Source organism: Rhopalosiphum maidis, chromosome 3 (genome assembly GCF_003676215.2).
Source record: "Rhopalosiphum maidis isolate BTI-1 chromosome 3, ASM367621v3, whole genome shotgun sequence".
Classification (NCBI taxonomy): domain Eukaryota; kingdom Metazoa; phylum Arthropoda; class Insecta; order Hemiptera; family Aphididae; genus Rhopalosiphum; species Rhopalosiphum maidis.
In genome coordinates this window covers 58875369-58947457 of record NC_040879.1, presented here as the reverse complement: position 1 = coordinate 58947457, position 72089 = coordinate 58875369, and the positions used below count along the sequence as shown (strand labels likewise).

The 72089-nt window shown below is 27.4% G+C and overlaps 1 protein-coding gene and 1 long non-coding RNA gene across 3 annotated transcripts; one reads left to right on the top strand and one right to left on the bottom strand.

Moving 5' to 3' along the window:
• Positions 1 to 28500: 28500 nt before the first annotated feature.
• LOC113556097 lies at positions 28501 to 67176 on the bottom strand. Its single transcript, XR_003405447.1, has 3 exons — positions 66709 to 67176; positions 42299 to 42440; positions 28501 to 28659 (listed from the first exon to the last, which is right to left on the bottom strand). It is a non-coding gene; the product is annotated as an uncharacterized LOC113556097 (long non-coding RNA).
• On the top strand, positions 50426 to 62153 carry LOC113556095 (zinc finger protein chinmo). Of its 2 annotated transcripts, none has more exons than XM_026960837.1 (7): positions 50426 to 51010; positions 51856 to 51935; positions 55922 to 56085; positions 56725 to 56942; positions 57464 to 57941; positions 58113 to 58295; positions 58666 to 62153. In XM_026960837.1, exons 3-7 carry the CDS (start codon positions 55968 to 55970, stop codon positions 58890 to 58892), a joined length of 1224 nt encoding a protein of 407 aa, XP_026816638.1. In that variant the 5' UTR covers positions 50426 to 51010; positions 51856 to 51935; positions 55922 to 55967; the 3' UTR covers positions 58893 to 62153. The 2 variants fall into 2 exon arrangements, with proteins under 2 accessions (XP_026816638.1, XP_026816639.1); XM_026960838.1 differs by lacking the exon at positions 50426 to 51010 and adding an exon at positions 51047 to 51781.
• Positions 67177 to 72089: the final 4913 nt, after the last annotated feature.

Below are 72089 nucleotides of genomic sequence, written 5' to 3'. Positions count from 1 at the left end.
TAGTATAGGCAAATTATGACACGTTTATGCATAGTGGCATAGTACATACACGTAATGCGCACCCTAAAATATTACTTTAAATTTTAAATTATGATTAGTTATATTGATATTTAGGATAGTTATAAAAAAAAAAAATAATTGATTTTTTTTTTGTAGAAAAACCATAAAAGTTTTCACCCAACCATATTTTTTTTTAAACGAGTAAAACTATTGATGGACAGTGAAATGTAGGTTAATATAAGGTTATGTAACACAACATATAAGTTCTACATTTGTACGAAAACTATTTTGTAACTTTCGTCAAGTGCATATTACTCGTATAATAAATCTGCGAAAACGTCAAATTATCTTAATTTCTAAATAATAACCTAACCTAAACATTGACTATTAAGCGTAGTCAATCATACAATATGTTATACTTTGAAGCATACTATAGTATATCATTATGTAACTCATAACTCCTGATTTCTGACAAATAGTGTACGTAAATGAAAAATATTAATATAAACACGAGAAAAAAAACATAATATCTGGTGCAAGGGAAGATATAAGGTCGAATCTCAGATTATCGTCTGTTGAAGTTTTTAATATGAACAAGAGGAGAGAGACTATTCATTTAAAAATGGTTTACCGACTGACGTTGTTTTTTTTCGTTCCCTCACGACTTCAACGAGGTCAGCTCGCATAGCAGGTGCCATATTGTTGTAGTTGACGCGTAAAATTATATCCTTTTCATTAGACGACCATCCGGCATTTTTCCATGGTTTTTTTCGTGTGTACACAAACAGCCTATACAATTTGATGATTATGAATAATTGTTTTATTAAACTAAGTTAAAATAAATTATTAGTAAACGAAATGTTTTGTAATAGATTTTAGAATAGAACTAATCTTATAGTAAAAAATAATAATATATATTAATAGTAAGTTGAAGGTCACCACAACATGTGTTTACACTGTTTATAAGGAGGTTTCAACAAAAAAAAAAAAAAAAAAAATGATGTTTTTTAGATGTATTTTATAAAGTATATAGGTACTGAGACCTAACCTAACCTATTAAATGGACTAGTTTAAAATTAATATGATGCATGATCAAATTTCGAGTTGTCTGTTGTTATATTACAAATTTTATATAAGTTGTTAGTTTTCTTGATTTTCCAATTAAATAATTTACAAAATTTCCCAAGCCAAAATTCGACCCAATCTGTCGATACTGATCACTAATAATAATTATTGGATGTCATAAATTATATAAGATAACAAATTGTCAAGCGTCACTTTGTTCATGATATATAATGTTAGTTATTTAGCACGGTCCTTTCCGTCTATTATATTTTTATAATAAATTATTATCTGATAATTGTATAAAATACATTTTTATAAAGTAAATTAAAAATATAAAAATATTTTACAAAGCATTGATTAAACTTTTTCATTTGGCAAATGGATTAAAGTATAAATCTTATAGCTTATAACACAAATATAAAATTGAAACAATAATGATTTATGACTCGTATGTTCACAATGTAAAATTTCATACAATTACACAAATATATCAATGTAATTTAATATGAGTAATAGATGAAATGTATAATTATACAAAAATAACGTTTGATATTAACGAGTTAATAAGTTAAAATGATCTTAATATTATTATAAAATAATACATTTATTTTAATTATAACTTAATTTAGTTTCATGTACAAGTATAATGTGTTAATTTCTAACTCAAAGGTCTAAAAAATAACAAACACTAATCTGTAATATGTTGATGCTCCTAGCAGCTGTCTACTAAGAAAAATCCTACTCATTATTCCTTTTTTCATAATTATTTCAAACTATTAAACTATTTTAACTCACTTATTTTTTCAAACTGAAATTAACGCGTAGAAATGATTTATTTACTAATTTTTAAATGTTATCAACACATTATATTTTTTAATTTCTTAATGAATTCGCTTTTAATTTTCGTTTTTTTTATTAAAACAAAAAATAATATACTATAATATATAATAAAAAAAAAATATCAATATCTTAAAATCAATGACAGGATTTTTTTTTTATATAAATTATTTATTTTAACAGGCTACTATGTCAATATATATACTATATATGATGATTAAAAAAAATATTGGCATGTTTCCATTTGTTTGTAATAAATAGGTATATATTACATTTGGTATAGCATTATACATTGTACGACTGACTATAATAATATTATGTATAGGTAAGTATGACGTATAATATTATATAGATGTATAAATCGTTTTAACGATATATGTTTGCTGCACCGTTGTATTACAAGCAAGCAAATACATTCGAGAAATATTTTATACAAAACATCAAAAGCGGAAAAATATATCGTCAGCCCGTTTCAATATTTGTTTTATAAACGTTTGATGATGTTTGCGTGTTATTTTGTTAGGACGTTTTACCTGACTTATCATGGAACGCAGCGGTATGTACCCATAAAAACATATATTCCTACCGGCCTACGACTACACGCCAAAATTTTCTACCCGTAAGCAGTTCCCCATAATATGACAAATAAACAACGATCATTGCTGTGTTTCCGATAAAAAAGAAAAATTCACCGAAAGAAGTACAAAGCGAAAGTAAACGCCGGGATATCCGTCGAGCGAGGCTTTTTACTCGTATATACTAAACCCGTGATGAAATAATATTATATTTTAAAATAGTGCCGGTCCAGTGGTGGCAAGGCGCATAATAATATTGTTGTGTCCTGCTGTGCTTTGTAATGCCATTTCGTTTAGATAATCCGATTTCCGGATATTTGGTCGTAGGCCGCCCGATCGTTCGAGTGTCACTATACAATACACAATAATAACGTTCTGTACATATAGTATACATTTCTATATACGCAACAACCTTTCACCCCCCCTCCCCCCTCCGTCGAATTAGTTCCGCCGCCGTCGTATTCCGGTCTGCAACGCGAATCCCGTACAAATAACGGCACAGCTTCGTCAACCGTGGATTTTGTGAAATATCGTTTGCCGTGCCGGGCGCGGGGATGACGTGTATACCTAGGACAGACGATGGTGTTCCGCACTCCCGCAGCGGTGGCGGCGAACGTGCGTCGGTCAGCCGGTCTCGTTATACCTGGGTATACGTATACACGATTTATTATTCTAAGCCCATACATAAAGGGATATTATGTGGTGGTCCATTATTAAACGAGATAGCAACTTGTCAATACCGGAAATATTTAGGTTTTCGAAAATAATTTTTTTACATGATTTCAAGTGGTTACTTAAACAGTTTTTTTTTCACCATGCTTTATCGTTCTAATTTTAAGTTTTGAGCGTAGCGGTAAATCAATTGATTTTACAATGGTGTGTTTTTCATCTAGTATAGTAAAAATGTTTTCATTTTCGACCTTGCTAATGGTTTTTGATAACAAATTCAATCTAGTTGGTACTCTGAAGAGTTTTTTTTCAGTATTTTTTAATAGTCGGAAACCCCTTAAAATCACAAAAGTTACAAACTACAATTATTTTAAAGTAAAAAAACCTTATAAAATCTTCTATTTTTATAGTTGAGGTTAAAATTTTACAATATGAAATAAGTAAGTAGTTAATACTGGAAATAAAAAATATAGAAACACAATTATTTTTTATAAACATTTAAATAGAAATTCAAATTTGTACGAACTTATCTATTTTAATCATAACAACAACGTTAATTATTTTACTATACCTACAACGGCTATAACTAAAAAGCTATTCGTGGGAACTTGAGAACTTAACTTTTACATTCATTATACATTTTACTATTCACAATGTCATTTTCAAAATATTATATTGATTAATTTTTACATATTATATAATATACACTCGTATATTTATGCCATGAAATTATTCATATTGTTTTACAATACCTATTTAACTAAAAAGTCAATAACAATACTATAATATCGTATAATTAAATTATATTATTATAATAATTAAATATTAACAATATAATAATTTCGATGCTTTTGGCAAAAATATATAACAAATACACCGTAATACTAATAGTAAAATAAATTACTTTAGTAGAAATATCTAATATATTTAGGCTGATATAGGCTGTCACCGCTCACTGCTCAGAATCGTTTTTCTTTTACAAAGATATATTATCATAGAACTCAATTTTAAATTTTTAACACATCCATTAGTGACCCACTCGATATCTACTATACAGCAAAGTGGTACCCACCTTTTTTTTTTTTTTAATGCCTCACTCATTTGAATGAAAATATAATATTTTTTTAATTTCTAAAAATAAAATATTATTTGGAATATTTTGATGTACAAAAATCAAATTTAAGATATGAAGTTTATTGATTATAACTTCAAAGATTTATAACAACTCATAAGTTACTCGTATAAAATTCGATTTATTCCAACATTTATTAAGATTAATTTTTATTAATATTTATTTTTAATATTCTGTTTTGGAATAAGGAAGTAAAAATGTTAAAAATGATAATGATATAAAATGGAAAAAAATATGTTTTTTTTTATGTAACCTATATGTTATTTTTACATCTTAAAATTAAGTAAAAAATATATCAATAGTTTTTGAAATAATGAGCGAATTACGTTTAATGGATCACTCAGTATATAACAAGTTTGGTTTCTGAGATCGCTTTCTGGCGTGTAAAGCGCATAATGAGGGGCATATCAACTTGACGCTCGAAGTTACATTATTATAAATTTATAACGTTATATTATTTTATGGTAACTACTAACTATTATTGGGATTCTATATAGACCGTTTTTAAGGAGTTAAATATAGGTAACTCTCTAAGCGCGGGCGTGCGGATCATATTATAATGCCAGTGAGCGGTAAGAGATCAATACCCAGTGTGACTGGGTAACAGAAATGACGGAGCACTCCTGGACGTGCTGTCATGTGACTGCAATAACGCACTATACGAATATTAATTATGTTGTTGTTGTTTTTTTTTTTTTTTTTTGTCAAAAGTATCAATATTTTATCAGTTGTATTATTATTTAACTAACCTATTTATCCGGTAAAATCTCTGAAAACATAACATTGAATTCGTAATGGTATTTATTTGAAAACGACTTTCTTGCGTTTTTTAATTATTTTTTTCACTCCAATATTTACGTAAGTTTTAAATCTCTTAGTATTCAAAATTTAAAAATCCAATTTTAAAGGGTTTAGGAGTTCAATTTCAAAGAAAAACGGAAGAGTCGTTTTCAAGTGAACTTTTTAAATATGACATAAGATAGGTTTTTTTTGTAGACTGTAAACTGGTAGTAGACTGGGAATGCGGGATCGGATTCGTTTAATCTACAGAGCCGTGCAACAAACGCTAGCGAACCAGGCGCATCATCAGTGAATGAATTTGGGACAGGGTAGCTTTGCTTCTACCGGCTCTACCAACTATGTGAATATAGTGCTCCGAAATTCATTGTTTCTTTATTTATTTTTTATTATTACACGCTTAAACGTAATTCATTTTTCATCCCACTCGTATATCACCTATATAGCTAATTGATAACAAATAATTATTGCTACCGAATAGCAGTCGTCAGCAAAACATCTGGAATTATTGATTTAAACCTTGTCTCCTTATTCTTTAAGCAAGAATTTGTTTTTTTAATTAGTTAAAAAAAAAAATTCAAAAAACTTACAAGTATATAATATAAAATAAATAACATCCTATTTTGATCACTTCTACGAAATCCAATCAAACTAACCAAAACACTCTACCATACAGATGCGCCGCACATCTAGAACGTGAAATAAACTCATATCGTCGGATACCCAGATAAACACACACATATTACACTTGTCGTGCTTAAATAACAACGATCTGTTTTGACGGTAGTGTAAGTACCTGCGTGGAAAAAACACACGCACACATCGGCCGCTTAACACATCCGTTCGTTACAATGTATATTATACAGTATATTTTTTCTATGTATATAGCTGGCGGCAAATCGATCTGATTGTTAATATTACAACGCGCATGTCGATTTTTTTTTCGCCTAACACGATGTCTGCATAGTACGCCGAGACTTCACATCACATACTATTCGCATATCCCACCGGATATAGTCGGTCATAGACTGCCGCGTGCTGCAGCAATATAAGGCACAATAACCGCACGTACCAGCGGCGGTGCATCTGCATATTGCGCGCGCGATGTCGTTATTGCAGTTTAAATTTAAACACGTGCGTAATTTTTATAGATCTCGGATATATTATACATTATGCGCACGGCATATTTATATATTATATATTATTATTATTATTATGCACACACGTCTGTGCGGGATCGCCCGTCGGCGCACTAAATATATATTTTATGTACATGCAGCATGTACGCCGGCGGAACGGTCGGCAGCTGACAGGTGACTGCGTTATTATAAACACACACATACACATACACCCCCGAGAGAGTCTCGGGCCGTGGAAGTCACGGTTCGTCAGATTTCGAAAGAAAAAATACACACACACACACACACACACATAGGCGCGCGCCGCGCGAGTTCGCCATATATAATACGTATACTGACAGCTGTATAATGGAATCGGCTCGGCCGCCGGTGCAGGGTCGCTGCCGCCACCGGCCGGGTCGCCTTTCCCCCCCCCCCACCCACCCACCTGACATCCACCTCGCCCAAGTCGGATGTTTAAATAATGCGCGCAACTTATGGGTTCTGCTCCGGCGGCCACGCGCCGGCACGCGCCCTCGGGACGCCGCCGCCGAGTACGAAATAATAATAATAATAATAATGGTACGCGTATTACGCGCCGCGCGGAAGGCGTAAACGTTGCGTATACAGTGACGATAGCCGAACTGCTCGGCGTGTGTGCGCGCCTCGTGCAGGTGGAGTAGGGTGACGGGGAAACGCGCACAACCTGCTCTCGCGACGACCGACGTCCGTCGCACGTGGTGCCGGTCTCGGTCGGTGCCCGGTGGCTGCTGCTGCTGCGCTGGCTGCTGCTGTCGCGCCGCATAGTCGTTGTATAGTTGCCGATGACGGAAACGCTCCGAAAACGTTTCGCACTGTTACGCGCCACCACCCGCCGCCGCGTGCACACACACACACATTATTATTATTATTATTATGTTATTAGTTATTGCGTCGCACACGTGGACACATAATATTACATTACTTTGCGGTGAATTCGATACGCGTACATTACAATAATAACACGTTATAATATAGGTACCTCTATTGTGTGTGTGTGTGTGTGTGCGTGCGTGCGCGCGTACTTATTTTTAGACCAAGCACGCTGCACGCCTCGTGACAGGACATAACCGTCGGATATTTCGAGTTGCAGGACGACGACTCATACGGTACGGTAATATATGGCCGCGTTCGTGGATCGCGAAACTAAAGTTTGTTCGAGTAAAAATCCCAAGTCTTTTTCCTTGTGTATCCCGCGCGTCGCGAGTATTTACAACTCGTCGCCGCCGTGATCAACGGTTGTACGGATATTATACGATGTTTCGATGCGGCGATGAAAGTCATCGATAGAGTGTTTTAAAATTAAAGGATTTTGGTTTTTTTAAGGAACAATTCAAAACGTCAAGTGACTTGCACGATTGACAATAATACACGGTTTTATGATGTTTACTTTTAAATTGTCCGTGCAAATAATTTATTAGTATACTGTTACGGCTTACCCGATTTCTGTGAATTTCCGAAGCTTTTTACAATTCCGACTTTAAAACCCGTTTTCCGGAAAAGTCAAACTTTCACCGGGTCGGACATGGGAAACATAGTGTTTACGTCTTAAAGATTGTGGATTTCCTAATTGTACATGAGTCATAATATAAGATATGTAAGACCAATAATAACAATAAAAATGTAATACAAAGCATTGTTGTGCATGTTATACGATAATATGGTCTTAAAAAATATTATATTACCCCTAAATTATTATTTTGTTTGTACAAGGCAGAAATCCACGAATGCCGAGTCAACCAAATGTCAATGTCCAGTGACAACATAAGGTGACGGCGACGACACTCGACGAGACCGACCTGGTTGAATAGTGTTAGTGTTGTGGCTAACGACTGGTCTTTAAAAAGTTAATTGTTTTGTTTCTGATCGTAAGATCAAATTCATTATTTTCAATATTCATATTTTAACCAAAAGTTACTTTATTCCTTTTTAAATATTTTTACTCTTTTTCTTAGAGCATCTAATTTCAAGTGTACGCACTGAACCGTCTGCGGTGGGAAAGCAATTTCGTAAAAAGTATCAAGAGACTGTTATAATTGCTTCATCTTCTAGTACTCGTAATCGTATTCGTAGTCAGTTAAGTAAGAGTAAGCGACCTTAGAGCTATATATAAAATGTAAATCACGTGGGATCTCGCTAAATTATCTTTTTGTGTAGTACTCGTTATCATGGTCACCAAAATAAGAATTAAATAATATTTCACCGCAGATGTCGATATTTACTCGTTTACTGGTTTGTAAATCGATAATTGAAAAAAATCTGTTATATACGTCAAGCCTTAGTGAAGCGTATAGAACAGCATAAACGTATTATGTATTAGATGATTAAATTGAAAATTTCTCCTCTTCCTCTCCTCGTAAATATGCGCCTGTATAGGTTGCTTATACGTGACGTACGACATAATTCCGGTACAAGATGTGCGACCTGCGTGTTGTATTATCTGCAGTGCTCGACTTGACAAAATTAAAGTAGGGGAACTCTGTTAACTTTTAAAAAAAGAGCGTCCCCATCACTTGTTAAACGTTACTAAGCCGTGGGGGCTACGCCCCCACACCCCTATACCACTCTTTAAATCATATAAAAAATATTTATAAATAATCAAACTAAAAAAAAATTACTGTAAGTATTATATTATATATTTTAGTTATAGGTAACTAATATTATAACAAACTCAAAACTAACTAAATAAAAAACAATTCATTTTAACTATTTATTTAAATAGTTCCATAATTTATCATAAGACGCATATTCTAGGATGCAATAGTAGTTAGAACAAATATTTTGTAACACAATTTGTAGTGATGATTTAAGATAATTAGTTAAATAATAATAATCAATATCTTAATAATTATTAAATCGATGGTAAGAAAAATTATTATGATGTTATCACGTGCATTTTGATAAAAATTAAGAATGATGCAGACGATGCAGTGTCCCCTGCGTTCCCCTTAAAAATAAAAGTAGAGATACGCTAAAATTTCTGAAAAATTAGTCGGGGTACTCCGTCCCCCTGCGTCCCCTCAAATCGAGCACTGGTTATCTGTATATTATGCGAACGTCTTCAATACACTCTTATAGTCACTGCAATTGGATAAATAATTATCCTGTTCAATATCAAGTCTAATCAGACTTCGATAAAAATAACGCTTGATAGCATTTTTCTTAAAATTATCTTCGCTTGTCAATTGTTTTTCTATGCGCTCCGTGAAACTATAAATACAGTAAAATAATTTCTCATTATTATTATTATTGTTATTGGTGTATACAATTAAGTTATTATATTCATTTTTTATTAAACTGTAGAACAGGTACAAAAAGTTAAAACTGTTTTGTATTACCTTTTTTTTCAAAATTAAACAATACACGCAAGTGTTAATACATCTTAATAAAGTCTTCCGCACCAGCTGTCACACCTTAAAATATTGCTATCGATTAGTGCCAGCTATTCATATCAATGTTTCGTAATGTAATAATAATATTCGTGCATTGTACATTATATAAACTAAAGAAAACCACATATTATATTGGAGAAGACTTAGTGTGTTGTACAAAAGTTATTAATAAAAAAATTAAAAAAATAACGATAAGGAGCTCTGACAAAGTTTATTCCACAAGATCGAGATATACATTTTATTTTAGGTTTTAAAATTTACGACAAAAAAAACAGATTTTTATTTTTACATTCCATAAACTGCGTTATTCTCAAATTGAACATATAATTTGTTACTTATCAATGTATTTATATTATAAACGTATATTTTTTAAACTAATGTTCCACGTTTATTTATACTAAATTTTGATAGTTATCATAGTAATATTCGTTCTTTTATTATTTTATATCATATTTTATTTTATCTGCTTGAATGGATATTACTCGTATTTTTATAAACTACGCCTTTAGAAATTGTTTGACTACGTGCCTGTATGATGTTATAAGTAGATCGTTGTATTAAATTCACCTCTATAGATACACTAAATAAATAATAGAAACGTGAAGTATCTCACATCAGCTATTTTTAGGAATTTTTCAATTAAATATAAGTTAAAGATAAAAGTAAGTCTGAAAGGTATGTGAATCGATTCCTTTTACCGTAAAAGGAATAGATTCACGTAAAAGTTTACGTGCGAAGAAATTTCTATCTAACAAAAAAAAAAAAATCATATGCCACTATACATAGAATTGTCCCTTCTAATACACCATCATATATTTTCATTTTATTTAATCTCATAAGACTGCCTTGTAAGACCCATGGACATTGTCTAACGTAAGACGAGAGAACAATATAGAAACCAAGGACACTTTATGTATAGTACAAGTTTATTTTCTAAAATGCACGGATATACTAAAGTAAACACACACACACATTTATATATATTTACTAGCACGGAATAATAAATATCAAAAATTAAAATTAATAATTTTAATTTAAAATAATTTAAATAGTATTTATAATAAGTATACAATATGTAGTCACATTAAGTGTATTCAAATTTGGTGTATTATTAAGAAAATCAAATTATTATTGTCATTAAGAAAGTACACCAAGAAAGATCTCTAAACAGTAAATACAGTAAAGAATAATTTTAGTTGTAGCCTGTATGTACTTCATGTTTTTAAAACTTTTAATATGATTAAGAAATTAAGAAATGGCTGACATCACGGACTGCATACAAAAATTCGGTATTGGTCAGTCGTCAGTGGTACTTCAGGTACTTGAATTGCTTACATTGATACAGGATAGTGGTGTTTTATTTTAATCTAAGGATTTATCAGCAAGCTATATTCTGAGCAGACATCGCATGTTTATAACTACTCGATTCAATTCATGTTGTGCTAAAAAAAAAGATAGAATCGAATATTTTATGTACAAAATATAAAATAATTTAAAATAAAATAATCAATAACTTTAAATAATTGGGTTAATATTCACTCGTATAATTATTAACACATACATGTTATTTTTACATCAATTTATTCTATAATACCGATACCAATATATAACATATTATATAATTTTTTTTACACTGAATGTCTAAGTATGATAGACCATATACTAATCGTGTTGACTACATTCAATTTTAATCCTGATCTTGTTTAACGTACTAAAAAAATATATTTTATCATGAATTATTATGGTTTTTATATTTTATATTATTCGTTAATAGATTATAACAATTAGAATTAAGATTTTTCAATTATATTAAAATCAGCTCTTTATAAAATACGAGCAGATTACCTATACGGTTATAAGAAATATTAATTATTATCATAGATATGAATATAATTTATTAAAATTATATTTTATTTAGATTCATGAGCAAACACAAATAATTTATTTCTTGATTTTCTGTAAGATGAAGATGCAACGGCATTTCTTTTTTAAAGCAATTAAGTCTTACAAACTTGATAGAATCTCTCAAATCCATCTGTTCCTATGGCCGTTGATAGTATACACTTGATTAGTCATGCGTAAGTACATAACATTCTGAAGTTATATTCACATTAACTTGACTATATAAGACTTGATTAAAAACAACATGCCCCTATACATTGTAAAAATAATTCGATTTTTATAGCATTGTGGCACATTAGCACATGTCATATTTATACTAGTCAGGTTAATTAAAAACATAACCAATTATATATTCTCTTACATCTCTTTCTCTCTCTTTTAAATTACAAACTTTACTAAGGCTCTTTAAATAATATTCAATGTTGATGTAATTATTGCATTAACCTATATGTATTAAGCAGGTAATTTTTTAAAAAGTAAGCACTTATTTTCTCGAAAAATATATTAACGATTTTAGAAATACTTTTTTTTCATTACCATATTTTTGAAAAAAATGGATAAGTTATTACAAAAATCATTTTTTCAAGGAGTATAATGACTAATTAACTAAAAAAATAATCAATATTTTTTCATCATAATCATTTAAAATTTTCCAGAAAATTAATGTTTATTTGAAAATAATTTCTCGGCACCTATATAATATTAATAATATAATGTATAATGTATAAAGCCATTTATAATGATAATTCACCAGTCACCACCGGAACCACATGTGTTGTATCGCTGTACATATAAAATTGTTGACCGTGACGCAAGTGATTAAATATACAAAGACTTACAACCCTTAACAACACACATTATATTTACATAAAAATAAAATATAATATTGAGCTCTTTGAAGTTGGTCAGATATATACAGTAAAACAAAGCTAATCAATACGTTTCTGATTTTTTATTTTTTGTAACATTTTATGTAAGGTATTTTAATGAACCAATAATAATAATAATAATATGTACAACAATACCGTGGGCTTTTGGTAATAGGTTTTTAGTAAATATTATTGAATTCCCAAATTACTCAAATTCGAGCTACTTTGAATTTAAATAATTATCGTCAGTTAGTTATCACAATAACTTATTTTTATTAATATTTGATTAATACGTAAAGATTTGGTTGTTAAAATTAAAAATATTCAATATTTTTTATGGTTTAAATTTTAGACAAAAATTATCTAAATATGTATATTAATCTTGTCTAAATTGTATGGTAAGTTTTTGGATTAAATCTTTTTTTAGGCAGGTTATAACACTAAATGTAGATATAACCTACACCTAAACTTACACTAACTGGTTATTAAACTTAAAGTTAAGAACATTATCTGTGTTTGTACTATAGCTGTTTTACAACATCTATTTAAATTCTGAAGAGAAATTTGAGAATCTTTAAATAGTAATATTTAACAACTTATATAGAAATTGAAATATCATAAAAAACAATTGTAAAGTATAAGCACAAATTATTTTCTGAACTTTAAGTTTAATATTAGGTCAATTCACTCTAATAGTATAAAGCTAACGATACAATGCCGGTTCTTCTCAACGCAAATTGTCTATATTGTGCATAGATCAGTGTAATAAAACAAATAGTGCACTAGTAACATCTTAATAATAAATATTATTATTTTATGTTATTATATAGTTTATAGTACGGTATAAGATTAAAATAATATTATATAGGTAATCATTTCTGGCCAGAAACGCTAGACCGCTATTCCAGACAAAAACAATAATAACTATTTATAATATTATAGTTACTGGTTAGGTTTGCTTTTGAAATTCGTGTTTATTTGTTTGCATATAAGGTATCCATTAAGGTGGAACAAAGCTTGTAGTGACTAGTGAGTACCTACTATGGTTTTAACAGAATTTATACATACGTATTTATGCAACTCTCAAACTATCGAATATGCTGATCTAAAACTTTAGCTGTATAAGCAAAGTTATAACTTATTAAAACCCTTAAAGGTACATAACATCAAAAGTAAAGTGAAGCTCTACACGATACCCTAATCAGCTATTTTACACACTAATAAATTATACATTATATTATGATTTACAAAATTAATATGCGTATCATATTAGATTCAAAGATGTTATGCACTAACTAAATACTACAGAGTAAAAACTATAATTGCGATTTTCTAATATATTATTATTGTGAAACACTAGCCAATTATGATGTTACTATAAATAATATTTTCAGATCTTAAAATTTTTTTTTTTATCTCCTTAACCTTTATCAGGTTAATAAAACTTATTATTTTTACACTGTGATATATATTCTATACTCGAAAATGAATTTTCTAAAAGTATTCATATAATACATGCATAATACCTAATTTTTACTAATAACTAATAATTAATTTTAATAATTTAATATTTAGTAAATCAAAACTATTTATGACATTAAAATCAACCTGTTGATCAATCTTGTGACATGATTGATTGGTTAATTATATTATAATTTCTAAATGTTCTAATTTCTAACTATTTTTCATACTTTTATTATACTTACAACAACCATAGATTTACTTTTAATACTTAAATATACTCTTTCCAAAAATATTTTATGTGATAAAGTATTAAAATGTTCATAGTATTTATATTTTTGATAAATTAAAAATAACTATAATTTGTATTAAGTATATTTAAGTCTATGATTTTTTTTTAAATACGTTAATGTAACTAGAGAAATTGTTAAAGTGGAATATATTTATATTAATCGTATTTAGTAAATTCAAAAATCTAAACCGTTTTTTAAATACCTAACACGAATGGTTTATTGTGCTTTTGGACAATCTATGATCAACTCATAAGAGATGTCTGCCTGAGGGAATGCATATGGTTGTCATTTAAATATTCTGATTACTACGATTAATACTTTAATTAGAATAACTAAATTTTAAAAGAGTACTAATGCTCTTCATAATGAATATAACTTATAAAATTAAAAAAAAATTACATGCGAAAGAGATCTTGTTAAATTTATACGATATAAATTTCAAATTTGAATATTTCTACTTTAATTACAAACACTATAATAATACGCAAATTTAATACCAACTTAAGTAAAAAAAAAATCATTAAATATATGTAACCTAAATGTAGTATGTATATTAAAAATGTCCTTACTTTCAGATTGTATAATAATTGTTTTGAATATGAGATCTGTACTATCACAGAATAAATTATAAAATAGTTATTATATAATTTTTGTGTAAATCTTAAATCTTAAAAACATTTTTAATTTTCTTTGTATATACATTTAATTCGATTAGTCAAGATAACTCTTGTCTCCGACTCAAGCTTGCTTGTAGAGACAAGTCTGTTCTTATGCCTGTAAATTAGCTATGTACAATGATGTGAAATAATAAATAAATAAAACAAATACTTATAAACCAAATTCATTTTACAAATACTTAGATAAATCATTTTAAATAAACGTCAACCCCAAAAATGTCAAAATCTCTCGTCATTAAAACTTAAGTTGTCGTTGACCATTAAACATATTATAAGACTGTATATAGATCCGGGTAGAGACAGATATTATCCTCAAATACTGTATACGACCCATGTGAACACATAGCCATTAGTGTTGAAATGAATTCCTTTGATAGATATATACCTAATTGATATATGATACCTATAAGTATATATAACACACGTGTTAGCAGTGTTAATAGTTAATTATATGTATATTACGTGTGTCGTATAATATGAACATCTACATCGCGTGGAGGTATTAAATTCGTCTGTAGTTTTCAATGTCTGCTTATAGTAGTTCTTATTAGAATCCATACACAGATTTATCAATGAACAGTATAGTTTGCACGCGCTTATCGTATACATCATGCCATCATGCATTCGTATATGATTATTATGAACTATAATGTACGGGATATGTGTAACTATACTATATTATACATATATAAGATGGAATGAATAAAATAGCTGTCATATCAGTCAACTTACTCGATTATTATGGTTATGACATGAATAAAACGTTCCAATTGTTAACCTTTATTTTGTTTTTTTTTTTTTAGTTTGAACACAGTATTTTCCACCTGCGCTGATAATATTAAATACTGAAAAAATATTGCAGAAGGGTTAGAGGTAGGTATTTATAGTCACTAAATCTCCATTGGAATGTTAAAAACGTATGGAACGTTTTGTACGGATTCGAGTTTTATAATAAACTTAAAATTAAAACATTATTCTTGAAGTATCCAAAAATGCAAATTGTGTAATTTAAATTAATATGATAATATGTGTAAATGTAATAATGTAATTGCCTCGTAAATATTTTCGTTTTTTGGCTTCGTACGAGTGATAGAACTTTTTTTTATTTCATTCCCATTCACTATATCTATTCAATTTATGACTAACTATAGATATACTTATATATTTCTTTACACTTAAATTTTAAATCATCATCATATAAATCTATTTCTTTTAAAAGCACATAAACATATAAACGATTTATACTTTTCCACTTTCTAAATGACATATTGTATTAATAATGATATATTAATGGCATATTTTTGTTTATATAATATCGCGTTTCTGCGTTTATAAATCAAAACTTAAATTATTTAAATTCGGCTACTTCTCAGTTCCAATACAAAATTAAAGCCCAGTTTTAATTCGGTTATAGGAAAAGAAGAGGACGTATAGTTGCTATCAAAGTATTTTAAACAATTCTATGAAAAAATTAATTTCCGCACGGCCATATGTGCAGAACAAATATTGATAATATCTTGTCTAAAAGCAAATTAAAATCTTAAATAAAAAATTACACCAAAACTCGGTAAGTATTTTCATTCATAGCCAATATTTTTTAGCCATTTATATGCCGATAAATAGATACATAGACTTTTTATAAGTACTTACCTTTATATGTCTATATAATACGAGTATATATGACGAGTAAGGCTCGAATTTAAATGCCTTAAAAGCTATCAAAAAGTATCAAAATAACCAAAAATACTTTTTAAATGCAATAATGTTCTTAAAAAATTATCCAAATATTTTTGATAGGTCACAGCGAAAATAAAATTGTGGTTTAGCTTTGGGCATTTATAACACTTTAAGTTCAGCTAACCCAATAATAATACAAAATCAAAATATCAAACTCGAGCACGCACAATTATTAGATACTGTTTATTCAAAATAAAGGCGATCCCGATTCCCGATGTAACTTCAACTAATAAATTTATTGTTATTATCCCAGTAAAACCCATCCGATAGTCGATAAAAAATATAAATAAAGACGTTATCGTATTGATAAATAGATAGATTGATTTTTAATTCTTATGAAAAATACCTAAAACTTATTAAAGCTAGTATGAAAACAATATTTTTTAGATAAAATATTTTAAAATTTCTATTTTACATAAATATCTCGTATAATATTGTATCAATATACACTAAAACTCAATAAAATTATCCGAAAATTCTAAAAACTCCAAAAAAAAAGTTTCACCTTAAAATTATCTGTTACATTATACGAATGCATTGTTTCAGAGAGCTCAAAAATGAATACACCTTGCATTGAAACCCGAACGACTGTGCCCTTATTATTATGATTATACTATAATACGGTATTAATGACCTAATCTAACCTATTGAAGTAAATATATATTTTTTAGGGGAGGGGGCAATGAGTTTTTAAGTTTATTTTATTGTTTACAATGACTAGGTGTAATTTTAAATAAATAAATTCATGAACAGATTGTTCTCGAACGACGTTTCCACTGTGGATATGTATAGTATTAATGTGTTATCTATACTAAGACGGGACGACCGGTATCGATGAAAAGTATAACAGTACACAGAGCATAATATTATATAATATATTATTATACGACGTGAAAATACGGAAGGATTATCGAGAGGGGGCGGTAGTAATGTATACATTGTGAGAGGTTATGGCATATATATATATATTATAATATAAAATATTATCCACACGAAGTGGTTTTCAACACGTTTCTTCCGTTCCATATACACGTCCGGTGTAGGTACATATTATGAGTATATATAAACGTGATGGCATGGTATGCATAATATATTACTATAGAAATATCTACATATCTACAGAGTGAATTACCAAGCATGCTCACTACCATTTTTCCTTTAATAATGGATTTATTCAAATTCTGAATTTTGAAATTTTTTAATTATACCCGAAGAACGAATATTTTAAAATGTTTGAGATGTTGCGTTATGCTAGTGTCCAGTGTGAATAAAAACTTCTGTTTTTCAATTGAAAACCTTCCCTCTTATACTGTAAATATTGTTTAGTGGATAAGTATTTTTAAAACTTTGATGTATTCAAAAATAAAAATTCGAAAAAGTAATTTCTGAGTTGTTAAAATGTTTACTGTATACATGAATAAAACGGTCTTACAAATTATAAATACTGATAGTTAAATATAAGTAAAAGGAGGTTCTCATTTGAATAAGTTTAATAAGTTTAGATCTTTACGGGACCTTGTCTTTAAGTATCACAAGAAATCACAAGAATTGAAAAATATATATATATAGTCTTTATAAGTCGCTCTATCGCGAATGAAAATTCCAAAGTCGGATTTCGTATAAGTATTTTTTAAGAAGAAAAATAGGGGGTGAGCATGATGCTCAGTGAATCGCCGTGCACATACGGGGCGCCAGCGCGGGATGAAAAGTATACTGCTGCTGGCTGTCGGTGCCGCCGCTGCAGTCGTCGTTGTAATACAACTACGGGTTGATATCATCACTGTCGGCTTATTAAATAATACATGTGTATAGAATATCGTGTGCAATAATAATTATAACAAATACGGCGTATCGGTTTCCAGGCGACGGTTTGGAACAGTAGACGATGACTTTGCGGATTAATTGTATTATATTTGTGTGCGCGCGTGTAGGAACCCACACACACACACGCGCGCACATATATATAGCCGATTGGGTTTCAAACAAGAGTGTAAAAAAAAAAAAAAAAATAATGTATAAAAACGAACTTCCCTTCTCTCGCTCGCTCGATAATACGGACGTCGGGCGTAAAAAATTCCGAAATGTATAACATATACACCTACATTAAATGATAAAAACCAATTAACGTGCGTCCTACGACGACATATGGGCATATAATATTCTCTCTCCCGGAGCACGCAGAGAGAGCGACCCGTAGGTGGTGTACAATATAATATACCGTATAGGAACGAGGGCGGCGGTGGTTGTTACGACGCCACATGGTTCCTGCAGCGCGCGCGGGGCCGGTCGAGCCTTCGTCGGCCGCGCGAGCCGTGGCATATGGACCGGGGCAGCTCGTGTCCATAACAATAATAATATTACATCCATCCACCCGCCGGCGCACCCCATCATCGGCCGACAACACGGCAGCCCCTCGACCGCAATAATTGAAACGCTCGTCGTGATGAATGCGTTTTATATATCACATCGTATTATTATACGTATATATATATAATGTATATAAACAAATAAGTACGATATTATATAGGCTGTTGCGGGGGAGGGGGGGTGGAGATAATTTATTATTTTACATCGCGTTGTATTCCGATCGTTGCAAGTATGCCCATTTACCGTTCGCGCACGCGCTGTCCGAATCTAATAATAATTAGCGGCACGTGACACACCATCACCTGTACCCGAAATACATGAACCGTCGCGTCGGGCCCGGGTGAACACCACACGCGGAGCGGGCGGCTGATATTATACGTGACGCGCGGTGTGCATAAACCCACATTAATACTAATATATATGATATTATGTGTAGGTAATATACAACACGTCATCATCATAACCTACGTCGACGTAATACCTGCACACGCGTGCGAGATGCGCCGACCGATAGACGATCGGTATCGTAATTAGATATTTACCTGTATGTGCATGCAGTGCGTATTGGACATACAATATAATATTGTAAACTTACGATGCGTGTACGTGCAGTGCGGTACAGAATACTGATGCAACCTACTGCAAGTGTACCGCGCGGCGTGTGTGGGGATTTACAAGTACTTTTCAATTCGCGGGATCGCCATCCGAAGGGTGGAGTGAGCGAAACCGGCCGGGCCTCGAGCTTTTTTGCCCGATTTTCTGCACCCGGTAGTTATTATTTTCAGCTGTGTATTCATATGGACGATTGTTTTCAAAAATTGTTTTTCAAGTCTAGGGATGTGTTTCGAACCTATATGAAATCCTCGATGGTCGTTGAAAATTAATACTTGAAATTACTCCAATGACGAATATTTCGAGAAAAATTAAGATTTTGTTTTACGAACATATAAATACTCTTGAACACTATTCTTATGATTATTCAAAACGAGCCGTTCAACTATTCGGTCAACAGTATTGTATTTTACCTGCACGCGTTGTCCTTACTTCATTAATGCGCAGTACCTACCTATAGCAAATTTTACGATCAGAATAATCCATTTCTGATATTTTAAAGAATGAATCGACTTAAGTTTTACCTTTAAATTTGATGATAATTCAATTCGACGTTTGGAGTAACAATACAAAAATAATTAAAATATTATAATTATATATGATATTATCATCAGACAACAGGGCCGTATTCAAAGCAGGGCAAGAGGGCCAGAGTGCAATTCTAAGAGGGGCGCAAATTTCAATACTAGTTATGCAATAATTTTTTCACGTAATATTTGAAAAATACATTTTTAATTTAACAATTCACTACAGTAGAGTTTCGCTCTATTTGTATTCTATAGACATTATATTTTATGTGAAGTCTTTTAAGTGTTGCAGTACAAAATTTGAAATATTGACAATTCATTATGCATGGAAATGTGGAATAATATCTTAATATCCATATATATTATACGTATACCTATATTTGATATGTGTAGTTATATTCTCATAAAATAGGTAGATATAATGTATTAAATACTATTATATTTTTTTATTGTTTTATTTGTATATTGTTGACATTAGTAACGTGCAGAAAATACAATAGTTAAATTGTGATTGGATATCATTTTGTATACCTACATTATATTTAATCAAAACAACCTAAATAAATGTGTTAAAAATGTATGCAGCTTACATTTAATGGAGTTTAAGAAAAGGTAAATTCGTGGGCCTTTAATTTGTCATGGACAACGCTATGCTGGATTAACTAGTAGCTAACAAAACTAAGCCAGTAAGAAAATCTTATAGAATATATATAATACCTATGATTTTTAAACATTACATTAAACACAATTCTAAGAGTTTTTTACTCATTATCGGCGCACATTTATAAAAAATCAATAAATTATATTATATATTTCCTAATATTTCCATAACTTCAGAGAAAGTTATTTTTATCAAAATTATCATATTCATTATACCAATAATCATTGTAATAGTATATATTATTATTAGTTATTATTAAGTTTTTAGTCGATAGAAACTTACTGTATAACAGTGTGAAGAATAGAAAATATATAACATCAAATTGATTTAAATATTCTAAAAATACCTAAGACTTTAAATTTTTACTAATAATATTTCTAAACAACAACAATCCTCAATCTCCGTTTAAACATTCAATTTCATCATAATTTTAACTCCAATTGTCCAAAAAAAAAAAAAAAAAACTGTATACTTTTAAAATTGTTGTAAGATTTTCAGTAACAACTACTTATGAGGAACCTTGTATTAAATTGTTAAGCCTTAGCTATACGAAATACAAATTTCATAAGCTGCATCTACAAAATAACTTGCAAATGTTTGACAAATTTTATTGAAAATTTAAATTTTAAATACTGATAAAATAAATCGTGTCTATACTTCGTTGTGTTTTTAAATTTCTATAAGTTCAACTGACATGGGATCTCGTATTCAAGATTTTTTACACAGTTTAAATATTTGTGTCAACAAAAAAATAAAATAAAAATAAATACTATTTCAAATGACAATAAGGTATAAGAATTTCATGGAGTATAAAAAAATTATAATATTTCTAGTTTCTGTGATTCTCCTTCAGACGCACATTAAATATATTTTTTATATTAAACTCAACTTTTTTTTATAATTCTTGCAAACAAAACTGATATGGAACCCTATTTTACATTTTCAATTTTTGGTACGAATTTTTAACTACAAAATAATTTTAAAATAAAACAGTCAGAAGTCATAAAATAATATTGTGGATTTACGATCAATTTTTTTTTAATTTCAGTTATTATTTATGAAGTACTTAAATTAAATTTTCAAACTTTTTAACAGCAGATTATATTTTTGTATCAAAATGTGTACTCTTGGTCACACAAAAACCAACTAGATTCACTTTCCTACCAAATAAGATACTTAAGTTTGAAATTGATGCATTATTTTTACTATAGAAAGTGTCTTCAGACAAAAAAATAAAAACACACATCATTGCAAAATCAATACATTCGTCAATTCCCTTAGAATCTAAAAGAAAAAAAAAACTTAAATCTCAAAATAGGATCATTTTAAAACCATCAACATATTCTCTGCTGACTTTTATTTTAGAAAGAAATACTAACAAATACAAACAATTGTCATGATCAGTCTTCGGTTTGTGTTTACGAGCAAAAATCGTCACACGAATTTTTTTATAGTTCCTTTAGAAAAGTAATACGTTATACCGTATTATAGATACGTTTTTAAAATATTTTATATACCCACATTACCTACGAATTATGTTCTTTTTTCTACGCATTATTTTCTAAAATCAATATTCTAAGAAATAACATGTATATATTATCATAAATTATATAATTAATTGTTGTTAAATTTTATTTGATAATATTATAAAAGAAGTTAGTCAACAATGTTTCTAATTCGATCAGTGCAGACACTAATTATGTTGATCTTATCATGGCTACCACAATCATATTAATTTTTTTTTACATAAATAGGTTCTTTAATTTTTTTAATATATTTAATAGCTATAAATAAATATTATAGAATTACATTCTTATTTCTGTAATTAACAAGACTTTAAGAGCATTTATATTTATTTCAATTTCCATTATATTGCATGGGAAAAGAGTGTAATTATAAGAAGTAATGTTATCAATTCCTACAAACTACTGAAAAATAATTTCTAATCGGTATTTTGTTTACTTAAGACATATTTACCAAAAAAAAAGATAGATAAATATGAATATGTATAAATTATAAAACAAATTTAAATTAAGTTTCGTAAATTATTACACACTTGAGGTAAATAAAAGCATTTTTTTAAATATTTTTATAGCGTATACTGTATAGCTTAACTGCAAATTTAGGCTAACAAAAGCCGTAGGTCAAGTCAACACTGCGTATCAAAGAACACATCAAACTTATGCAAAGGTAAACATTTTGAAAAAAACTGTGACATATGTTTACAAGAAATTATCAAATGTAAATATTATATGATTATATTATTGTACATTATATACAATATACACTGTAAACTATTATATAATGACTTTTATTTCCTTTGAGTTCATTCTTCAAACCAGGGGTGCCCAACCTTTTTCAACTTGTGGGCCACATTCGAAATTTATATTTATACTGCGAGTCGTAAAGAAAAACAAGCCCAAATTTCACACAAATATATTTCTATAAATATTCTTAAATCCAATACATTTTTTATATTAAAATTAAATTTGTAAGATATTTTTTAGTATATTAAAATAAAATACTTTATAAATTATAATTTTTATTTTTTTTACACCTAAGTATAAATAGTCCTATACAAATTTCTAATTTTTATAAAATAGTCTCGGGCCCATAGGCGTGCGCACGGGGCAAGCCGGACAAGCCCCGGCTCGACTGGAATCTTTTTAGGGGCATAGTAAAATTTCAAATTTGTGTATATTATATTTGACTTTATCGTTATATTCGTGGAGATCATGAAAATTGTATTTGTCGTAATAGTGAAATAAAATAAAAATATTTGTGTACAACCACATAATTTTTATTGATTTATTTATCTGACTAAAACATTGTGCATTAAATGTCAAAATATGTACCTAGTATGACTGAAGGAGTACTAAAGAGTCTATACTCCATAGTATAGACAATGGCCTATCGCCTATGGGAAATAAGAAAATTAATTTATCAATTATTACATAATTACACATTTTTATATTACCTACTAAGTTTATATGTATTATAATTAGATATAAAAAATGCATTGGTATGTATTAATATAATATGTAGTTTTATTTTTAACTTAAAAAATATACAAGTACTTATGCCTAGCACATTAATGTCGTATGCACATTGCACATACAACTTGATTCTATTTGCATAGGTATATACATGTACACAATTTTAAATTTACAATTATTACAATTATGTTGTAATATATTATATTACAGTATGTTAATGTGTTAAAAAAAATTAGGGGCACTGTTCAAGTGTTGGGGCATTAATTCTTCCAGGCTGGACCGGAAATTAAAGTCTGCGCACGCCTATGCTCGGGCCGGTTAGAATACTTCTGCGGGCGGCGGGTCGGGCACGCTTGCTTTAAGCCTATGATCCCTGATATAAATTGTTAAAAAATAGGTCTTTATCATTGTATTTATTTGTTTTCAACTTTAAAATAAATATACTTACTACCTAACTTACTAAATAATATGAATAACCTTCAATTTTCCATCACGGAGTTACACGAATGTTGCAGTCAGATTAAAATATATATATATAATTGTATATAATATAAACAATGATATGTATTTATTTTATCAAACACGATCGATTACTGATATGTGATTACAGCAGTGATTGTGATTTTTGATACTCTTTCTATATAAATGATCTATATTTAAACTCTGGCCGTCCACTATATAATTTATTAACCAACAAATTATAGTTAATATGCACCATTGAAATTTCAATTGTTCAATTAAAAACCAATAAACCGATCTCGTATGTGTATAAACCTACGTGTATTAAACCTAGCCTTGGATTTAACATCGAAATTGTGTTTTCTTTACAAACATAAATCTATCACCATTTTAAATATTAAATAATACATCTACAAACAATAAACCAATTAATAAATATATAAATTATTTTTTAAATGTTTATTATAAATAAGAAAAGTCACAATGTATACACGAATAAATAAAAATCCCAGTTTGAATAAATACAAGTATCTTTTTCATAAATGTCTTGATTTTTATAAAATAAATTATTGTTAAATTTTATAAGGACGTCATAATATGAAAGATTTTTAAGGGGTTTTAATAGGCAATTTTAAAAACTTATACAACTAAATTAAAATTTAACATTCACAATTTACTTTTAGATTATTGACATAATATGTTTTGTATTACTCTTTGTCAGTGTCGCTATTGGTATCACTTCGTTATAATTAAGTTATAGGATTACACAAAAAAAAAAAAAAAATACCGTTTTAACTGACCAACCATTAATTGACAAATATTTAGAATACATTAATCAAATTACAATCGAATAGTTCTCTACCGAAAAATTGAAAAGATAGCATTTATATTTTTTAACAACTTAACTTAATAATTTAAAAATAAAACGAACAATAAAAAATTTACAAATTGTCACGTGTATGTAATAAATTAATTATATGAAGTAAAAAAAAAAAATACACTGAATCACAAATAAACCTTTTTTTTTTCTATTTGTTCTAAAAAAAACTGTAGATTTAATTAATAAAAATGTGCAATGTACATATTGATTATCGTTTGATTGATTGTCTTATTATTTACTAATCTTTAAATTTTTAAACACAAATAATCCACAGCGTGCAAAATACTTACGCCTAAAACACAGATGCGCGCAACCTAATACATACATAGGTAATTTATTGCTTGCCCGTATTTGTTATTGACATTTATATTGTTTGACTATAAATGTACTATAGTTTATACAACTGACGAAACTATAATTGCTTAAGAATATTGCTTACAAAGATTTAATTAATGTGTAAAAAATATAATCATTTTGTTGTATTATCAGTTTCTTAATTTCTTATTATGCGTACATAATGCCGTGCAAAACTTTTTTATTAGTGTAAAACCATTTTAGGGGTAATATATATACAATAAATACGCTTGTATGTAATTATAATAAGCTGTTATTTATTATGTATTTTGGTTTAAATAATGTATTCTTTATTTGTTTTGCAAAAAAAAGTGGTTTTGTTTTATTGTTTTAAACCAACACTTATACCGGTATACGGCGTGCTCGAAAAGTTTCATGATGCACCATTGTCCTTTATAGATCAGAAATCATACATTCGTATATTTTGAATGATTAGTGCTTCGAAGGGGTAATAATATTTATTGTTCGATTGTCATAAATGTTTGAAGAAATATTAGCAAGCGCATTTAAACCGATTTATGTTCAGAATCATTTTTGAATACCATAATTTATCGTTACTTTAAAATTGAATACCACAACATACACGAAACACTAACTTGCTTCGTGACAAGTGCTTAAGAGAATGCCGTACACCTGTTTTTAAGGCGTTTAATATAGGTGACTACAACGAAATGTTGAGAAAAATTAAAATTTCAAAATATATTTAAATACTAATTCAAAGTAACTTTTAAGTAGGCTCATGTAAGTATCATTGTTGGTTGTCGCGTCATCACGACATAATAGTAAGTGAAACGCTTTCGAGCAGGGAAGTTTTAACAGAATTTATATAAAACTCTGTGTGTACAATATCAAAATTATAAAAACCATATACATTACAAAAATAAATAAGTATCTCTTCTTTTTTATGTTGAAAATCTGTTTTTAGTTTCTCTAAATAATTAAGCTCGAGTTGATTTTTTCCGCTCAAAATAGTTTTAACAAATAAAATATAACTGTTTGCCTCTTAACACTTAACTCTATATTAAACATCAAAGATTATAAGTTCTAAGCTAAGTAGTGAATATATTAGTTACTTTGATATGATTTTTTTAGGGTCTGTCAATACCTTTTGGAGAAGGTTCGATTTTCAACTTCAAGTATGGTACTAGTATCGAATTGGATCTAATCGCTTCTTTGGTATACCATTTGAAATTGTCTAGTAGGTACTGTTCAAAATAACTAAGAAAACAAAACAAAATTAGAAAAAAACGGATATTTTAAACAAAACCAGTTATCAATCAAATCGTTTTTATTATTATTATGTTGTGGGTAATTCAAAAAAGTACTGTTGAGACTTGAATTTTAACTACTTAACCAACTATTTATATTAGCATTTTCTAGATATGATATTTATAGATATCAAATATAAAATAGGTATGTGTAATTTTCGTTTCTATAAAGATTTGATATTTTCAACTATTTAAAAAATAATGTTTCGATTAAGTCTTATAAAATTTAATTTTAATTGAAAAAGCTCGTCAATTTAGGAGAAAATGTTTACAATATTCATCAATCGCATAAATATATAAATTGTTTTGTAACCAACAATTCACCAAAATAAATAAATATTTAAATAAATATTAAATATGTTTAATCGATATTTGTTTAATTATATTAAATCTAACCTATTTTTTAACTACCTATTTAATCTTTTTTTATAGACATTTTTAATTTTTAATTTTTTTCTACAATTATTAATTAAAATTGTTTATGTTAGAATGTTAGATCAAAAACCTTGATAATTTAATAAAAGGTTCCTCGAATAATTCTTGCAACAATGACAAGACTTTTCTTATTTTGAACTATCGTAAATTATTTTTAAGTTAAAAAAGGAATTCACTGAAAATAAAAAAATGTAGTCCCTAATAACTTTTTATGAGGAATCAACGTTCAAATGTTACCACATCGGATATTCAAATGTATAATATTATACGGCTATTATATTATTATATTATTATTCAAAGAATTTTAATTGTAAAACTTGAAAGATTCCACAACTAAAATTGTTCTATGAACATTTGAAGCTAATTTGTACTAAATTTATGAAATTCGCAAAAGCTTGCAAATTACTTTATAGGTACTCATAAAAAAAAAAAAACTATTTGTATTACTATAAGGCAGTGGTTTTCAAACTGGGTGCCGTGGCACACTGGTGTACCGCGAATATCCACTAAGTGTGCCGTGGTTTCTCATAAATTACAGATTGCATTGAATTATGATATAAGAAAAGCGGGTATGTGTCAACTATTCGTCCAATAAATAAAAATATTTTTTAGCCCATTAATCGCACATCTTATTCAATGTTTGTATAATTATAATTAATTCAAAACAATTTTGTTCATCTAAAAAAAGGTCAGTGTGCCGTAAACATTTTTTGAAGTATACGGTGTGCCGTGTATAATAAAAGTTTGAAAACCACTGCTATAAGGTTTAAATAAAGATAATAAGGTACAAATATATTATTAAAAGAAAAATTACTAATACTAGTACAAAATTTAAAGTATTTTTAAAATAATAAAATATTCTTAAAAATAAAGGCTGACAAACCGTATTTGCTTAAAATCGTAAATAATTCATTTTAGATTTTAAGCGGTGTGTAAATTTATTTTACAATTAAACGTGCTTTTTTGTATGTATATATTATGTACCCTTTTGAAGTAATAGAAATGCTTCAAGTAAAAATTTTCCAGCAATTTTCTTAATAATCAAGGAAAACAAACAAAAAATTAAGGAAAATCGAGAATTTTTACGCTAAACTAGTTTTTAACAAAAATTATTTCTTTATTTTTTTTTATATAATTAAAAAACAAATTAACTTAAAAACTCGAAGTTATATTTTAAGTGTTAACACTATGGATATATTATTATATTTTCAAAAGATTAATAATTTAGCTCTTATATTGACCTATTTAATGACAATTGAAAATATTTTAGCTTAATAAAAAAAAGCTTTACAATTTAATAATAGGTATCTCTTAAGTAGTTAAGTTACACATATTATATCTGTATAGAAATATTAAAAATACATAGGTACAATTTTTTTGAATACATTTTAACTTGAAATTTTAACAAAATTTATAAAAATCACGTAAATTTAACGATTATTTTGTAATAAAAAATTTGAAATATCTTCAATTTCTATAGCCAAAGTTTGAAACTTGAATACAACCTTCTTCATAATAGTTCATACTGGAACAGCCCTAAAAAATTAATTATTTTATATAAACACATTTAAAGCTCAATAACATGTTTTAACGAAAAATAACAATGTTCATTATTTTGCTATATTTCAAAAACAGTATTCGCGGGGACTTAATGTATTATAAATTTTACCTTACGCATAATACCAATTCAAAAATATTGAAATTAATTTTAAGATTTTACCTATTTATACCATAAACCTATTCACACAAATCACACTGTTTTACGTTAAGATAATATTGACTCAAAAGTTTGTAAAAATAATACAATATGGTATAAATATTAAATATTTATCATATAATGAATGTAATGTTTTCGAAAAAAATTAAATAAATCTTCTGTAATCCGTAATAACAATACAATAAAAAATTACTTTAATAGCAATATCAATAAACACAACATGTTTACATAAAACCATTTTTCGTATATAATAATGATGTATACAATTTATATATAATATTCAATTAAAATTCAACACATACATTATAATTTATAATAACTCACTCATTGATGAAATAAACTCCTACTCTTATACTTTCCCCTTTTTATTGTCAGTGTCACTGTACCTACTACTCGATCCCTACTACACAGCAAAGCGGTACCAACTTGCCCACCTTTTTATTTATAAATAATTATTACATTACACAAAAATTATAAGTATTCAAGTATTAGTTAACTTTAATTATTGTATTTTGATATATTATCCTATGTAATCATAATTAGAACGTTCAATACATATTTTTAAAAGCCTGTGTTTCGTTAACAGCCTAATCACTAACCAGCCTATAGTATACTAATTATAAATTATATTTATAATAATACTGAACAAAGACAATAATTTTATCTATTTAAAATAGTAAAAAAATATTATCCTCAATGTAAAATAAACTAATCTAGAAAATAGAAACTATTAGAGGACATCACGAGAAAGTTATGTTCTAAGTGTCCTTCAAACGAATAGTTGGTGTTGGATAACATCCAATTAGTTCATTTATAGGTCTATGCAAATCCTTACAGTAGGTATAAAGAATAATGTTATTATAAAAATAAATATATAGTTTTTAGTTAATATTTATGTGATAATAAAGTTTTTGTGATTTGTTTAGTGGATTTTCATTATTTAAATTTTTTTTAATCATAAGTTTGTAACAATTACTCTATTATTTGTTTTAAGTTTATTAAAATAAAATATTGTAAATCATATTTTATAATTTTCAAAAGGGATTCGATATCCAAATTTTCATTATATGTTATTTAAATATTATTTGACTTTTTTAAAACTTATTGAAAATAACATTTTTAATAATTCATTATTTTATGATTGTAATAATGTAATATTAATAATATAGAAATTGAATAATATATAAATATTATTAAATAGCAAATACTATTTAAATTTCAAATTGTCAAGATTTCCAAAAATAGAAATCACGTATTTGGTACTCTACTTGTTAATTTTTTTTAAATATTTTAGTATGTAACGCAGCGAATCATTATATTTTTTCGTTTACTTAAGTGTTTATAATACACATATGGTGTACATAGCACTATTTTCCGAAATAAAATGAAATAATACAATAATTAGCCGTATTAATTTTATTCAAACTGAATTCGTCCGTACACATTTCTATAACATGTTTTCTGTATATTTTCATTATTATATTTAAGAAAATTACCGAAACATAGGAATTTGGATCTATTGAAGTATCATCTAGATAACAGCCTCCAATTTATAATAGTACAATATTAAATCGGAAATATGTCCATAGGAAAAAAAAACACAGTAAAAAAATTAATTCTCCTCTTTTTAACTCGAAATAATCTAAACAAAACAATTCAATAATAAACTATTTTATTATTGTAAAACTAAAACATCAAATAAATATTTCAAATTTTAAATTGCATATAAATTGTGTTACCTAATTAATACATGATGTAGGTATATAAAGTGTTATATTTGAACAGCTTATATTTTTCTCTAATAATAATTATTTGACTAATGAAAAAATTATTTTTCCACTTCAAAGTTTAAACCAAAATTCTGATATTTATTGATTAACTGCCATAATATAACGCCACCTAAGTAATTACATTTATTCATATTATAATTTGTACAAATAGTAGTTTTGACATAAACTTCAATATTAGTTTTTAACTTAGCTACGTACGGTATTTTTTTTTTTTTACAGTAAAGGTGTTATTTATTTTTACACGCACTTCAATCACATTGTGATGAATTTTATTTTAATAATCAAAATCTTTAAATAATGATTATTTCTATGAACTACCTGAATAATTATGAAATAATTTTTAAAACAGTATACATATATTATTATGTAAAATATAACTATCGCCTTTAAAAAAACATTTTATAGCGTGATTTTTCAGTGCCAACCTAGTTTCAAGAATAATCGCTTCGAAATTAAAGGCATCGACCTCAACAGTCCAACTTACAACAAAGTGTATCTCACTTTTAATTCGCCTACTTAAATATTATTTATTAGACATAATATAGAGCATAATATACTATATAGGGCATTGTACTTTGAGTCTATAGTATACGGACGTTTATAATATTATACGCGTATAATATAAGGATTATGGTTAGATAAAAGACAAATCAATTTAAACGAGCTAAAAAATTGTTGATAAGTATATTTCGTGATCATATTTCATTTAACATTTGTATTTAATCAGAACTTGTTTTCGTTTATAGTCTATGTAAATATTAATACAATTATAAGACGTGTTGTTTTATTACAAAATAGTATAAGAGCATAGGTACCTACTATTTTATTATATTATATACGCGTGCATGTGTATTATATATGTAAATATGATGTGATTTTGAAGAGCTATACAGACAGCTCTATTTGTTTGCTTTTTAATAGATAAATAGCAGGTATCCCATAATATTTTTTACCAACTGTCTATATTTGTATATATTGGAAGGTAGATACTTAAGAATCCATACAAATATCATGAAACAATGACTATTAGCATAAAATACATAATCATTATATTAAGCAATAAATTCATAAAAAAAAATTAGTTAAGTTGATTGTATGGTTAAGGCAATAAATTAAATATTGTTGTAAAAAATTAAGAAAAAATACAGATATTTTTAATTTTTGATTTCATAAACAATATTATATTTTAGAAAAGTTTTAAAATGTATAACAAAGGACTACAATGCTTAATATTTTATATTTATTGTAATCCGTTTTTTAGTCCCCACGTGTATACATGACCTCACTATATGAGTTGTCATTGACCAACAAAACAAGCTACTAAACTGTTTTATTACTTTTATATGCCTATACAGTTTATTCTCGGCTGTTAAATCTACAACATAAAGTATAATGATGATTCAGCTAAATTTTTAGCAGAATAGTAAAACATTCCATTAAAACTTAGAAGTCAATTTTAAACACTTTTTTTATATTCAAAATACCTATTATACTATTTCAAACACGTGTTTTTATTTTTAAATATTTCTTAAGTTAATATACTAATACTTTTTTCCCAGTTTAAATGTAATAAACCAAATCAATTTAAAATTAGTAGTATTACGTAAACTATATAGTCGGTAATAATAAGTTTAAGTTATGTATACCACTCAAATAAACAAATCTACCATTTAAATAAATTTGATTTCAAAATTTCCATTAATAATTATAGTTTATAGTTTATTTCTATATTATTAAATATCTAATGTATAGTATTTATGTTGTATGATAAGCGTAATATATATATATAATATTACACATTATTGCCTGTACTATAGCTAAAGAATGATCTCATTGAAGATTTTTAATTATTTCAATGATTTTAATACCATCAAGTTATTATTTTTTTTTCTACTTGGTTAAATTAACTATAGAACTAATAGGTATTCTGAAACAGCAATATTTACATAAATTGATATTTAATTGTAATTAAAAACAATATTTCTTATATACTTAGATACCTATTATTGAAATATCTAGATATTTTATTTTCATTCTTAGCAGAGTTAACTGTAACTATATTATTAAAATATAGTTAAAATGTTTTAATTAATTCATAAAAACGTTATTTGGTTATCATTATTATATATTAAGTTTTTACTTTTTTAAATGCCAACATATATTATTTTTAAATTCATAGACTTATGAAGAAAAATATTTACTGGATATTTCAATGAATTTACAAAAATCGATTTATTAACGAGTATCTAGTTGATAAATTACGAGTATATTGAATTATTGCGGGTAAAATATACTATAACTTTATGTAAAGTACAGTCACCCATCACTAGAGATGTAAGCTTGAAAATTTTCAATTAAAAATTATTTTTCATTGAAAATTTTGAAAATATTAGTTTTAATGTAGTTTTGTTAACTTAATTAGTTTTTAATATATTAAATTTATTTTTAAATATATTCAAATACTTTAGAAAATGTCTGTTTCATTTTTATTTAAATTGTAACAAGTATAATGTCAGAGTCAAAGAAAACACTTATAATAAAAATACTATTTTAATACAAAAATTATAATTTGGATAAAATAGTGGAAGTGATTCAAACAATAAATTACAAAAAAAAACAATAAAATTATACACTCAACATTTATACTGAAGCAAAAAGACAACATTTTTAATAAAAGATAAAAATGCACATTTATTACCGAGTTAAATATTATATATTGATATAGGTATATATAATATATATTTAATGATTTTTATTTTGAATTTACTATATTATTATGTTCAATATAATAACATCAAAATAATATTATAATGGGTATAAATGGTAATAAAAGTACATAGTTTAAAATATATTTATGAATATATGAATAATAATATAATTATAAATTACAACTACAACTCTATAACATCAAAAGATTTATTTGATAAGAAATTAATATGATAAATTATAAAATTTTCATACAAATTTACATCACTACCCACCACGCTCCGTTCAACAAAATTGAAATAGGTTCCTATCGATATCTAATTATCTATTCGTTCTAAATTCTCCGGAAAATATTCTGCATAAAATCAATTAAAACCGAAAAATTAAAATGATTAACATGCCATTCAAAAAAATAAAAATCTAAAATATTGTAATTATAAAAAAATATTAATCACAAACATAATATCAAAAATGTTGTTTTGTAATGACTTCAAAGTATGAACTTTGTGAAAATTGTTGAAACGAGTCTTACGCCCTTATGTTAAAAATATTCATTATATAAAAGATTATAATTTATGTAGCAAACATAAAGCATATAAGTACAAGCAATACAACTAGTATATAAATATAATAAATATAAATGATAACAATAAAAAAAATATAATTTAATAATTTATAAAAATTTAAAGAAATTTTACTTATCTATGTAAATACTAGTTTGAAATCTTACAAAGTTAATAATTACTTAGTAGTTAACTAATAATATGTAAGTATGTAATTAAAAATTTATTTTAATGACGAATATAAATTACAACAAAATGTTTAGATACAGACGACTGGGTATCATTACTGTTTGTGTTCGTGTTAAAAAAAAATACTAAAAAAATACAATTAAAGCTCCTGTAATGTTATGTTGCAATAAACCATTGCTAATTTTTTACCGAAATCCAATATACTAGCATAATATATAGTCAAATCAGGCATTTAGTAAAATTAAACATTTGTATTCTAAAAACTTAACTATATTTTCTATTAATTATTTATTGCTATTTTATAAAAAATAAAAACTATGTATTATTAATTAATATGTAAAACACGTAGGTATATAAAATATGTTTAATTTCGAATCCATCGGTACTATTTTTTTAAAACTTAAATCATAAATATATATAAATAATTACTAATTAGATGTGATAGACGTAGAATCTATCGAGTGATTCTCAAACTTTTTTGTCATGGAGCCCCCCTAAATTTAATGTGAAACTGTCAAGGCCCCTTTAATCAAAATCATTAATTCCTTTATGTCCTACCAGGAGTAGGTTAGGTATACATTATATATGTATTTCACAGCCCACCAGACACCAATCGTTTATCCACGGCCCCTAGTTTGAAAAGCTCTGACGTAGGCAATAATACAAGTATATATTATATACCCTATAGTCTATAGTACGAGTAGTAAGTACTATATATATTCGTATTAAATAAAAATCCAATCAACATCCGATGGAAATTTTAAATGGTTCATGAACTATCAGGATCACGCAACCAAATATTTATTTCGTCGACCATTTACTTCAAAACGAGCCACCAAAGTTGCATACGAACTTTTAAAAAAAATGTTGGAACAAAGAGCATCTCAAATACTTCAGTCTGATAATGGAAGAGGTGTTGATTAAAATAATATACAGTACTCACTAGCCACTACTCGTACTATGGACTATATAGGGTATATAATATAGTCTACATCTATTACCTCTAATTAGTAATTATTTACTTTTAATTATTAATTATATAAAAATTTTACAATGTAATATGTTATTTAAATGTAAAGGATATAAAATACATGTATAGAGATTTAAATCTATTTTTCGAATTTGTAATCAAAACGTTAAAATAATAAAATTTAAAACTGTATTATTAAATGACTATAATTATTACGATGATCATCAATTAATAATAGCTTACTTTTGAAATAATTAAATAATTATTGGTCTATTTTATTTTCGCATTTTTTAAATTTTTTATTTTAAAACTATACATTCTTTGTATCTATGATATTATTATTTAAATCGTAATGGTTATTTTTTATAATTTTTATTAAATTTACTTTGTAATTTAAAAACTTTTAGTAATAATTTAGAGTGTGGACGTGTGGTTATGCACACGTCAATAATAAGCAAAGCAGAGTAGGCGCAAAACCTTCAACAGGGATAACATGACACAAAGTTCATGCATATTATACCATATTACAGTTCTAAACATCATATTTTACAAGTGTTGATAAGTTTGTACTAAGTTTAATATTCCATTATATTAACAACTTATGAACAACAACAATATTCTAACAATTAACTAGTATAAGTAGAAGCAACGCTACACGCTCTAACGTAATCAATACGTATATGAACATCAAATTGAAAATAAAATAGCAATACGGAGTGATACATTTAACGTAGGATATTCAAACATTATTTCAGAAAATATTAATGCTTTTGTATAATTTTTAAGTTTTTTACACTTTTAAATTACAACATCCATTCTTAATTTCATATTTCAAAGCTGAATATTATTCGGAGTATTTCGATCTATCAAAAACAAATTTTGAACAAGTAGTTAATAAAATATGACTAGAGAACGGATTTTATTGTAAATACATATTTTAATTGGAATGAGATATTTTCTATCTGATAAAAAATATAGATAATTTAGATCGTGTATTAAAATAAGCTCAAATTTATTTTAAATAATTTTATATTTTTTGGTATAAATATACATATTTTTATAAATTTGGTAAATAAGTACGTATTATAGGTATAATTGTTGTCAAAAATAATAAGATAAAATACCCTGACATTGACCAGTTAAAAATATATTTCTTAAAGCACAAAGTCGAGTTTTAAAATTCAAAAAATTATATCATGATCTTAATCGTTCTCCAGAGATTATTTTAACGAGTAAGTGATTAATAGAAACCGCTCCATATTGTGTTGCACATTTTGAAAAAATTAAAGAAATAATTATTTCAAATTTTGTTATTGAAACAGTGAAACTAAATCCACTTTACATTTTTAAACCTCAAAGAATATACAGTTTTGCATTGATTCAAGAATCATTTAAGCAATAAATACTTTTATGCTCTGATATAAATATATATTATATTTTGCACATATTATTTTACATTTCATTTACTTTTTTTGTTAAGTTTTTATTACATAAAATCAGTTCCCTGGTTATAAATACTTAAAGTTCAACTTTTTATGTATTTAAGCACTCCAAAAAATATTATTCTTTAGAATAAAGAATTAAAAATGCACGTAATCAACAAAAAAAAAAATTTTTAAAAACAGTAACGATAAAAAAATGTGTATTTTTACCAGTTATATAATATTAATTATATTACACACATATATGTTAACATATTATAATTTTCAAATTTTACATTACTGCAGAATGCTGTAGGTATAAGAATTTGAACAAACATAATTTTTAAATAAATAGACGGTAAAATATTATTTACATTTTTCATAAAATAATAATTTAAACCACACAATTTACGTTAGAAAATGTAATTTGCTATATTTTAATTAAACTGAAAACTGTATTTTAATGTCATAATGCAATTTCAACTTATTATTTACAACACATTTTTATGTTGTACTATTTAAGTATTCACTAATAATTAACAGGTTTTATGCACATATATTTTTCATTTTATTTTATATATTGTAATTGGTTCTTTTCAAGTGCTTACAATAACTTTGTAAACACAATAAAGGTACATCACATGTGCAAAGTTATTTTTAAATAAGTATGATAAAATAACTGTGTAATTTTTAGGTAAAGCCGTATAGGTCGTATTTAAACTAATTATTATAAAATAAATACAACGCACATATAGAAAGGTTAAAAATTAACGAACCATCTATACGTATTTTTATAAATATGATATCTGGTTTTATGCAAAACTTCGTTAAATCTATATTATAAAATTTAGTATTAATCCTTTAAATCATAGACTGTTTAAAGAATTAATTATTTTGCGAAGAGCGTATAGTATATATCTATGCCCATTAAAAATAGGTTAAAGGTTATAGGTTTAATTATTTTTTTTCATAAAAGCCAGCTGAATTTTGCTAATAGAATGGTTGTTAGGATCTCTAGAGAGTTTAATATTTCAAATCGTACGTATATCAGATAAAAATGTATATTTAGAAAAATTCCAAACAATCAACTACGGTATCACCAAAAATAGTTGATACAAAATGTTATTGTGTCACGAAAAAAACGTTTAATAATAAAAAATACACTACCAATTTAAATTGTAATTATTTTAGATAAACAACTATTTTTTTTTTAATAAATAATAGTTTAATACTATGAAAATAACATTAGAATTATAAAATAACAAATAATCTTTAATTTTCTTTCATGATAATTTAATTAATAATAATATAATATTACAATGCATTTATGCAATACCTAATTTTTTTAGGTCATATTTTCCTTTTTTTTGTTCATTTCCCAATATTTTTGATTAAATTTCGTCAATTAACATTTTTGAAAATATTTTAAAAATGTTTCAGGTGAATAGCATCATTAAAGAATCAATCAACTTCAAAATCAAAATTAAAATCAAGTCAACTTTTTTATAACTTTTTTTTTGATAAATAAATACGTTTTTATACATATAAATTATAATATAATAATATAAGTATAAATATTTAAATAAAATTAAAAATCATTTTAAGTTCATATTTTATTGCATTTTTTTTTGACATTTTAAATTAAGGTTTTTTAGTGCATTAAATTCATAGCCCTAATTATAAGTTATTATAACTTATAAGGTTTAATTTATAATTAATAATTATTCTATGTTATCGCTTTAATATTTGTTAGAAATAGTATTCCAAAAAGTTATCTCCATTATGAGTGCAACACTAAAAGTCCAATGGATCCAATAACCTTCTTATTATTTTATAAGTCCTCAATAGTCAATAATCCAAAAGACTATGGCAAATATTTTAAGACATATTTAAAAATATATATTTACGTTAGGTTATTTAAGAATAATAAAAATAATAACTTTAATATTAATGAAAATGTGTAGTTATTTCCCAGTTATTTTAATTCCAAGAATACAATTGTTATTTTGTAAACCTGAAATTTGAATACAAGGTTAGCATTAATAATGATACCTATAGCTAATATAAAATAAAAAAGCGGGCAAGTATATAACCACTTTTCTGTACAGTATGTGTCGAGTGCACTTCGTCATTGAGTAGGTCACTGTATTGGATGTGATAAATTTGAATTCAATGATAAATCATTGCATCGAATTATTATGATTATATGGGCGGAGTCGGCTAGTCAAGTAATATTTCTTAAGTGTATTGTGTATTTTAATATATATATATATATTGAAATTACTACTAATTAATTAATTGTACTATTATTATTACGGTAGATAGAAACAGAAAAAAACTAAAATCGTTAGTTTATCAATAAATTTCCTATTTTATCAAATTTGAACTTTAGACAAAAAAAAAAATTTATTTTCTAACACTCAATTCTTTTTTATAAATCTTGTAAGCAAAACTCATAATATGGAACTTTTTATTAATTTTCAAAGCCTCTGCGTATAAATATTAGAAATATGAATAAAGTTAATTTTTACAAATTTTCTCGATTTTAACGAATCTCATCAAAATTCTAACTTTAAACGATTATAAAAAATTATTGCAGTAAATTTACGCTCAACTCTTTTTTTCAGTAATAACAACTTATGAGGAACCTTGTATTTAATTTTGATTCTAGTTAATTATTTGGATTTAATTTCAAGTATTTAAAATTGTTCATTTTTAAATTACAATAAAATAACAAAATCGATTTAGATGAAACTGAATTTACGTGAATTGTTTTAGTATTATGAAAAGCACTGACAATATTTTTAACAGCAGCTAGACATACTAACTAGATTCCGTTTCCTGTCAGAAAATACATTTAAGTTGAAAATTAAAGTTTTTTTATTGCTACAAAAAGTAATGACATCAGACACAAAAAAAAACATAAATTATAAATTATACATATAGCCAAATATGTATACTAGATATAGTATTTTCCGATGTTACCCAGTGACGTGCCGAAATAGGCTTTTTTGAGGTAATCGCCTAAAGATCAAAGTGGGTAGTTAGGTAGGTGTCGGGCAACGAATTTAACGCGTACGATACTTTTTAGTAATAACTAATAATATTTATTCTATATTAACTATTAAGAAAAAAAAAATGTAGTTTGCCTCAGGTTTGAAAATTGTTCAGCACACTACTGCTCTACCATATCTAAAAGACTACAACTTCTATTTTCTGTTATTTCAAATTTAAAATGAAGCAACAAGGAATGTAATAATTTTACAACGAGGGTTTTATACATATATGAGTAGAGTAGGTATAACAACTGTCATACCATTTGTTAATTAGACTTTTCTTCTATTTTCAGAACGGAAACCATTCCGCGACATTCCATCATATACCATGTAGATATCTTATTTAAACTAATTAGAACTAATTAAAATATACTATAGAGACAAAAAATATCAGCTCGGTTTTGATAAAATCGAATTGTTTTTTTGTTTAAATTTATAAATGAATAACAAAAACTTGAAAATGTCAATAAATATTTAAGCTAACATGTTTTTAAACATATATTTTGGCTCGACATTTTAATACGTAGTTTAGTTCATCAATTGTTAGTTCTTACAAAATTTAATAATTTTGAAAATACAAGGTCACAATTTTTGTATAAAGATTTATAGAAAAACGTTTTAAGTTCAAGTATTAACAAAATTTATCAAAACCACAATAGATATGTTATAAACTATATCATAGCTTGTTGATATTCATCGGGCTCCTTCGCTCAGGTTAGGTTTTAATCGTATTTTTTGTACACAAATACACAATGATATTTTATCTTGTTGTATTTAAATTTAACACATCTTGCATTACTTACTCAAAATATCAAAATCTACAAATATACAGCAAAAGGGAGTTTCCCGGATTTCGTATAATATATCGGTCTTTTACGTGTACACCTACTTCGACTAGTTCGACTATAATACCTATTATATGTGAATATAGGAGTAGCAGTGGGCTGATTGGGCTGTATATAATATACTTATCATAAAACCAAAGTATAGTGTTAAAATGTATTTTATAAAAGTACCTTGAATTAAATGCATCATTAAAACAACTGCATGACTGCTATTACTCATATCATTATAATATACTTTCGTACTGGACGAGATCGGTGCCCTTTTTCGCGTAAGTAAATATTATATTACTCCTATCGCGCGGTTATCAATGATTACATTATTCTAAGTAATTAAAACGCCTATTATAATGAGCGAATTATATAATGCTGTTCTTTATATTATAATATTTTCTTACATTATATTATGTATATATATATATCATAATAAAAAATATAAAATATAGATGATTATTGTTCGATTGGCGGCAGTGCGTACAAAATAAACCTACGCATTGAAGGTCGGAGGTATCATTTATTGATTATATAAAACACAAATATAGACACAAACAACAAATCATTTACAAACACACATCGTATTACCATAATATATATCGGTGGTGGTGGCGGCGGTGGTTCACATGTTTATGCATTAATAATTTGCCTATATAGGTAGTATAATTTATAAAATATATATATATATATTATTATACATAAATATATAGTATAGTATAGTTAACATAATATATTACACATGTATAATGGTGGAAGCAAGAAAAAAATAAAAAAATGTAAAATCTCGACGGTTGTATATATATTTACGTACGCATAATATTATAATGGCCTGCGGTCCAGGACCACTATTATAATGTTCGGTTGTGTGCGTGCTTGTGCGTGTGTGTCTGCGTTTATTATGTGCGTCTGCAACGAAATAATATATACACACGACATCGCCGCGAATATTGCCAAATCGTAGTATTCTATCCGGTGCGTCGTCGTCGTCGTCGTCGTCGTCAGAACGAGAAGAATAATAAAAAATAAAATAATAAAAAAAAAACAAAAACGAGCCGACTATTATGTGTTGCGTGCATATATTATATATATATATATATATATAATTATATACCTCTATTCGCAGTGGCGGCGCGAGAGGGGTTTTACGAAACTATTGTCTCACTATATACGACTAAAACGGGGTGTATACCTATATATACATACCGGATAGGATTCGGTATATATTATATTCCTGCACGTCGTATTTCATCTATACCGCTGCAGAGTATCCCCCATACGGCCATAACACGCTGCACGCGTAGTTACATAATAAAACCTGACGTTCTTGGAAGTATAATCGTGAGTTATACGTATACCTACCACACTGTGGCAGTGTGTTGTCGAGCGTGTTTCCAAAAAACAAACCGGGCGCGAACTATATGGCGGGGCCTGCAGAACATATTATATTATTATAACATCGTGCCCGTGTAATATATTATTTGGAAAAAAAAAACGTTAAAATCTAATACTTATATGGTATAGTAAACGAGTTTAGCAATAATTATATGAATTTTTAAAAACGGTTCAGGTGGACAATACCTCGGGTATTTAAACACACCTATGGGGAAATTCAAGTCGAGTCGCATTTGAAGGGAGCATTTTTTTTGTCCAGTAGCCCAATGGACTTAAACGTTGTTGATGAAAATCTTAATTATATAAGAATTAATTTATAAGACATTTAATAAGTACTGTGTACCTAATATTATCTATGTAATTATTGTCACAATCATAATTAATATATTTTATTGTTTATAAAAGTTCGAGTATAATATTATATAGACGCTTAGTGGCTTAGACATACATATATATAAAATATATTGCAATAGTGATGTAACAATGTGTGTGTGTGTGTGAGAGAGTGTATAAAGAAACATAATTTTATACCTACCAGTTGCAATGTACAGATATATATTTTTAAGTGCAAGCTTTTATTATGTATTCTTTAATCTTCTTTTGTCGAACGAAATGACGCTGATATAACATATGGATCCACTTTTACAAAAGTTTGTATGCAGGCAATGAGTGTGTACCTATAACAACAAAAATATAAACCTTTACAATCTAATTTCTAAACACATTTTTTCATTTCAACGGTAGCTGTATGCATCTGCTGACACAATAAAATGTCTAAAAATTCTTAAAAAAAATCACTTAAATTTATCCATGATTTCTAAAAAAAACCTCGTGATAGTGTTTTATTATTCTTTACCTTTCCGGTACCATTTCAACAGCCTTATTTATAGTATTGTAATTTAATTTGTTCGATCTCTCATGTGTGGAAAAATCTAAAATGACACCATTGAAGTAAATTTTATGTTTTCTTTTGTTTTCTTTTTCGGTTAACAATTATGAGAGAATCAAACCTTTTTACCCCGCTTTCTCTTTAAAAAGTTTATAATTGAAATGAACGCCACTAACTCAAAACTAGTTACCTTTTCACACTTCATATTTATAAATGTAATAATTTGGGATGAAGATCCAAAGCGAACTATTTTAAAAATTAAAAAATTATTGAATTATATGTATTGATTCTAATACAGAGAAAAATGCGGAAAATCGAATGTGACCAACAAATTATTTTATCTAAACGTCCTATTTTCTTTGGTAAAATCAATTTAAAATTCACGAATTACGTCAAAACCCACTATTTCCGAAGGAAAAAAATAACCAATTCCAAATTATTTCAAATCGTATTTCTCTTATTATTTCCATAGTTAATAAATGTTTATAAAACCGTCATTAAATTAAATTAAATTATACAATATGTTGTCTGCTAATAAAATAAATAGAATCGTAAAGTCTATAATTTCATTATTATTGATAATAAATTGAGTCAAAACTACAGCATTTTGCATCATCTATACTATATAATATTATAAAGAGGAAAATTTTGATTATTTGTATTGAATAGGCTCCGAAACTACTGAACCAATTTAAATGAAATTTGGTACATAAATATTTTAAACACTGAAAAAGGACATAGGCTACTTTTTAATACTAAAAAAGGACTGTAAGGGGTTTAAATACGAGATGGTATATATTATAACAAAATTAATTTTAAAAAAGAAAGTAATTAGACATATTTTTAGTATCCTAGCAATCGTTTATATATCTATATATTTGTTACTATTCAATCCTAACCTAACCTATCTCGGTGCTCACCTGAGGTGACTTTTGCACAGCTATCCTATATAATTCTATATAAATAATGACAGACAAAAAAAATATTTTTTACTGTGATTTTGATTATCAAAAATCTTAAATTTATTATTTTTTTAATTTTTACCAAAAATTATTAACGTTAACGTAATATTTTTTTGAAATTAATTTATACGTAATATTGGATTGAAATAGTACAAATAGCTTTGAAATAACAATCAATACATTTAAATGTTAAATTTGAACTATTCAACTACAATATTACTTACAAGATAACAAATAAATGTTAATTAAAATATTGTACATTTTTTGATATAATGACCATAATATATGCATATCTTAAATAGTTTAATCATTCTTAACAAAAATCTATCAATACTCGAAAAAGTGGAAAATAGTACGTCTTAGATTGTTACCCCATATTTGAATATACATGAATATTCCAGTAATCATCAAAGGCATATTTGAGAGAACAACAAGGATAGTGCAGGATAGCGCTCTTAGCGCCTTAGCTTTTAATTTTTATTTTTATATGATTTTCACTTTCTTAAAAATTGTAAATATTTTACTTAATAATACATAAGATTAAACATAACATTATGTCATTATCATTAGTTGCCTAGATGCTGTAGATATTATGATTAAAGTTTCAAATTTGTATTTGCTAAACAGTTTATATTCTTTAATCTTTTGTAAAAAAAAAAAAAATTATTTTTTAGATACATCATACGAATAAAATAAAATAGATTCGACAACCCTCCGCGGGGACACGAATTAAATACTTTCTTTGAAACCGCAATATTTTATTCATGCCTAAAACCAGTGGTGGATCTATGATTTTTTTTTGGGGGGGGAGCGAAATTTTTTATATTATTATATTCATATCATATCATTTTGTAAACACAATATTTAAGATTTGATTTTAAGCCTTATATACATAATATAATTGTCTATAGTACTCTATACGACTATACTGTTATTTATTTATTATTTTTTTTAATTAGATCGAAAAACCAGTTTTGCATGAAAATTTCCGTTTTTTCTAATTTTGTGTTTTTTCCTAACTATTGAAAAAGTGACTAGAATTTTTTTTTATTTTGACCCTCAACAAGGCTTATTTTTCTACCAGAAAATATATATTTAAGTAAAAAATCATAGCATTATTACTGTTTCAAAAGTTCATAACTGACAATGGAAAATATCACACACCGTTGTAAATCCAATACATTCATCGCTCCGGTAAGAAGTTAAAAATGTAATATTGTGATAAATTGGTCATTGTTTAATATAGAATAAGTTTTTATTATTATACTATATAAAACGTTAATTGTTATTTTATAATATCTATGGATACTATATTATTAATAAATTACAAATTATAATGTTGTATTTAATCTAAATATTATGTATTAAAATTAATAAATAAATAAAAAAAAAAAGTTGATTAATTGTTACTTGTATATTAAATTAAATGTGTTTTAATTATCTTGTTATCGCAAACTGTAAGTATATCATAATATTGTATTCTAGTTGCTCTTTAAAATAATCGATTCGCTTAAAGAACTGGTATTCACTAGGTATATTACTTTAATCGAAAAGAAATATTTCTTAGTAAATATTTATAAATTGTATTTAATAAAAATTAAATCAGTTTAAAATAAAATAATACGCGATCCATATAGTGAATTACGAAGAATAAAAATGTACATATTATATAAGTAATAAGTGAACACTATAATTTAAACAATTTCTAGAATGTTCTATAATGTTCAATGGTTATATACCCATGTCCCATATACCACCAGTGCTTAAAATTTCTTACATTTTGAAGTGCAATATTATAATTTATAGCACTATATTATGCATGTGCTATGAATATATATGATAATTGTAAAACTATTTTCACTATATACACATATATTTCATACACAGGCATGACTACATTTAACATATATAATTACTACAATCGGTTAAAATAAAATTATGACATTCTTTAATTGTATTATCTGATTAATATTCCACATACTGCACTAAATAATATAATATATAGTATCGTATTACACACAATTTTAGACCATTTCAGGCATATAATATCTGTACAGCTATTAGGTTTTTAATATATACCACGTTATAAATATAAATTGTTCAGCATTTCTATTTAATGTTTTGGTTTGTGATCATTGTTTTATATAATACCTAATTAAAATATTATATTACCTATTCGATTATAAATTAAATTTAAATTTAAATCATCTAAATCGAGTGAATAACACCGTGCCATTTACCGTTGTCATTTTATAAGAGTACAACTGCACAATTACAATCTGCAACTATTATTTACAAATATTTTGATAATTCGAATTGAATCACGGGAAAATAATTAAATATTACACTTTTTGAAAATAACAAACAACTTAGTTGAGTGCAGTGTTTTATAACCATATAATAATCTATCTAAAACCTATATAGTTATCAATGTAATCATAGAGCATAGTGCATAGATCGCGTCATAGTTCAATATACCTACGGTGCGTAGGTATAACCTATTATAACGACATTTGCAGCAGGTTCGTATTCGCAAATCTCTCAGTCATAATCGAACGTAAATGTTGATACAGTTTTAAACGTTTATTTTATTCGTACACAATACATACACTTATGTCGAGTTGCATGAAAAAATGATTACATTTAACGGTTTATTAAAAATTAATGGACCAATCATGGATCACTATGATAATAATGTTTAAACTCACTATTGATTCATTAAAATATGTTTAGTAATTGTTTATGTAGCCCAACATTAGACAGTTGGATATTCATACAACACATAATACATAAGTATGATTAATCTTATGTATAAAACAAGTACTAATGTACTATTATAAATTATAATTATTTAAGTAGGTATTAAAGAATGGAGATGGAGTTGACGCATCAGAGTATAAAGTGGAGAGTTTGGCTACCTTCGAGATGTTTCTTATTCTCCTTTAAAGTCCTCTCGAAAATCATTAACTTATATTTTGTCAGTTTGTTAAGTGATTAAATATGTTTTTTTTTTTTAATACACATCTATTATTTTTAAACAGAAACGTATAAAAATCGACCTACTAGTTATTTTTTTAAGATATATCCATACATAAAACCACGTTTATATTATATGCAATCGTACATAGTGAATCGTTAATGCGCATTAGATTAAGCAAATGATTCGGGAGTCAAGTGCATATTAAATATACCTCGTTTATATGCAATTGTTATTGCGTATTTAAGTTACCTTCGATTTCATCAATCGTATTAAATATTTAACGCACATTAGCCTAACATAAATTAGAAATACGTTTATATCTATATGCATCTATAACTTCCAAATTACAACGATCTAATCATTCTATAAACTCTTAACGTATTATAACATATTAGTAGGTATCTATATGTTTAATATAATTCTTACACTAACTCATTGTTTGTTACTATCTACGTTTTATCATAATGTTATAATTTATATACCTTATACTTATACATACTTTTATAAACTTATAATATTTTAATTTAAAATGATTTATTATAATTATAAATGTATGTGTTAAACATCAAATGCTGATTAAATTCGCTGTACTATGTACTATACTGTCTGTTAAAATTTAAATTTAAATTTTATTCTGTAAAATGAAGATTATTATTATTATAAATTGTTTAATGTTTTGCATTCGTAATTAGTAACTTTTGACGTACGTGTAGTCTTTAATAAAGTTGTACACTGCATGTTATCCGTCAAATAGAATAGTATAACAATTTTATCAATTTCGAAATTGTTTTGTTTTAAAGCTACATTAAAACTAGTAAAAGGCCACCTAAAAATTGTTTAATTTACTTATTATTTTTGTTTTATAGTTTTGTTTTTTATTATATTATCCATACCTTTTTGCAGTATATTGGTAGGTAGGTACTCTGCTAATGTTGCAGTGATGACAGTAATTGTATTATAATATTATTATTCGTTATTATTTGTAAATCAATAGGTACTTATAAGTATATTATTGTTAACGTTTCGTGTAAGAGCTTTATTTATTAAATATTTGAGGATTTTAGGCGTAGAAATGGGAAGGGAACAAAGCCTTCTACAGCTTATTTTAAACTTTGATTTTGCCTCCCGTAACAACTAAATCTTTTAGTACACCCATCGTACGAGTTATTATCATATATTCATATAAACATTTTTGTTTTAAAACTGTACTTCTTTTTGCTATCACAATAATACAGAATAATTAGAATACCATTATACAATTAATATAATATTAATTTTTACTCGTCGGTACCTAGCCATACTTAACCAGACTTACATAAATACAAACGTATGGATACTATCTATATAGTATATATGTATAAAGACCTAGACACACTTAGTAGTGCGTGTGTGTTATTTTCTATATTTCAGTAATTAAATAAATTGCAAGAAAAATGTTGATTTCCCCAAATTTATTTAGTAAAATTAACATGATTTAAACTCTATTAGGTGTGTGTGTGTGTGTGTGTGGTGGAGGGAAGGGGATCTAGATAAATAGCTATAGACATATAAACACATTTTCAATCATTATTCCAAGTAAGTTATTTTTAGTTTTGCAAAAACTATGCTGTGCAGCCCATATTATACAATATTGCGGATGATGCATTGTTCTAGACCGCACATTATTTTTAATGTTATCTTGTATAAAAAATAATGTAACCGTTAGCGACAATGGAAATTTTCGCGCCACCGCGTATATAAAATAATAATTACACTTTAAAATATAATAAAAAAAAAAAAATTCCCCACGCGACAATGACCGCTCCGAACGTCGCAAAACTTGTTGTACTACGCGTATTATAATAACAGCACATTGCACATATCATTATATTATTATTATGTTTATGTAGCTACCTACACGTAACGTATATAATATGCGTCCGTACACATTGTAATCGCACACACATAATAATCAGTCCCCATTTTCGTGCGCACTACGAATTGGGCGTAGGTATTTATGTATACCGATGACCGCCAGAATAAACAGTCTGTGTAGACTAAAATGCAATCGCGGCTCTGCTACAAAACAAATCAACAACGTGTCCAATGTGATTTTAATTATGACTTTACGTTATTGTGTCGAAAATATTTCCCGAGATGTGGAAAACAAACGATTTTAACACGTTTGAAAATCTCGTAAATAAAATCAGCCGATGAAAAGAATACACATTCGTGATAAAAATTGTTTACTCTTTTATAAATTCGAATACCGCAGTAGGTAATTAGTATATGTTATGAAAAAATATTTAAAAAAAACAAGGCCTGATAATATTACATATGTTGTTATATAATTAATAAAACGTTATATGATATTATCACATAGATGTAATAATATTATAATCGTTACGTTGTGCGCGGAGGCGGCAGGACGTGGCGGTGAAACGGAGCGGCTATACAATTACTTAATACAGGTCGATTCAAAAATAAATAATAATACGTATTTGAAAATCGAGATTTTTACAGAGGAGTATCGGAGACCTAAGAAGGCAGCTATTACGCCTGGTTTGTGTGACGGCTTTCTAAAGTTTCATTTGGTTGCTGAGAGATGCTGAGACCACATTGGAATTTACTAGTCCGTCCTTATTTTTGAACAAAACGTATTCACAACGAACGATAGAGCGGCTGCCGGGCAGCTTGTCACAGAACTTTTCATCACATATGACCTCCTAAAATCCCGGATCTTGCACTCTGCGACTCGGGTCACGTTGAACATCTGCAGTGAGCGTAGAAACGGATTTACACGACTGCCGTCCCCACAGGCACTTTTTTTTTCTCTAGAATTATCCACGAAAAGACTTATTTTTTTTTTTTTTTTTTAGTTGACGTACGTACTTACCAAAACGAAAAATCTAAAATCTAAAAATGCTATAGTATTTTCGCTAAAATATAATTGCCCGGAAATAGGCGCCCCTAAAAATTCGCCGCCCTAGGCCTAACGCTAAATCCGCCTGCAGCACTGTATAAAAGTTCCGCCGTCGTGCAGCAGCTTCTTCGGCGTTCCTAGTAAATATTATTAAATACATCACATTCCCCAAAACGGCGTGTACCATTTTAATCACTCTGTATTGTACACTATATATTTATTACTATTATTATTGTAGTAAAGTGCGTGCGGATTTTGCGCGGCAAAACGAGATCGGTCGGCCGGGTCGGGGACGTGTGCGTGCGAGAGAGCGATTCGCCGCCGCCGACGTTGGCCTTCGACGCAGACGACTCGGCCGACATTATAATATTATTATTACAATCGTATGCGTGTGTCATGAAAAAAAAAAAAAACAGGAAAAAAAATTGGAATCGAAAAAAACAGCATAACGCGTGCTGCAAACCGAGCGACGGAGAGGGGAAACGGACGGAACACAATAAGTGCGTGCGAGCGGGGCCCGGTGGGCGGGCGGGTAGAGGCGGGCGAGGGGCACCGCCGTAAAACAAAAAAAAAATGAGCGGCGCGCGCGTAGTATAGCGAAATATTGTCGAAAAAGTTAGAACACACACACACACACACACACACATATATATATAAAAAACCTTCGCGCGCGCGATTCTGATCTCTCTCTCGAGCGGCGGCGGCGGGCCGCCGAAGGCCACCGGTCGCCGCCGCCGCCGCAATACGACGCATAGCACTACAACAGCATATAAGGTCGAACGCAGTGTTGCAACGTGTATGGGCGCTGCAACACCGTGCACGTTCCCCGCCGCCCGTCCGGCCCATCCCCGCCGGCGTGACGGCGGTCGGCGGCCGTCAGACACTCAGTGCGTCGACGGCGGCCGAGGTCGGCCGACCCGACTGCGCGCGCCTCGCACATTGTCGACCGGCGGCGGCCGTGGTCGATACGCGCAAGGGGTAACAAAACGGAGAGCGAAAATCACGTCCCGGCGGCGGCGACCCTTGCGTCACAGCGAACGGCGGCGGACGGGTGGCGGTGCGGAACAGCCAGACCCGCGAACGCAACCGAACGGCGGCGGTGGTTGACGGTCGCGCGCGGCGGGGAAGCGGCGCCGCAGTATTCGCACAGTGCGCACGCTCGCGGTTAGTGCGATTTCACCCGATGCAAAAACGTCAGCGCAAAACTTCGCGACTCGTCAGTTTGACCTACTGCATTATGCCATTTTCGCCTTCCGGTCCGCTGCTGCCGTTCTGCGAGTGTGCGTCGCGCGCGTGTGTGTGTGAATGAACGTGTGTGCGCGCATGTTTATCCGTGTGTATGTGTGTGTGTGTGTGTGTATGCATGTGTGTGTGTGTGTGTAAAGCGAGTGCGTTTTTTTCTCCCCCAATTACAACTTTGCAATTTTTTTTCACCACTCACGTCCAACGTGTTAATTAACTCGTAACAAATTTTTCGCGAACGACACTCGCGGGGAGAGTAACTCTGCTCCAAGGTAATAAACAACAACAACGTAGATCGCCTTTACCACGTCCGTTTCGAAGCTATTTGCGAATTTTTTTTTATCATTTTTTAATTTTTTAACTTGTTTTTTATTATTATTTTTTATCAGTTTTTCATTTTTTTTAAATTGTCGACGCGTTACTACTTCGTGCGTCGTGCGCGCGCGCGCGCGTGTGTGTGTGTGCAAAATAATATTTTAATCACTGCTACGATTCCTGACAAGACAGGTCTACCTAAATAAATAACAGAGGAAACGTTTGGAAATCGGACATTTCTCACCCCCGTCTCTGAAATTCACCACCCATACACCCACCCACCCACTGGCCGCCGACGTCGCCGCGCGCCGACGACGTCGTCGTTGTCGACGGACGACGAGCCGTCAACCGCGTGCAAATCGCTCGCCGCCGCTTCAATTCGCTTCCGTTCGCAGACGCTGGCGCCCCTCACTGGCACATTGGGTTCGCGACCACGACCAGACAACTCGCACCGCTCGACCGCTGTGGTAGTAGGTGGTTGCTGCTGCACACTCGCACACACGCGCGCGCACGACGACGACGACGACAACGGTTTCACGGTCATCCGTGCGCTATGCAAATGTTTGCAATTGCACTGTCCCGAACATTGCGATCAGCAGCTGATGTCGTCGTCCGTGACTGATGTCATTTCCCGCGGTCACTGCGACATACGCCGTTCAAATTGAAATTCGAGTCGAAAACCCTCCCTCGAACGCCACCCCTCTCTCTTATCAAACCGCCGCCGCGAGGTGACATTTTTTAATTCACTCTTTGTCTCAGAATATAAAATATTTTGTATTGTCTCTTTATGTGTTTGCCACAGACCTGAAAACGCAACGACCGGGGGCCACCTCGATGCCATGAACGTATGACGGAATCGTCTGTGCCACAGCCTGCTGATCGGTAAGTTTACACAATATTTTGTTCTTTGACAATAGTTATGGTTATAGTACGTGGGTAGCTTATGATTTTTTAATCTCAACAGTATTATAGTTTATTTTTCAAGTCCTAGAAATTACCTAGCTACCTAATAGCTAGGTATGTAACTATTTTTTTCAATAAGATTTTAGATTTTCCTTCAATTATGTAGGTAGTAAGTATCTAGGCACGTTAAGGTGCGGACTGGATTGATTTTTCAAGCCTGGAAAATTATTTTACATGCCAGGAACATTTGACCTAAAAAAAAATCTCTTTCTTACCATCAACAAATACCTAGGTATTTAATTTAATAAAAGTAAAGTAAAAGTTACAGTCAATAATTGAGTAGGTTATATTAGTAGGTATATTATAGTCTCACGTTTATAGGTAAATTGTGTGCACAATATATTATATTATTAAATATAGGTTATTTTTTGATTAGGTACAATATGGTAAATTTTAAAAAGTATAATTTTTCTAAAAAAAAATTAGTTAGGGCAAATCATTGTGAAATCTTCTGATGCTCCTCTGGGCCAGTCCGCCCCTGGCATAAATTTCATGCTGATCTGTAAATGTGTTCCAATTAATCAACTGATTCACTAAGGTAGCATAGATAGTCTATAATAATATTTAACAGTTGTATAACTCATTTTGTCTTTTTATATATACCCACATATTCTTTACCTATAGAAATTAATTGTACAAATAATACACATAACGAGTAGGTAATTAATTATTAAATTTGTATAGGTGGTCTAGAAGACCTGTTAGTATTTAATATTGACGTTTTATGTTTACTATTTGTATCGGATATATTCATATTATCATTGACCGATACATACTTAACTTATCAATAATTAGTTAATTTTATGCATTAGGTTCTTAAAACTATATAATATTAGTTTATTAGTTGACTAATATAGTAATATGGTTATTGATCTTTATGAAGTTGTCAATAAAATAACAATTAATTATTTTTATCAATAGTACATTATGTCTCAGGTACCTATACTAATTCATTAATTATAAAATTTGGATGGTTTTAAATTGTTTGTTACATTATTGGCATTCATTTATGACTAATTATAATGTCAGTAATTAATAATTATCTATACATTTTTTGTAAGTACCTACATTAAATTCTGATTATTATATACACCTAGGTTAAGTTGATAACAGTCAATACACTCTTAAATGTTCATTAAATCTTTATTGTCACAAAAATCCTACACATTTTTGCAATGATATAATATCTGAAATAATATTTTTTATGCTTTGTTAAACTTCTATCATATAGACAACAATAACTTTTTAGTGAATAAAAGTATGTACAACAGATTTCATCTCCATAATATCTATATTCTATAGGTACCTAATAGAATTATAAACATATATTTGGTAAATATAACCAAAACAGGTCAATGTTATTCACAAATATGATAATTTATATCTTGCATTCAATAATACATTTAAACTATGATTTTAATCGGCTACTACTTCTATCTGTTGAAATATATTTAGGTATATGTAAATATATTCCCAATTTATTTAACTTGTTTTGTATGTTTGTTATTGTTAAATGTTTTGTCGTGTATAAAATAAAATTGTCTATGTTCAATATAAGTATAATATTGGTTCTGTATTCATTATATTAATAGCATAATTAGATTATATTTTATTTATAATGAGTTAATTACTTGTCCAAGTTATACAATTTATATTGTTATATATAGTACTTATAAATAAGTACATTAAATGCAAATAATTCACTCAGTATAATGAATAGGTCTAAAAAATATTAAATCCCTACAATAATTTATAAAAATATATTATAATTTATGTTATTGATATCATAGATTGACATTAATTAAAAAATTAAGAATATGAAATGGTTTTCTTTATCAATTTTTGTGTACTTAATTGTAATCTTAATTTACTTATATTCAAAAATAACATTAAAACAATTATAAATGTTAACTTAACATAATCTTTTTTTATTGCTTATGAATTAGAGTCGAGTCTAAATAGCTGTATGTATTGGTCAATATTATTTAAAATCAATACATTTTTCAGATATAAACTGAAATATTAAAACAACATTTCTTTCAAAATTTCACACATAAACATTATTAAATTTGTTTACTACGCTATTGTAATAATCAAACCAGACGTAATCTGATATAATAAATCACGGACAGAAATATATGTCTGTAATTATTTTTTTGCTTGTTATGCATAAATTTACTAATAGGTACCTATAATATACATTTATATTATATATATATTTATTTCAAGTTAAATATACTTTCTCAAGTTATTCTCAATAAATTTGTTAAAAAATAATTTAAATGATAGTTCTTAACAACTCTACATATTGCTTAAAAATGTAGGTCTATATAGGTAGGTCCAAACAAATATTTTGCAAATTATTTTTATGAATAATTTTAATTTAATATCGTACATTTAATAATGTAATATTGTTAATTTCTCGTTTTGATTACTCAATTGTTCATTGTACATTACCTATTTAGCAACATATAACAGTAATGTTTTTATTTTATTATAATTTTATTTCAGAGAAAAATAGATTAAGTAAATTATTGTATTTCGGTAAACAATCTCATAACTGTTAGGTACTTATTAAATATTTTGGATTTTGTATGTTATTACTTATCTGTTATCGATGTTGTCATCATTTGAAGTAGAATAAATGTTTTGAGAGCTTTGTTGATCAAGAATTTAACACAACATTAAAAATTAAATAAATACTATGCACTGATTACTATTTATAGGTATTACAGATGTAATACTTAATTTAGATGGGTGGTGCCATGGTAAACGATGGTAGTTTGTAAAATATAGGATACAAGTTCTTGATATTCAGATATAAGTGCATAGAATTTGTTCCGTATTTTATTGTAACAAATTCATCAGTTACTAGTACCTCCTATGTCAGATTTTATTTTTATACAATACCATTATTTGAAACTGACATTAGTGTCATTGAATTCTACTCAATTGATTATTAAAACTTAAAATACATTATTTTATTACATTTTTCTGTGCCTACTTACAATAATTTATAATCAATAGAAATTAAGTGAATAAATTAGCTCTACATAAATTATTTTTGGAATAAGTACATCAGATTTCATAATTGTATAGATTTTTTCAATTTCAAAATTATAATCTATTTTTATTCATTTTGTATTTATACTATGATGAACAAAGTGAAATGACTGTTTATTAGTTCTCAACATATTACATAAAATATATTTTAAAATGAACGCTCAAGTTAAAATTATACCTCATACTAAATTATAATATTGTTTAGGTATTCAAAAAAATAACCATGTTTCTAAAATTGTATTCTAATCGTAGACAATACCAACTCTTCTTAATTACTTTTTTGTTTTTATTGACCAAAGAACAATTTACGGTTATTCAATACAAATAATTCTTCACCCTTTTTTTTACTCTCATTAAATATTTTTAATTAGTTATTGTCCATGCGATTATTTTTATTATTATTTATTTATTATACTTTTTTTAAAGTATAAAATAAATTTTTCAATCAATATTAATATGTAATTAAGTACCTACTAATTAAACTAGAACTAATGTATTAAAATGTATTACTTAAAATAACCTAACCTACAATATTGCATTTTTGACAACTTCATTGACAATTTTTATTTGAAAATCCAATTTTCTTAGTTCTTCCAAATGGATAAATTCAGTTTATATTTTTTTAATATATTTATAATTTTCAAAATAAATGTATAAAACTTATCTTGATTTCATTATCATACATATTTAATCATTCAAAAGTTCTACTGCTGGGAATTCATCTTATATCACCAATATAAATTTATCATTCAATCAAACAAAATTATTTTATTTTGTTTACTTTTAAAGTGAAAGTTATTATCAAAACCTTATAATTACATGTTTTTTTTTTATTTTTATAGGGTCACTGTTATGTCTTTTTAAATATTGTTAAAACAACAATCTGGAATGGACCCTCAGCAACAGTTCTGTCTTAAGTGGAATAGTTTTAGTAGCAACCTTGTGACTGCATTTGATAACCTTTTCAAATCAGAAAGTTTAACTGATGTATCTTTGTTTTGTGAAGGTAACATAAAATATATTATATATTATACAATTTCACTAGAACTTTGATAATATGGACCCCTGATAATCCGGTAATTGCTGTAGTACATTATTAAGAGCATATTGTACCAGCACAAGTTTTCTCCATCTTACTAATGCATAATATTCTATAGTTCTAATTGTGTGTTTTTAGTTTTCATATTAAAGTAAATTATTGATCTATTATGTAAGTTTGAAGAAAAGAACATTATCTATATTCTCTCATTGGTTTATTACAATATTTTAACTTTTAATCGAGTTATTAACATTTTTAAATATTACTTATTTTTACATTCTCACAAATTGTTTAAAAACTAAAAAATTGTAAGAATCCAACAGAGGACATGGAGATAATGTTTTCACCTTTAATTTTCATAATAGGTAAAGTTAATCTAATGTTAAAGCTAAAAATACGAAATTAGAATTACTGAAAGTATATTTTAGTTCATTTAAGCATCATTAGTAATATAAAGACAAAAAAGTCGTTGATTTACCTTTGAAAATCTTTAAAATATCCAAACTATCAAAGTTCTGCTGTAGTATGATTGAAGTATTTCATTTATTACTTATTAAAATATACAACAAAGTGATTATTAAGTAAATGTTTATTTTATTTTATTAGGTAAAACTTTCAAAGCTCACAAACTAATTTTGGCAGCATGCAGTAAACATTTTCAAGAAATATTTGAAGCTACTCCACTAGGATCAAGTTTAATTGTCATACTTGATGGGACATCGTCAACAAATATGGCATCGTTACTTGAGTTCATGTACCGTGGCGAAGTACAAATATCTCAAGAAAGGCTCTCTAGTTTTTTAAAGACAGCAGACAATTTACAGGTAAAATTTATGATTTTATTTTAAATTTGCATAAGATTTTAAATTATTACTGTTATTGCAATGGTATATCACAATTGATAAATGTTTATGAATCAAAGTGGCTTATATAATTATTAAAAACTCATTTCTATTCTTCATTACATTCTGATAGTTTATTATCTCTATTGAATAGACAACAATTGGACATTTTTATTTAAATATCACATTCATACATATATTTTTATAAATAATAACAGTTGTTGTTTAAAATAATCTTATCTATTTGACTGTTTATGTTTTTCATTATCAAGTCATATATATATATATATATTATTATTATTTTTTTTTATTGGTTAAAGATAAATATCATGGAATTTTTATACATGATATTTTTATTTTATATTTTTTGTACATAATAATATATATGTATATAAAATATAAGAGAATAAAAAAATCGATTCAAATATTATTGACAATTTGTTTGATGTTATTGATATTTAAGTTTTATAGTATATAACTATATATTCTGAAATGTTAATTAGGTTAAAGGCCTGTCATTCGAGTATGACAAATTGTCACTCACAAGTCAGCGTGAACAAGGTAATAGTGAAAACAAAACAGCAAATGATTCTCCAAGACCAAAACAAAATGGATCCGCAGAAGCTCAACTTCCCTCTACCTCATTTAGTCCACTCCCATACATAACATGTCATTATCGTCAAACAACTGTACATTCTGAACAGCATCCATCATCACCTGATCCCCAAAGAAATAATAAACGAGCGCACCATAACAATCCCAACACAACACCAGTTTCCGATACATTAGGGGTTCGAGCATCTGTCTTAAGAGATGGTTCCAGACCGGAACGTGAATCTCCACTTTCTTTGACCTACTCTTCACATTCATCAGCGCATTTGGAAAATTCTCATCAGCCCCAAACAAATAATTCTGGTCCTGTAGATGCTACTACTTCATCACATCATTACCGTAATGTGAATACTAATAATTGTGGAGAAGGTATATTATTTTTATTAATTAATATTTGTATTACTTATAAAATATACTTTAGTGTATCAAAAAATAATTTACATAAATCAATTATTTTTACTAAATTTTTAGTACTAAATATACTTTAATCTTCCATTGCTGCTACACTATTATTTCATGTTAAAATTTAAAAAAAAATAGATCTGCGAATAAAATCTGAACCTACAATAACGGCGCCAAATTCTGGGGAATTTCCACAAAATACAAATACAACCAATGAATGGAAAACACCAGATAATGGGACAACACCACCATCTCCATCAAATCACTCGTGGAAGATAGATACATCTCATAAAAACGTTGTTTCAACTCTAACTCCTGATGGTAATAAATACAATAGTTACTTTTCTACAAAATGATCTTAACATCAACAATATTTATAAAAAATGCAATTTAGTTTAATTTTATATTCAATTATGAATAATCACATGTTTATTTTTTTTATTATTATTATTTCAATGTAAATGAATAATTTATAGTATGCTCACTCTCTTGAATAATAAAATATAGTATGCGATGATTCCATTTAACCAGTATACCACTATTAGTAAGAATATCTAGTTCAATTTATTAATTTTTTCATAAAGTTAATAAGTAATCAAACAGTTAATGTTTTTAAATATTTAATTGTCTTTAAAAAGATGATTTTTATTAATTTTACTTAAAAACTAATTTTAACCATTTATTTCCATAGGTAAAAAATTACAATGTCCTTATTGTGAACGATTATATGGTTATGAAACGAATCTTAGAGCTCATATAAGACAGAGGCATCAAGGAATTCGAGTGCCGTGTCCTTTCTGTGCTCGAACATTTACAAGAAATAATACAGTGAGACGGCATATCGCCAGAGAACACAAAACAGAAATTGCAGTGAAATCAAATCCAACATTTCCACAAACTGCAAATCACAATCAATAACTGTTAACAAATCTACCTCTTTCCCAAATATTTTACCCTCCTTAACACTATATATGTATATCTACCTCTCCTTAAGCATTAATCATACCACCAGTTGAATATAAAATAGTCTGGTACATAAGCAAACTGCAGACTAACTGCCTTTAAAGTACAAATGTAAACCATAAACACTTCTGCAACTATTAAGACTGATGAAGGTGGTGTTAGTTTTTAGGTGAAAATACATTTTTATGACACCGCCTTCAATGTGAAACTTACCTCAATGATTTTTACACGTTATATATTCAAATATAACTTATAATATATTATTTATAATATTAAAAATGTTAATGTTGATTCTGTGGATTGCTTATGTCTCCATAAGTTATAGTAATACGCTGTTAGTTAAGTCATTAAGCAGCTCTCTTATCATTTATTGTGTATTGATAAAAAAAAAAGTGGCTTTGAATGGTACATTTTAATATAATTTGTATTCATTTTTATAAAGTAATTGAATTCCGTTTTTGTTGTTAATTGTTAGTCTTGTATTTTAGAAAATTTGAGCCCTTGTTTAAAAACAAAAAGGGGGTTTTTAGTATAGCCTCTAGGGGAAGGGGGGATTATTAGCTTTATTGTTAAATATTGAAGTGGACGATAATGGGTTAATAGCTCAAAATTATGCATATTTAACATTGAGGTATTAATAACTTCTCATCTAGTATTTGAAAAGATTTTTATGAATTTGATTGTTAAGGTATTGAATTATAAGCATAATGCATTTTTTAAGAAAAAACTTATTTCAAGTACATCTGAATTGAAAACTATACGCGTGAATTAACATTATATAAAATTTTAATTTATAATTAATATATTTACAGCGTGTAATAATTCATTTATAGTCAGATTGATTTCCAAGCATAAAAAAAAGTAAGGTAATATTATTATTAGAAAATAGAGACAAAGCCTAGAACAATCTATTAATAAAATATCATATTTTTAGTGTAATACACTATTTGTATTATCAGTATGCTTATTTATACACTGTTTGTGTAATTTGTATTTTGAATGCATTACACTTGGTGAACATATTGAAAATTATTATTGCATAATAAATTGTACCTGATAAAATTTTTAATTTGATTCAAACATCTTAAAAACAAAAATGTACCATTCATTTTCCAAAATTTAACCGTTATGTAAATTTTTTTTTTAATACTAGTCATATAATACTGCTCCACTAGTCACAATATAATCGAAGCCAGAATTTGTTTTTATTGTGTTATTATGCATACTTAAAATAATTGTGTATTATATATGTATACCTTGATTATAAATCCAAATAGAAATTTATTTTTATATTTGGAATCAATATAAAGCGCTTGTCGTTCGCATACATCTTTATATTAAAAAATTTGTTTTAGGCATATATTTTTTTCTTGATTACATCTTGTGTAGTCAATGACACATTTAATAATTTAATTAAGATGTCATCGCTACTTTAATTAAATAACTTGTTTCGGCTTAATGTACAAATTTTAAATTAAGTAAATATTATGTTAAAAAAAAAAAATTAAAAAATTAAAAATTAAAAAAAAAATATATTAACAATAATATTATTGATAAAGTATAAAATGAGGCGAACTGCGGCGGAGACATAAGTCAATAATATATACTTACCATTTCGCCTCGTGTAGTTTTAATGTAACGATAGTACAAGTATTTTTAATACCACATGTTATAGTTTTTATTAGGTTAAGCTGTTTTATTATTTATTTTGTTATTTAAACCGTTAAGAATTTTATTATATGTTTTTGCCTGTTTCATTACTAAAAACGTATACTTACATTATTTTCGCAGTCACTTTACACACTAAACAAACTGTAAGATTCAAAATTTTTTTGCATATTTATTTGTTATTTTGGTTTGTCTTACACATGTAAATTAGTTAGTTGTTATGTTTATTTTATTTATTTTTTAATGTTTCATTACATAATTTCCAACCGTTAAGTTGCACTTAACCTTTTTCTTCTTTATTTTGTGTAAGATATGCCATTCATAACATATTATTTTTATTATTATTATTATTATTATTGTTACAAGCATTTTATTATATGATTTATTAATATTTTTTTTTTGTTTAGTGATAATTGAAACAAAATGATTACCGTGTTTGGTACATAACTCAGAGTACAATTTGGTGTCTTAAGTAAAGTTTATTAGTAAAGAAATATATAATATTATTTGGGGAATTTTTTGCACTAAAATTAAGGTGCAGACAATCTGTAATAAGTTTGTTCAGTATTCTGTTATAAATTATGACATTCCACATTTAGAGTGACGTTAAGTGTTAATTCTTTATTGTTGTTAGGTAAACATCACTTTAAGAAATTATATAGTAATATTTTTAATGATGACCTATAGTACAAATTGACTACCTCCACTTCTGATAAGGTTTAGAATAATTAAATTATATAAATTAGGCTAATATTATCTAATTCATATCTATAGATTTTTGTTTAAGTAAGTTTTAATATTATTTTAATTATCATTATTATTGTAATCAATGTTTATCATTGTTTCCTAATCCATCTACCTCTTTTTTTTTTAATATATATTGAATATTAATTATATGATTTTGTAAAGATATAGTACAAAACAGTGCAAAGAATTCCTCTGTTTATTTTTCTTTCTTTCATTTTCTAAATGTACAAAGTTAATATTAATAGTTAAGTAATATAGGATTATAATAAATTGTGTTGTTATGTTAATGTTGCTGATTTGTAGGTATTTTGTTAGTGTTTGAATTTATTCCATGTGTCACCATTTTGAGTAAATATTTAATCTAGTATGTAAGTTTTGCTGTGATTATTCTGTTTATACCATTTGTATAGTTTCACTGAATCAGCCATTTATATTCTTTTTTAAATGTATTTATTATTTTATTGTTTACATTACAATTGCTTGCAAATCAATGTTACACAATTAAAACACAAGAAAATATTTTTAAAAAGAAAAAAACTGTTGCTTAAGTATGTTATAATTTGCAGGTACATTTTACAAGTCTTTTGTATGTAATTATTGTGAGTTACAAAAGAACTTGTTAAATTGTCAGGGTATGTTTTGATTGTATTATGTCTTTTCTCTGGTGGAAATCATCATAAATTAACAAATTTCTTACATGACTGGCTGATTTATAAATTAATTGATTACAATTTAATTTTTTTTTTTTTTTACAGTGCCAATTAGTTGTTTGAATCTAATATTTTATTACAATCTTTATAGTAAATTGCCTTAAATAAAATAATATTAAATTAATTGAAATGTGTCTAAAACAATTTTTAAATTTATGTCATTTAAAAAGACAAATATTTTAAAGATGTATTAACAAATTATAGCTATAAATTATAAAGGAATATTTCATGAATAATTTTTGCAAAATAATTTTAATTTGCTGTTTTTGTTTAATTAATAATATAATGTGTTGATTTTTTATTTTGTATTCAAAAAAAATTATGTTTTTAATTTTAGTTTGTTTTTCTAAGACAGTTATTACGTATAAATATATTATATGATAGACCTATATCGATTAGAAAAATGTATTTATTTAAAAATTATGCATTGTCAATGATCTGATATTATAAATATTAGGTAAAACGTATATTACCATTCTTTAATTAAATACTAAAAATTATATTGAATTTGAATATAACAATATGTTCTGATCAAAACATAATATGTGATGTTTTATTAATTATTTGTTTATTGTGAAAGCAATTGAAAAAAACTGTGAGCTGTACAGTCTCTATGAGAGTAACCTATCTTTCTAGCATATTTGTTTTAAAATTTTGCTGCAATGGATAGTTACAAATTTATTGAAATAAAAACTAATACCTACCTAGCATATAATTACACATGAAGATTGAATGTAATATTAACACTCGTACAAAAATATTTTATCATGGTATTTGTAAAATGATAAATTAATGTTGAATGATATTATAGTTATAATACCTATTATTAGTAGGTATTTTTTCTTTTTTTATTCAAAGCAATTAATATGTTTGATGTATTACAGTCAATCCCCTTACAGTGTTAGGCTTGCATAGTTTTATAACAATAATGATAATTTGTTGAACATTCATACAATTCATTGAATTCTCAATTAAAAAATATTATAATCTATTTTCCCTTGTGATTATCAACTGATTGTATTAAAAGACATTTATACAGTTTACCTCCATTAAGGCATTAACCCATATATATATAATGTATATATTATATTGAATATAAACAAAGTTGTGCATTAATTAATTATAAAATAATTTTTTTTTTTTGACTTACAAATAATATATTTTTATCTAATAACCATATAAACATTATATAGCCAGTGTGCAATGAAAATAAATTGTAAAATTATTTAATTTATTATAGTACATTTAATAAAATTTAAGTTGCACAATCACTGTGTATTTTACTGTGTTCCAAATATCGATTTAAAAAACTAATCTTCTTATATCTGTATGAAAATATTAAAAATACATGGACACAATTTTTTTATATACGTTTAAAGTTAGAATTTTCGGTTTCAAAAAATAAAAAACTTTTTTGTTAGAAATTCATGAAAACTTCATTTTGAAAATTTATTACAAGATTTATTGGTTCATAATGAACCATAAAATCGAAAAACAAATAAAAGGTAATTATTTTTTATAGACATTTTAAATTCAAATTTAAACGAAATTACTTATTTAATGGTAAATAACGATGTTAATAATTATTTTATTATAACTTAAAAATATTATTCGTGCCACAGTAGCGCTAATCCTATGGTTTAACTGTGACAAATGTCATAATATATAGGTAATTTAAGTGGGTGGATGTAGACACCTTGGGTTTGAAATTGATAAAAACCAGGATTTTATACTCCCGGCGGCAAGGTGAGGCTCTAACCCTACCAGAAAACAGTTCAGCACCCCCTTGACTGAAAAATTTGTACAATATAATAAAGTCATAAAAAATTATCAATTGAGGAATAAATTATAATAATTGAATTAATGAAGTTTGAACAAATAACATCTTTAGTCTTTTTATTATGGATTAACTTACTAGTATTGTCTAATAAGGAAAACATTTATTCAATAAAATATGTTTTGAAATTTGTAAAATAAGTAAAAATCTTTTATTTATTTATTATTACCATTATTGAGTACTAATTACTGGATGAAAATAAACAAACAAAGCTATCCCAAATCATTGCACTAAAGTTGAGTCAAACAAATTCATCTGTTCATTACTAAACACAATTACTTTAATTTATATTTATGAACTGTAAGTAAAAAACAAATCATTCATTCACAAAGATATGTAATATTAAAGTAATAAATTGTACATCATTTTTGTAAATTATTAATAATATATTTGTTGAAGGTCTGTGATTAAACATTTTTAACTATTCAAAAGTTAGTACATACTATCTGTTTAAATCATAAAATCTAAAAACTTGTGTATAATATAGCTAATAGCTTTATATTATGTTATATGATACGAAAATATTTATATTTTATTTAAATAACCTATCATTGATTGTTGAAAAAACCTTAGCCTATTTAAAAAAAAATATTTGCCTCACTCTGCCTCCCCTGGAAAAAAATTCTAGTACCGTGTTTACTGCTTATATAACTCGTATCTTAAGAGAAACTCGAAAATTTGCTTAAAATTGATTGTAAAAAAGGAGTTGATTTAAAAAAAATAATATTATCTAAACTGTGATAAAAAGAACCTCTGGTGTGTTGGTGTGTATATAGGTACTAATACATGTAAATTTTACATAGGTTTTCTAGATAACTTGGGCGTTTGACGCCACTGATTCGTGAGAACTTAAAACTTTTACGTCTAAAATACTCTAAAAACCTCAAAACTATTAAAAATGTAAAATATACAAATTAATAGTGTAAGTTTACAATTCTCTAATATATAAAATGGAATTTTGCATTCAAATCCAAGTCCTATGATAGATTTAGTGCAATAACCAAATACGTTTTAGATGTAGAATATGTAGATATTCTAATATTGCTCCTAAAAAAATTAATAATTAAGTACTATGACTACTAAGGCAATTATAATTGTGTTTATGAGCTACCTATATCACTTATATCGAATAAAATTTGGTTATTATGTTTTTTTAATAAATTATATACTATAGTTGATTCTTTTATCAACCAGCACTAATTGTTTTAAAATCTAATAAGAGACCGTTTCTGTAGCGAAACTCGACCGTAAAAACATGCTTTCGTACAGGAAAACAGGAAAACAGGAATGTTTTCCTCAGCTCTCGTTAGTTGTAGAAATATGTTTTATACACCAAAATAAACTTGAGAAGTTCTTCTAGACGACCACATGCCAAATTTTCAATTTTTTTTTTCAAACCGAAGATATTTGCATTTGAAATTTTCCAAATTTTAAAAAAAACCATATAAAATAGAAAAAAAAGATCAAAAAATGGCACTCTTAATGTTTTTTAAAAAATTTTTTTACATAATTATCATTCAAATTTAAGTTTTTACTTTGTTGATTGATATTATATATTTTTAATTTCATATTCTGAAGCAAAATATTTTTTGGAGTATTTCGGTTCATAAAATTCGAAATCCGGACGAGTATAAGTTATAACTGTTAATTATTTTAAGTTTTTTTAAAGTTTAAGTAAGCAGATTAAAAGACTAACATTTTCGAGGTACCTATCCCTGTACCTCTCCACTTTGCCCTGTAATTTTTTTTATATATAGATAAATATTAGATACTTTTTTCAACTTCTATCTTGCCCTTCCCAGTTTGGCCAGTTTGATCCTATAAACCTACGTGCAAACTCGCATTAGAAATTACACTATTACAGTATAAACGAACAATATTTAAAAAGATAAACGTCGAATCCGTATTGATACGAAAATGTATACTATTGTTAGTAGGTATTGTCGCCTAAACGGAGCGGTTTATTTGTCATCACCACGTGACTTGGAAGCGATAGCAAGTCGTAAAATAGTATAAAATATTTATTGAAACGATACGAAAACCCATCACCGATCGTCGCATGCAGGGCCGGCGTGAGTTATAGATAACGACGCCCTATAGGTTGAACGTTATGTAGCCATGTAGGCCCCTTTTTTATACTTATTATAATGATGAAAAAGTAATACAATTTTTTAAAAAAAAATAACTAATATGTGAAGTAATTGATTGATGTATAGGTACGATGCAACATTTTCTGTCACAAAGTTAGTGAAAAAAGTGGTTTCGTATTATTAATTAGAAATAATTTAAATAACATTTTAACATTTTCTAGTTTTTCTTTGAACAATCTCTCGATAACTACCGATTAAAAAATTATATTAATAGTAGCTATTTCATTTTCTATAGAAAGAAATGGTAGTGAAACCAAGCGGTCATTATTGGTAGAATATGACGAATATATTTGTTATCAGCTCAATTTTAAGAAACTTTGTTCACTACGACTATATATTATGTAGCTACCGACGCTATACCGTTACGATATTATCGTTAGTAATATTTTCAACGCAACCCATATAAATTCAGAAACATATCTTACAATCATCACTATTTTTCATTAGAATTACACATTTAAATTACATATTAAAAATAAAATTGTAAGCAGACGTCTTAGGTGTGCCGGGTAGCCTTACTCTCACGCCGGCTGCTTTGAACTCGCATGCCGTTAAAGGACGTCAACGCCATAGGGCATAGATAATATTATATATATTTTACCTAAAATGGTTAAAATCACCGACGCCGCAAAAATATTACATATGTTATAGGTAAGTACCTCTAAATTGAAACGGCCGTGTCGGGCAACAGAGGCCATGGTATAGCGACCGACGATTGAGAGCCGTCGCCGTTGCTGTCGCCGTCGTCGCCGCGACCACTGTAGAAAGTCTCGTGGACTTTTTTTTTATTATTATTATTATTAAAAAAACATGTGAAAACGGGTAATATTATTTATTATAATATCACCGACTCGGAAACACTAACAAAAACACGAAAGATCCATCGACGCGCCAGTTTTTTGCAGTTACTTATACGCGTTTATTAATATTATTATTGTATTATTATACCTATTATATAATATTATATCGTTACAGCGCAGTTGTTGTAAAGCAAAACAAAACAAAAAAAAAACCGAATAATAATTAATGAACGAATAACGGAGACGGTAAGACATAATAATAATATGCGTTATTTCGACATAATATCACATAGTACCTGTTAGGTATTAGGCGGCTTGCAATCGCGGTTGCATTGCAGCGGTTGCACTGATGCGCGAGCCATGCTCGTTCAGTCGCGCGCCGGTCGCCGGATACCTATATAGTTATCCGCACCAGGTTATTGCACCGTAAAATTGCCTGCACGTGCGGTCGCCGGGTCCGCGGTGAACGATCTCGACGCATAGGCCCATTTCAAAAACTAGAGTCTACCGGCATCAACGATCTCGACGATAAAAATGACGATGACGATGATTATTATTCATAGAGCGGCGCGCGGTTCTATCGGTATATAGGTATACGTTCGCGTCACACGATATGATGCGCACACGACGACGACGACCGATGATGATGATGATATATTATTATTATTATTAGTAGTAGTAGTAGTAGTAGTAGTAGAAGAAGAAGCAGTAGAAGTAGTAGTGTTGTAGCGGTAGGATTGGGCGGGTGGTAAAATCCGGACGGTCGGTCAAAATATTTTTATTTTTTTTTTTTTTGTAAACGAACACGGCAGGACACGCCTGACGGTAGAAGACGTGACCGTGAAGCTGGCCCGAAGCCGGCCGCGTTATAACTACATACACTATGTTTATTACTACATAATTAGAAAGTCAAAAGTTGAGTTATCGGTTAGATATAGATACCTACACAGTGGTATGTAAAATATTTTTTTGGGCTAGTCGCAGACATTTTTATACCTATATTATCACTTATATAGAAGCATAACTCTTTATTTAGTCTATTTTATATCATCGGCCATCATGGCTATATAGTAAAGTACACTTTAATAAATCAAGTACGCTATATTATAGATTGTACGATAAGTTAAACGTAATCCATTTTTTTTAGTTACTCACTGAATTTGCAATCTTAATTCTTAAGCATCCGACTACGTTGCAAATTCGTTCGCGAATTTTGGTTGCAACTATATGTGTTAGTATAGACTATAGCCGGTATAGTACATCCAATTATACGGCGATTGCCAAAGGTCCTTGGATATTTTTCAAAATGTTGCCTTATAGAAAAATGTGTAAGTAATTCAATCACTTGTGATTCGCGAATAGGACATTTTAAATTATTTTTGTACTCATAACAAAGTCTGGACAGTCTGGTCTTGCAATTTTGCACAGCATTTGAATACTATACAGGTAAATACGTACTAACACTTCCGTGGCTCCGTGCACAGAAGTCATAAGTGTAAACGAGTATTTAAAAACATATAAGCCAATAATATCTTGATCTTTTAACTTGTATGTTTATTGAAGACGAGTAAAAGACATCATTCAATTTATTACAAAAGATAAAATTATATTAGGATCTGAGAGAACTCAGAGTGTTGCTAGTTTATCTTGTGCATAAAACATTGACAATTTTTTAGGTGATAAAAACATTAATTATTGGGATATTATGAATCAATTATAAAATAAAAGAGAACGCAGAGTCTATGATTCTATAAGAGCAGTAAATAATATGTAAATATATCTTTTGGTCATAAATGTCTAGACTATCTTGGTTAAATCTATATAAATTCCATGGATTTAAAAACAAAAAAAAAAATTTATAACTGAAGCGAAGACTTTAATGCACTAAAAAATCTTTAAATATGCATTTAAAAATATGCACTTATGCAGTAGGTAATGCATCAAAACGTTAAAAATATGCAGTTAAATATGCCCTAAAAATAATAATTCACTCAAATTACACTATAAAATTATATTTTTTCTATAAATATTTTATTTATTTTACTTTATGCTATGTATAAAAAAATCAATAATATAGCCAATACAGATCAAATCTAATCTTCTACTGACTATTAAGATAAAATTGGTTTCTATCGCTCCAATGACAAGTTCACAGCTTGACATAATTATTGACCGTGATTAATGAAAAATATGCACCGAAATGCTTGATTTACAACTAATATTAATTACTAATTACTAATATTTATTTTTTATTTGTTTAAACATCCTAATTTTTTTATACTAATTAATAATTTATGAATCTAATATATACTCATTTTTAAGTCTAGATTATTTTCAAGTCATCGTTCAAGGGGTATTATACGAAACAAATTCTAATTTTATCATAGGTACTTTTGCAAAATGATAGGTGTAACTACAATGAAATGCTCATCATTTTCATGTAACACGGTATTGTCAAAATATTATATTTACGTAATTTTTTTTTTTTTTTGTAGTGAACGGAACATCATTTTTTAACTTTTTAAAATGGTAAACTATTTTTTAGAATTTAATTCATGAGTGTCAATGTAAAATATGATAAGCGACGCTTATTTAATATTTACTTTTCAGTTGAGGCTAGGGCCACTAATAGGATAGGTATAATCCGGACTTGGGCTTGACATCAGTCATGCAAGTTTTGGGAACTTTTCTTTGATTTGCATTTTTTTCTGACGAACGTGATGTTTTCAATTTAAACGAGAATCAAGGTGCATTCCAATTTAGTAAATGCTGAAAAAAATTATTCTCATGGTAAAAATGCTTGAAATATTAATTCTAGGTAGTAGGTTTCATAAGGATGGTTTATTGATCAATTTAAAAACATTGAAAATGTATAGTCATGATATTTATTTATAAGCGGTTCTATTTAAAATTTCAACAAAATTCATAAAAATTGTCTTTTTATATCTAAATTTTAAAAATGTTATTCAAAATTCTATATACTTAGAATAAATCTATCAAAAGGTTAAATTAATTTTCCAAATGTTTACGTCATTGCATGTACTTCACCCGTAAATTAACAATTCACTTCAAACGATTTTTAATATTTCTTTGCGATTAAAAAACAAATTTACGTAAATACTAAATACTTTTATTACATGTTAATTTTCATATTTCACAGAATATTTATGTGATCATGTTCTATAAATAAAATTTTATTTTAAATATTTTCACTTTTTTAAGTAATTTATAGAAATGTTAAACTGTTTTTGTTTTATTTCTAAAAACGTCGATAAACATTTATTTCATTTGGTTAAAAAGATAAAAATGTAATAAAAATTCTCTTATAAATGGTTTACATAAGAACCAAAAAGTTTAAATATATAAGCTTAATTTTTTGTATAAACATGTTATATAGATTATAGGTTCAAAATTGCATGTTTAAAATGTTAAACTATTAATAACGATATTCATTATTTAGTTATAGGTATAGCTCAAAATTATTATTCGTGGGGATATGAAACTTTTCCGTATATTATTAATATTTATACACTACTAATTTATCGCTTATAAATAGTCATCGTCACTCTCTAGTTATAAGCTATATAGCTATTATAACTTGATTTCAATATATTAAAGGACAATCTCATATTAAATGGGATGTATGTGTATGAATAATCACCCTAGAACAGCATTTCATAAACTTTTTTATGTCCACTTTTATCGTGGAACCCCTACTTTTTTTTATAGCTTTTTAGCTTTTTTTAAAATTTTTTGCAAATAAATTATAACCATATAATAATATTGTGTTAAAACTTTAAAAGGTATTTAATTAAAAAAAACATGTTAAAATGAAAAAGAAAATAATAATAATTGTGTATACTTTAATAATAATTACTTTAATTAGACTAAATATACATTTTAATGGGATGAGTGAAATTGCTTTTTATTTTTACAAATATTCCTAATATTGGCCTTTATTTATGTAATTTATATCAAGTAATTTTCTATAATGCAAACTTCTTTTCCCCACTACTAATCTTTAGTTGAATATTTTTAATTAATTTTCTTGGCAATTTTGAAAAAATTACTTAAGCTTCACAGAACCCTGAAGTGATCTCAATGGAACCCCAAGGTTCCACGGAACACATGCAGTTTAAGAAACGCTGCATCCCTAAATTATTAATAGCCTATAGGTAATGCCAGTAATGGCACAGTGTGCTTGTTAAGGACTAGCTGTTGTAAACGGGCATAATGCATTTTCATTTGCCGTGACGACAAACAACTTGAAATCGGTACAGCAAGACAGGTACATTACAACATTTATGTTAAAATCAAGTATGTACAGAAAAACCGACAAGAATACATAACATTGTAATATATTGTATAATAAAAAAATTGTTCCTCACGTCTTTCGTTCTTTCGTGGATTGCCCGGGAAAATATCTTGACAGTTGACATGAACTGCAGCTGTGGTCAACAATCATTTGTCTATGTAGAATGCAGATTTTTTTGTTTTTAAATTTATAATACTCAGCATCTAAGTATTAAAGTATGACTTATATAATAAATAGAATCGATCTTTTTTGATATTTTGATATTTATTACAAGACTTGGAACTTTATTTATTTGCATATTACTTATGATTTCTCATATTAAAAATCTGATTTGACATAAATTTGTTTCATGATACACCGATATACAATTCAAATCCATACTATATGTTGCACATTTTATCAAATTTAAGTGGTTTATAATTTTAACGATTTTACACCTACATACGTATTAACATAATGTGCTAGGTATATTATTTAATTTTATTATTAATATATTACATTTTATCAATAAGTAAACATAAAATATTTTCAGTTATAAAAAAAATGTTATATTATTTTTTAAATAAAGAGCCTTAAGGTAATTTAATAAGACTTTAAATCATACAGATTTAATAATTATTTTTACTTTACATACTAATCATGCTTATATAATTTTTAATAATATTATTATTTAAAGTTAAATTAATTACAATTTTTTTTATAATTTTAGCTAATATATAATATAAAATACCTACATGTAGGCATTTTTGCATTTTGCATATTATTAGACTTTTCAAAGAATTTTTTTAAGTTTTTTCTCATATAAATACATATTTTATAAAAAAAAAAAATAATTGTATGTTTAACTGTTTGAAATTTTTTGTTTATACCTATATATAGCCCATATATATGCAGATATATGAATATTTAATTGTATTTTAACGTA

Coding starts and splice junctions, on each gene's coding strand:
- LOC113556095 (XM_026960837.1), top strand. CDS start 55,968: ATGGACCCTCAGCAACAGTTCTGTCTTAAGTGGAATAGTTTTAGTAGC. Junction 56,086..56,724: donor TGTATCTTTGTTTTGTGAAG/GTAACATAAAAT, acceptor TTATTTTATTAG/GTAAAACTTTCAAAGCTCAC. Junction 57,942..58,112: donor TACTAATAATTGTGGAGAAG/GTATATTATTTT, acceptor AAAAAAAAATAG/ATCTGCGAATAAAATCTGAA.